Genomic DNA, 66,197 nt, shown 5'->3' with positions numbered 1-66,197 from the left:
TTGGAGTTTATCCTCTTTTACTTAGCATAATGCATTTGAGATCCATTCAAGTTGTCGTATGTATCAATTTGTCCTTCCTTTTTGTTGTTCTGTAATATTTCCTTACATGTCTGTACCAGAATTGGTGTAGAAAGAAAGAAAGAGGTCCCAGATCACTCCTCACTCTTCTCTGTGCTCTGCAAAATGTTAGGTGCTTTATGTGGGGCCCCAGGTAGGGCTTTTTTTTTCTCCTGCCCAGCACTCTCTGCCTGAAGGTCTCCCTCTGCTTAGCCAGGAAAACCCTTGAACTCAAAGGTAGAGCTTTGTTTCTTCCCTTTGATGAGCAGACTCACTTCCTGCTCAGAGTCCCATCAAAAAAACAAAACTTCCTCGCACAGCTTCTTGTGTAACATCATTAACCATTCCTCCAGCAACCATTACTCAGGAGTGTAATAAGTTAATGGTGTTTTCGACACCCCAAGCCAGAAAAGCACATTGCAAAGTCCTGTGAAATTCTTTCGAGTGTTAGTGCTACTCAGCTTTCCCAGACATCCCCAGATGGTGTCTGGATGGGCTGTGGAAAATTGGTTCCACATCTTTCTCTTACCTTTGAGAAAGAGTAATGTAGGGTATTTCTATGCATTGAGAATCATATGAGGATCACCTGTCTGGAAAACCAGGTTTTTCTCATTCCATGAACTGCAATTGCTCTGATGCAGAAAGTTGCTGGGAATTTGGTGTTAAATAATTCCAAAGGCTAAGAGGTGCAGGTCTTATATGACCAAGTTCAGATAAATGCTTTCAAAAATTAAAAAAAACCCAAACAATAAAATTAATAAGCCTTCCAACAGTAGTTTTGCCTGGTTCAAAAGCAATAGTTTTAAAAGCAGTTTGGTTAATTTAAAAAAACAAAAAGTGTTGCTTTAATAAATTGTAAACTCAAACATTAAAAAAAAAACCTCAATGTTAAAAAAATGATATTTGGGGATAAACTTTGCTTATCATATTCACTGTTTTTCAGTTAGAAGAAAGTGATTACCTATTAACATTAAAATAACATCCTTTCTGATTGTAAACATACTGCCTGTTGACATAGAAAATTTAGAAAACACAGAATAAAGAAAAAAGAAAAATTACTCATAATTCCAAAGTCTGGAGATGAATATCTACTAGTAAAAAAAATTGGGATCCGACTATAAATAATGCATTGGATTCTGCCTTTTTGCTTGACTTTGAGTTCAGCTCAAGATCACCATGTGATAACATGACTTGTAATGGCTACCCAGTATTTTTTTTTTAAATGGATCCTCCATAATTTACCTAAGCAATTTCTTGTTGGACATTTCCACTGTTTCCTTTTTTTTTTTTTGCCTTGTACATAACCAGAAATAAACACTGTGGCAGATGTACCCTATGTGTGCCTCTTAGGCTAATACTTAGAAGAGGGATTGCTGGGTGGACTAGGGTTTTGGTTGTGAGGATCAGAGACTCAATCCATCACCTTGAGGACAGTAGGATTTATTGTGTATATTCTTAACCTGGGAGGTGCCTGGAATTAGGGCTCTCAGGGATGGACACTGTTTCTGGCCCAGGGTCCATGCTCCAGGATGGATTTGGTGAAGAGCAGGAGGGCTGGACATGGGCCCTGAGGTAGGGGTTGGTACTGGGAGGGATTGTGCAGTGGACTGTAACTCTTACAAGCCAAAAGCTCCTGCAGCCAAGGCCAGCAGATCCCTATGAGTTGGGGTTCTCAGTGCCAACAGGACTGCTGGAGGCCATAGGTGTCCTGTTTCCTCGGGAAGGTGAAGAACGAGGTCCTTGAGCTCCCACATCAGAGCCTGGCTGGAGGGGAGGGACAGAGCCAGAGCCTGAGGTGGATTGAGGGGCTGGACTTTGTGGCTGCCTCTCCAATCCAGGTTCTCTGTCAAGGCCCAGAACCCTCAGAGCCTGTGGTCCACATCAGGATATCTGGGGGCACTGCACTGGGGTTGCTGCTGAGCATTTGTTTATGTCGTGCGCCCCCAAGTGGTCATTTTTCCTCACGACCAGCTCAATAGAGATGGATAGCACTTCCTGGTTCAGCCTTCAGCCCCCAGGTTTAGGAAAGTCTCCTGTAGATCCACATTTTTGGGGGAACCAGGAGGGGGATTCTAGCCCTAGTCTCTAACTTGTTGTGTAGCTTTGGTCATGTTGCACTCCTTTCTGGGGCTCACTTTAGTCTTCTATGAAGAGGAAGTTCATGTTAACCTCAGAGATTTGACCTGGGGTAAGGGGAAGGGCTCTGAGCCTCTGCTGCTCTTGACCACTTTTGCCAGGTCCAGGGCCCAGGGTTCACTGGAGCAGTGTGGTTAGCAGAATCCAGGGAGCACTGGGTTTGTGCCCTACTATGGTGTCTACCAGAGGCTCCAAATTCAGAGGCAAGCCTCCTGCCTTCACAAAGATCACTCCTCCAACCTCAGGGTAAACAGGAACCAAAGAGAGGAGGTGGCCAGAGTGACTGAGAACTCAGAGCCAGACCCTTCTGGAGGGTTGGAGGGATAGGAGGTGACTTGAAGCCTGGTAGGCTTCTTGTAGGGAAAGGTAGTGGACAGATATTATGAGCTCCAGGGGTTGGTTGGGCAACTCTGAGTTCAGAGGGCAAGCCTCTGAATTTGGACAATAGATAGGTAGGAAAACTGAGCTAAAAAAACCAGCCGTGGTGGTGGTGGTGGGGTTGACATCCACAGGAATGGCAGAATAAGGGAATCCTGTTTTCCATAAAAGCAATGAGAACACTGGAAAAAATTGTCAAAATCAACGTTTTCAGAACTCCAGAAATTAACCAAAGTCTTTCAAAAATTCTGGGAATGTTTATTCACAAGAAGAGGCTAAATCCATGATCTTTGTGGTCTTTTAACTTATGCTAGTACCATTCCCTTCTCTTCAGCCCTGTAGTAGCCTTGAAACCCAATAGCCCCACAATCACAGTGAAAACCAGCAGCCTAGCAGCTACTGGAAGGGGAAGAGTGGTGGTGGAGCTCCTCCAAAGCCCAATTCCCAGGTAATTGTCATTATTTGACCTGTCTGGTGGTCCTTAGAAGACCTCATTTTAAAACTTGCTTTTATTTCACCTGACTTGAAATTTGCTCAATGAAAACAGCTTTTTTCCCCTGAAGGCATTTGTTGAAAACAATCAGTGGTAATCCTTTCACATCACAGCTGCCTGAGGTTGTGATAACAGCTCAGGCAAACAAGAAGCTGACAAAAATCTTAAAAGGAAAAGTTGGGGAATGAGCTGTCCACTCATTTGAAAAACTCTGGCATATTTCTGGGAATCTAAAAGGCCACTCATATGTGTAGGGCACATGTCCAGGAGAGACCAGGGGAAACCCTAAGCTCTCACTTCTGGTGGACCTTGAGGCTCTGTGCAATCAGAAAGGGAAGGCTAAGGCTGAGTTGTAAACTGCCTGCCTGAGCTTTGGAGAAGTTTTCCAACATACACACAGAGCCTTTTAGCAAGCACTGAGAGATTTATTGGTTTCAAGCATTTCAGGGGGTATCTGACCACTCATTAGCTGACTACCACCAAGCAGAGACTTCAGTGGCTACACGCAACGAAGAGTACAAATTTGACAGCATTAGATTAGGAAAGCCACTAAACAAACTGCAGCAGCAACAAAAATCAAAAACAACAAACTGTGGGGGGAAAGGGTATGGTTTCCACAGTTGCCACATTATATTATTGGGTATTTAAAATACCCAACCTTCTACAAAAATTATGAGACATACAAAGAAACCAGAAAGTATGGCCCATTTGTAGGAAAAAAAAAAGCGATAGAACTATCCCTTAAGAAACCCAGATGTTGGACTTACTAGACAAAGAGTTTAACCTAGTTATTTAAAATACATTCAAAGAACAAAAGAAAACCATGTCTAAAGAACTAAAGAAAAATGTGAGGATTATGTCTCACCAAAGAGAGAGTATCAGTAAAGAGGTAGAAATTATTAAAAAAAAACCCAAATAGACACTCTGGAGTTTAAAACATAATAAATGAAATGAAAAATCCAGAAGATCTCAAGAACAGATGTGAGTTAGCTGAAGAAAGATCAGTAATCTTGAAGATAGATGTGAGTTAGCTGAAGAAAGATCAGTAATCTTGAAGATAGATCAATTGAGATTATCTAGTCTGAGGAACAACAACAAAAAGAATGAAGAAAATGAATAGACCCTTAGATAGCTATTGGACAGCATCAGACACACTCATATATGCATTATGGGAGTCCCAGAGAAGGGAGAGAGAGAGAGACAGACAGAGAGACAGAGGGGGAGAGAGAGAGACAGGCACACAGAATATCTGAAGAGATAATGGCCCCAAACTTTCAAATTTGATAGAAATATTAATCACATCCAAAGTTCAATGAACTCCAATAAGAAACTGTTAGGATTTATCCTGGACACATCGTAATGAAACTGTTGAAGATCAAAGACAGAGGGAATATTGAAAGGAAGAAGAGAGAAATGATTTATCACATACAAAGTTTCCTCAATAAGATTAACAGCCATTTCTCATCAGAAGCTAGGGAGGCCAGAAGGCAGTGGAATGACATTCATAGTGCTGAAAGAAAAAGGTCAAGAATTCTGTATTTTGGAAAAATAAAGGAGAAATCAATGCCCAGATAAACAAAATAAAATTTCTCACTACCAGACTTTCCCTACAAAAATTACTAAGGAGAGTCATTCATGTTGAAAAGAAAAGACACAAACAATAACTTGAATCCATATGAAGAAATAAAGGTCAGCAGTAAAGGTAATTGTATAGGTAGATATAAAAATTTAAATAGGCATATTTTTGTGTGTAACTTTCCCCCCTCCTATCTGATTTAAAAGACAACTGTATAAAATTTATGCATACAATGTATAAAAATGTAATATGTACAACAATGGATAGTGCAAAGGAGGTAAGAGGGAGTAGAGCTATATAGAAACAAAGTTTTGTACAGTACTTAAATTACGTTAGTAAAAATTCTAATGGGATTGTTATAAGATTTTAAGTATAATCCTCATGGGAACCACTAAGGAAATTTAAGAAAAGTAAAAGACGTGACAAGAGAATTAAAATGGTACACTAGAAAATACCTATTTAACATAAAAGAAGGCAGTAATGGGGTAATAGAGGAACAAAAAAGATATAAGATACAGAAAAAAATTGGAAAATAGCAGACATATTTACCTTATAGCAATTACATTAAATGTAAAAGGATTAAACATGCCAATCAAAAATCAGAGATTAGTAGGTGGATAAACTGCCACAATCCACTTACATTTTGTCCACAGAAGACACACTTTCTATTAAAAAAATGGCTGAAAGTAAAAAGATGGAAAAAGATATACTATGTAAACTAACTGAAAGAGAGCTGGAGTGACTATACTAATATTAGATGAAACAGAATGATAAAAATTGTTACCAGATACAAAAGTACATTTTATAATGCTAAAGGGTCAATTCTTCAGGATAACAATTATAAACCTATATGCCCCTGACAGCAGAGACTTAAAATACATGAAGCAAAAACTGACAGAATTGAAGGGAAAAATAATTCAACTATAATAGTTGGAGATTTCGGCACCCCACTTTCAATAATGGATAGACTATAACTAGACAGATCAGTGAGGGAGTAAAAGAATTGAACAACACTACAAACCGGCTATATCTAACAAACACCTATAAAATACACCACTACCAACAGCAAAATACACATCCCTCTCAAGTGCACACGGAATATTCTCCAGAATAAAACATGTTAAGGCATAAGACAAGTCTGAAATAAATTTATAAGGATTGAAATCATAAAAATTATGTTCTCTAACCATAAGGGAATGGAAGTAGAAATCATTAAGAGCAGGAAATTTGAAAAATTCACAAATATGTGAAAATTAAATAATGCATTCCAAATAACCAATGGATCAAAAAGGAAATCACAAAGGAAGTTAGAGCAAAATTGGAATTAAGGCAAACTGACCCCTGAGAGCTTTAACAAAATATCACCCTTGGAGGACACAGTCCCCAAGAAACCCTCCTGGTAGGGGTCAAGGAGCAGGGGCCTTGTTGGAGTGAACTTCAATCCTTACCTCCCCAATTCAAGACCTGAGTCTGACGAGGAGGTTTCCTCTTCTCATTTTGATTGTGAGGTTTTCCAGGCAGGACTCCAATGTTGGGTGCACACACCCCACCCAATACAGTGCCAGCTGCTCACTCCTGTCAACCAACTAATTAGAAGTTGATTTCCTCCCTCACTGCTGATAAATCTCACCCGCCCTGGTTCATTTGCCAAATGCAAATGGTGTGTCAGCTCCAGCTTCCAGAGGCCCTGCCTGTTGTATAGGGTGGAGGTGGGATTGGGAGGCATGCACAGAGGCTGAGTGAAGGCACTGAGCTCTGGGAAGAAAGGGGGCTGGACTAGGTGTTATTCTCAGCTGCTATGCAGAGTGAGTGTCTCTGAAATCCTGTTTGTAAATGTCCCCTCGTGTCCAGAGTTCCTTTGATGATGATGGTGGTGGTGGTGACGATGTGTATGTTTCACATGAGCTTTCTCAGCTCTAGAAATAAAAGAATTTCAAGATTTTTCTTTATTTAGGTATAAAAAAAAATACAGTACGTCCCATGCACCAGTGTGGCCTATATATAGTCATTATCACTAGAATAATTACTACAATAATAGGAAAAAGGAAGTTACAGGAATTCATTCATCCAACTAAAAAACCTGAATTAAAGTTGTTAACCTAAATAGCAACCCACTTATTATGCAAAAACCCTTATTCTATATGTTTGTGAGAGCTAGAAATGTGTAAGTATTATTAGTAAACAAAAAAATTACAAAAACTAGATATTGGTTTAAAAAAAAATCAGTGTTATCTACAATCTCCTGAAGCGTGAGGGCCCTTGTCTGGAGTGGAACCTCAGTCCATGACCAAGGGTGAGTTGGAGAGTTTCCCTCCTGTCCTGCCCCCTCCTGTTGAGTGATGCCACTTCCCCAGGACATGTTTCCAATGGAATGTTCCATATTTCGCTGAAAGTGGGAGATGCACAGATAACCCAGGGCAAGGACAGGGCAGGGGCCCTGGAGGGGTTTCCTGAGACATGGCAACAACGAGGTGCACAAAGGCAAACGGTACAGTTCTGTAGTGCAGTCATGTTTGGGTTTGGACTTTGGCCAGAGTTGCCGAGGATCAGATCTTGAGGGCCTTCAAGTCAAGAGATAAGGAGTAGATGAAAAGAGAGAGAGAAAGAGAGAGCATGAATGAGTGACTAGGCAACGCATCTACAGGAGAGGTCTTCTGGAATCACCGGCTCCACTTCCCAGGCAAAACTGGTGGGTTTGTTGATGAGTCTCAAAATGGGGTCACAGCTACCCCAGGCTCTCTCCAAAGGGTGTGGGTGTGGAGGTGGCCCTCACCATATGATCTGTCACACTTGGTCTTCATTGTCCCTCCAGGTGGATTCACAGTTGCTTCAAAATTCAACAAGCCATTTTCCTGACGTTGAATTTTCAGTGCTTAGTACAGCAGTTATGGGCGTGGCAGGCCAGTGAGGTCACTTCAGGACCCACCTTCCATAGCTGTTAAGGGGCCCCCTCCTTCTTGACAGGACTGGGGAGAGGCTGGGAATGGTGGAGGACTTGGGAGAGTGGAGGAAGTTGAAGCAGGGTAGGCTGATGGATGGTTCCAGTCTCCCGTGGGACTGGGCTGCAGAGAGTTTGGCCCACAGGCCATGCCATCCAGCCCTTTGCCTCAGGCAGACAGGCACAAGGACCTTCCCGATCTCACCAACCTCACCAGGGGGTTCAGAGATTTCGAGGGAAGATCTCCCCCTGGGAGTTGAACATAAGCTGCTTTGTGGAGCCACAGAAAGTCTTTGGGTTGGACCCGTGGTCCCAGGCGACAGGGTTATGGGTGTCCGAGCCCAGACAGAACCCCAGCCTGGATCTTCCAGCATTTAGGGGGTAGCTGTCACTGAAATATGTTCCTGGACCTTTCAAGGACCTGGAGTTTGCTACCCAAGGTGGTGAAGTCTCTGGAACCCACGAGGAAGGGCTGCTGGGCTGGAGTGTCAGTGCTACAAGTTGCGTGCTCAGTGCCTGGTGTCCGACTGGCCCGAGCTGCAGTGGTTTGGGTCCCCAGTCCTAGAGGCCCACAGCTCCCTAGTACAGCAGCTCCTCCTGGGGGTCTGAACGGTACAGCTCAGCCAGCATCTTGAACCTGGGCCCCCAGTCGTTGAGGAAGTCGTAGTCAATGTCCGAGTCAGATGAATCCGTGCCCAGCGAGCTGAGGGACTCAGCGATGGACTCGGCGCCCTCGTAGCCGTAGATGTGCAGCGTGTCGTAAGGCGGGCCGCCGCCGTCGTGGTCTGCCTCGTCCTTCTTCACCTCGATCATGGCGGCCATCTCCCCGGGCCCACCATGCACTGCGGGCGCGTGGCGCGGCGGCTTCTGCACCTGCGCGTAGACGGACGGCCGCGCATCCAGCGCAGGTCGCGGGGGTTTGGAGCCACCGTGCCGCACGGAGTTGAGCACCGACACGTCATAGCTGGTGGTGTCCATCTCCCCGCCGCCTTCCTCGTCGTAGGTGACCAGCTGCTCATGGATCTCGGGCACGCTCTTGCCGTGGGCGCGGGCCTGTTTCCGGAGTCGCCGCCTCAGGAAGATGAGGAGGGTGATCACTGCAGCCAGTCAGAGCCAGTCAGAGCCAGTCAGACACGGCCCTCATCAGGTGGCCTCAGCCTTTGCGGCTCCCCTGTGTGTTCCCCTCCTCCCAGGAAACTCCCCCAGCCAGCCCAGCCTCCCGGCGACACCTGGGCCAACGCGGAGGTTGGTTCGGTCCAGACACCTAGCGGGGTACCTGCGGACTCCCCCCTCCCCCGCTCCATGGACCCACGATAGCTTCTCTGCTTTGTTTATATTTCGTAAGGTAGTTGGGAGGTTAAGTGCAGTTCTCTGTAATTCTCTGTGTGGTTGTGATGTCATTATTATCATTATCACTGATTACTATTAAAAGGGGGTCTGAGTCTGGATCCGCCAGGGAAGCGCCAGAATGGTGGCACACCCAGGGGGTCTCTGAGGGGGAGCCACTGGCAGGAAAAGCCTGGAACAGATAATGTGGGTGCCTCCACAGTATCACCAAGGCCTGTCATTTCAGTGCACAGGGCGATCTCTAACATTGCTGTAGAGGTCTGGCCCCTGCCTCATTTCAGGGTTTGTGAAGTGCAGGAGAATTTATTCCCCTGGGAGAAGCCCCTAACCATCAGCTGAGGGGAGCTGGTGGATAAACCTGCCTCGAGTGCCCCACTGCTTCCCCATTCCCTATGGCGGGAAGCTCCAGGGACCCACAATAATAACTTGTATTGACAACTCTCCCTTCGTCAGCTGCCTCCCTTCCCTGTTTCACTCCCTCCTCCTCCTTCTAGGGCTTCCTGGGAGCACTTCTAAAATAAATCACTTGTACCCCAATGTCTGCTTCCTGGGTAACTCAAAATGAGGCAATGCCTAAAATGCTCCTAACATTTCTGAGGCCCAAACAAGAAAAAAAAAAAATCAAGGCTGTAGGAATTCTAAAAAAGGAAAGAGAGCCACTGGAGGTGATCTAAGTTAGAATTTTTTAAATTTTCCGTGTTTTTTTTTTTTTTTAAGAGGCATTTTTTTTTTTTCCTTCAAAATAGGGTTCATGTAAATAAATGCCTAGAACAGTGCCTGGAATGTAGTAAGTGCTCCAAACATATAAATTGAATGAATGGATGTCATATATGTAAAGTATTTTAAAGTGGGGGGAGGGCCTTGAACTCTCCCTTTCCCCACATCTACCCCCACCCTTAGGCATCTAGGGAGATAGAACTTCTATCCCTGTGTTCTGCTGTGGAACCCCGAGGCCCAGGGTGGGATATGGGCTGGAGGCAGGGTTGCCCCTTGGATCCCTGGTCTCTTCCTCCTCCTGTGAAGCGCCCCCCCAGCACCCCCAGTGTCCCCTCCCCACCCTCTTGGGCACTGACCTGTGATGGTGAGGATGCAGAGGAAGATAGCTACCAGCGCTTGGATGCTGACGCCTGCCTGACCTGCCATCTCCTCACAGTGTGTGAACTCGCCATGCTCGTTGCACTTGCAAATGGTCACAACCAGCGTGCTGGTGCCTGTGAGGCTCGGCCTCCCATTGTCTGAGATGAGCACAGGCAGGTGGTGGACTTTGGCACGCTCCCGGTCAAACTGTCCGTACTTGACTGTGATGTTGGCCGTGTTATCTGGAAACACCAGGGCTACAGAGTCAGGCTCTGCTCTCCGCAGTGCCTGTCTGCTCATCCACACTGACGGTGTGGCCTGCCTCCTCCAGGGAGGCCTCCGTGACTGTGCCAGCCCGCATACAGTCTGGGCTGCTTCTCTGCCCTTTGCATCCCCTGCCTCATGTTTCAGCCATTTGAGTGTGTGTCTGTTCCTCCAGAGAGGGGACATTTGGGGCAGCTGCTTTAACCTAGCCTCTAAGAATGGCTTGGCCAAAATGGAAAATCCTTGCTTTCTGTTTCTGTGAGCAACCCATACGTCTGACCCCCACCTCCTCTTCCCTAATCCCACTCTAGTAACAGGTGGTTACTTTTGGCTCAATTAATGCGTTATTTCAAGCTTTGACCATGGGGGAAAAAAGAAAGCGTTTAAAAATCTTTTAGCACTGGGCTAACTTCGAAGGCTGTTTCTGCTCTTCCTGAAAATCCACTAGAAAGTGGAAACAATGAACATGTTTCCTGGGGCACTGAGGAAGTGGTGACATGTGTAACTGAGGATTTCCTGGGCAGGCTGGAACTGGGAATGTGCTTTGGCTCAAATATTGGCTTTCCCTCCCAGCTCCAATCAATGGTTCTACATACAGAAGAATGCCCTGGAGAGCTTTTTAAACATGCTGATTTTCAGAACCTGCTCTCCCTTCCCCTCCATATCCCTCCCCTCTGCCCCCGCCACCCCATTTCAAATTCAGTGGCTCTGGGCAGAGGCCAGATAGTTTGCCTTATGCAGGCTCCTGAGGAGTTATAATGTAATGGTCAGAGGGTTTAGGGATTCCCTGCTCTAGGATTTATCTAGCCCTGCAGGATCAGCTCACTCTGGAAGCTGGCCAAAAGCAAAGGAGGCCATCGTTTACATTTCAAATGAAAGCTAATTACATTTTGTTATTAAGTAACCATGTCTATTATAATTGAAAATAATAGCTATATGGCCATTGATACTTTATGAGAGAAATGAGAGTTTTCTCACTATACTCATTTACTATCCTAACAGGACATTCATGCTGTAAGTGAATCTGGCACCAATAGGCTTGCCTCCTGGTTGTACCCAGGGTGCCTCTGGGGTGGCACTTAAGCTTTCTATCCCAGTGCAGACCCCCTCTGAGGTGGGATTGAGGTGAACATGGGGGATGGGGTGATGGGTATTTTTTCTGGTAAAGACAGCTGAGCATTTGAATGGTCTGTCATTGACTGCCAACATGTCATCACTCTTGTAAGCACATGCTTTTCAGAAGCTCTGATCAGCCACTACTGATATCACAGACTCTGGACTGTGAGGAGTGGACCAGATGCTGTCCTGGGGCCACCTTGTGGTAAGTAGTCATCGTAGCTGAATTAAGACAAAGTTCACTGTATTCTTGGCATTTGGGATTTCACATTTTCAATTTAGACTCTTTGGTAGTGACCTCAAAGTTCATAGAGAATTTGCAGTTGTGCTGAGCATAGAGATGCAGTGTAGGAAGTAATCCCTTGGCTCGTTAGTGAACTGGGCAAGTGTCTGCACCCTATATCTATTCCATATTCCTCGTTGACCTGAGCATCAGGGTAGCTCTGACCATGGCACAGACCAGAAAAGAGTTGTACAAAATATCCCATAATTTGAAGACCCCAGTTGGGACCTGCTCCCCTACCCCCTGCACCCCATTTGTTAGCTTGGTCTTTGACGCTGATGCTTCCAAACTCCAATAACCCTGCCCCTACCAGTAGCCAGGCTGACTACTCTGATGCATACCGTGATTATCTGTGAGGGTGAAGTTGCTGTCCTCAGTGCTCAGGGAGAATTTGAACTTCACATCTCGTGGTGTTATGTCCTTGTCTATTGCCGAGATTTGCACGACCAGCTGGAATATGGAAAATGGGGGACAGGCGTTGGTGGTGTTGGGGTGGCTGGGGGGTTAGTGGTGGTGACTTTGGGTTCAGACTTGACCATGGCTGGATCTCACCTGCAACACTAACCTAAATGGTCTCCACAAAGCCACTCTTTGGACCACCCTCCTTACCAGTCTATTCACACATCCCCGCTGGACCTCGGTTTCTTGTGGGGATAACGATGCCTTTCCTCAAGGCTGTTGTTCAGGTTACATTAAGCTCAGTGAAGTGCCTGCTGGCTGTGGGTGGGAGGTGCTGCCTCTCAGCCTGTCGTCAGTGGCCTCCCACCTGAGCCAGACTCACCTTGCCCTGGGCAGCGTTCTCACACACTCTGGGCTCATAGGGCAGGGCGAACTCTGGAGGGTTGTCATTCTCATCCATAATTTCAATGTGGACTTGCACAATGGATTCTTTGCCTGTGGGGTACCCTGCAGGGAGGAAAGTGCTCATGATGCCAGCCCCAGAGATAGAAGGTATGTGGATGGGGAATTCTGGAGGGGTACCCTTTTTGCAGGAAGAGGGGGCTAGGGACGTCTGGAAGAGAGGCCAGGGATGGCATTCTGGATGAAAGGGGTGGAAGAAGAAGAGAGGGGGACCTCAAGCTTCATGCACAGGGATGTTTATTAAACAGTTACTTGTAAGAATCAAAAAGGTAAACAATGCAAGCCAATTAAAGAAGGTTTTAATTAAATTAACAAATTATCAAATTGATCCAATAGTTTAATTAATTACTTTAAATAAATGTAATTTATTTAAATCAATAAAATTAATTAATCACAGCATAATTAAAAGGTTAACAACCTAAATGAGATGGGGTTCACAAATTAAACCACTTTAAAAGAATGGAATGTGTGGCCATTTACGATACCCATGGAAATTACATTTAAAAATGTATTAAAAAAAGATATTTTAGTACCATGAGAAAATGGTTCTGGAATAAGGTTAACTAAAAATGCAGGATATGATTTTTATATAAATATTATGATCTCAATTATGTAAAATACGTATAGAAAAAAAACCCAGAGGAAGTATACTAAAGTGCTAAAAGTAATTATCTCTGTCTGTGGTGGGATTACGAGGGGATGGTTTTCTTCTCTTTTTCTGTATTTTCTCTCATATTTTAAAATGAACAACAAACTATTACTTTTAAAGTTTAAAAATTGTGTGAATGAGATTTGATGGGGAAGAAAGGGGCAAAGACTGACCTGGAAAACACACGGGAGCCCATCGCAGTCGGGGCTTGGCTGCTAAGCTGGGGGGGGGTGGTGACCAAGTCTCAGAGGCACATCAGGAGGCAGAGGCCCTCTAGGGTAGCACCAGTAGGGCCTTGGTCAAGTCATCGGCCCCTCTGGGCCCTGGTGGTGTCTTAAGTGAGGCAGAAATATTAATCCGTCTCTTGGAGGGCAGCTGTGTTTTTTCTCATGTTAAGTTTTATAAGGATGCAAAACTCCAATACTTGCCTTTCCCTCTGGCAAAAGTTACACTAAGCCGGAGAACCTAAAGTTGGAAGCTGCTTCAGATTTCGAATTTAACCCACTGACCGGCATATAAATCATCTCCCGCCCCTCCCAGCAAACAGTCTTTTCCAAACATCCATGATAATAAGAATCACGAGTACACTCCTTAGCCCCATTTCTGGATCACTGGACCAGAACCTCTAGGGAAGGGTCTGTGTTTAAAAGGTGCCTTATGTGATTCTCATCACAGGGACGTCTAGCAGGCTGTTTTAGGGCTGTGCTTCTTAAACTGGAATGTGCATGAGATTCTGATTCAGTCTGGGGATGGCCCAAGATTCTACCCTCCCAGCAGGGTCTCAGGTGATGTGGATGCTGCTGGTTCGTGCACAACTTGGGCATGGAGGCTCTATAGTATTTCGGCCAAGTGGTGCTTCAGCAGGAGTGTATAATACCTCTAGAGATAGAAATGACAGATTATGCCTATTTTAAAGGAATGAGGAAAAGGAGAAAAGCCCAGGTCCCCTGGCATATGGGGCTACTCACCGCTAGAATCCAGTTCTTTGGCCTCCACTGTCAGGTTATACCAGGGGTAGATTTCTCTGTCCAATTCTTTCTCATTGTAAATGTTCCCTTGCTTGGTTATTCGGAAGAACTGTCCCTTGTCACTGGTCTTGCGGATGGAATATCTGTCAGGGGAGAGAAATTCATGGTTTTCCATTGTTCTTTGCTAAGCACAAACTTCTCAGCATGACTGATGAGGCCCATCAGGATCTATCCCTCGCAGCCCCTCCATCCTCCTCCCGCTGCTCATTGTGTTCTACCACCTAGAGGGATTCACAGTGGTGGGATAATCCCTTCAATTTTAACAGTGCTACCCTGGCCGAGCTGAAGGTGGTGCCTTGAGACTCCCTTGGTAGCACTTTGAAAGCAGAGGTAGGAGGCGCTATAATCCAGTACGCCAGAGCTGGCGTTGGTTTTTGTGATTAATGAAAAGATAGCACTGGCTGTTATACGCAACTAATGAATGGCTGAACACTACGTCAAAAACTAAAGATGTATTATACGTTGGCTAATTGAACATAATAAAAGAAAAAAGAGAGCTGGACTGGAGCCAGGAAGAAATAAAAAAGGAGCTGGAATATAGGAAATAATTGAAAATAAATTAAATTTATGAAGTAAAAATTTGAAAAGTTCTTCCAGAAATCAAGAAAAAGGTATGAAGTGGGGCGCCTGGGTGCCTCAGTTGTTAAGCGTCTGCCTTCGGCTCAGGGCGTGATCCCGGAGTCCTGGGATCGAGCCCGCATCGGCTCCCTGCTCCACGGGGAGCCTGTTTCTTCCTCTCCCACTCCCCCTGCTTGTGTTCCTTCTCTCGCTGGCTGTCTCTCTCTCTGTCAAATAAATAAATAAAATCTTTAAAAAAAAAAGAAAAAGGTGTGAAGAAATGAGAGATGAATATATATGAGATATATAACATGTAATATATAACATATATTTTCTGCTAACAAGGAAAATTCCAGAACCAATAGAACAGAAGAAATAACAAAAGATAGACTAAAAGAAAACTTCCTGATCTTAAGAAAGGCTCAAGTCCACAGATTAAAAGAGGTCATTAATATGAGGCATAATTTTCAAAAGAGATCAATGTTTACATATATCTTGATGACATTTTTGAATTTCAAGGCTATGTGAGGGAACTAGACAGAGTCCAGACAGAAAAATATGCTCTTGTGAAGAAAATCAGATTCACCCCAGATGTCCTCACAAAATTAAATGCTAGAAACATTGGTATTATTTTTGAAGTGAAGTTTCTATATTCTGAGGATTATAGGAGTACACATGATGTTATTAACATAAGAAGGCAAAGGAACTAAGGTATTTGTAAACATACTGGAACTCAGGAAGTATGTCACCCATAGAGATGGGTCCTGAAAATTTTTTTTATGAAAACTGAACTTCATCTAACTAAGAAATGTAAAGAAATAAAAAGAAAAAGCCTTCTTTGGGAGGAATTAAAATGAAATGATTTATTTCTTTATCATACATAGGAAAGAAGTGTGTGTGTGTGCACGCGTGCGCATGAGTGTACACATGGATGATATTTTAAAGTAGAAAATGTCCAGGAAAACATTTTTAATTTTACAGGTAGAAATAAGTCTCACTGGTAGAAGTAAAAATGGATGTATTCCATTCAAATATCCAGGAGAAAAAAAATAAACTCTATAGCAAATATGGGGGAAAAGAAAAAAAAAACATTGAGAAATGAGAAATGTGTAACAAGATTGAAAAAGTAAGATCAAACATATAATTTATTATGACAAATGTAAATAGTTTAAACCCAAAGCATCTCAGTTTAGATTAAAAAGCCAAAACCAACCACCTTCTATTTTCGAGAAACAATATCAAGTGAAAAACAGAAGTTAGAAAAGTTGAAAGTACAGGTTGGAAATCTTCTATCAGGCAAACACAAATAATATGAAAACAGGACCGGCAAACTTAGCATCAGGCAGTGTGGATCTGAAGGCAAAGTATTTAGCAGAACAAATTGGGTAATTTCATAGGGATAAAAGTTACAAGTCATAATGAAGGTAAAATAGGTATGAACCCTTGTGAATAGAAAAATTAAAATATATAAAGCAAAATCTTAGGTATTCTAGAAAAAAATGAACACAAACACACTTGTATTATATCCTAGAACAAGTTAAAGCAAAAACAAAGAATGCCCTACCACTGGTAAAGCTAAAGAAAAATATCAAGTCAATCTCTTAAATAAATTCCTGAATCGATAAAGAAATAAAAATTATCATTACAGTCTATTTACAATAGAGCAGCCATAAAAACCGTTGTAGTCCCAGAACTTGTGCGATGTGGCCCAAATCTCCATTTTTGGGGACATATATTTTGACCTTAATAAGACTTGATATCATAGAAATATTAATTCTCCCTGAATTGTTATAACATAATCTTGTTAGAATTCTAATGTTTTTTTAAAAAAACAGATAATAGAATTTTACAGTTCATATGAAAGAGTGAATGTTTGAGAATGCATAAACACTACAGAAAGTAAAGAAACAGTGAGGGAGAGACATGGCTTATATCTACTAAGTTTTAGTATAAAGCTGCTGCAATAAAGCAGAATGGATTTGCCACAGAACAGTGGACAGAATAGAGAATTCAGAGATAGACTCAGGTATATTACATGACAAAGGTGGGAAAATGAGGACTTAATAAATGGTGCCAGCACAATTGGCTACCCCTTTGGAATAGAATGAGATTGGATTAGAATCAACTGTTATATGGCTCTAGAATGTATGAGTTAGAACTATATTTTTGGTCCCAGAGTGTAGAGGTGGGGAGTCTAGCAGAGATAGAATGGGTGGTGATGAAATGGGTGTGGTGTGATCCAGAACATTTTGAAAGCAATCAAAACCCTCAGACAGACAGAGAGACAGACAACAAATCCACCATAAATGTACATAGATGTTTGTGTGGTCGTGAAAAAAAAGGTGTGACAGGACCACCTTAAACCATGAACATGAGTTACCTGGGAGTGGAGGTTACTGATATTTTCTTTGTAGATTTTTTAGTTGTTTCACTGTGAAATGAGCACTTTTTCCCTTTTGTGGTTTTGGGAAGGCAAATTTAGTAAAACATGTTTAGCGAAGGGGTTTCTCGTGTGTCCTCAGTTGGTTACCCTCTTGGCCAACAGATCTCCCTAGATGGATCTCTGGGAGCCACTGCAGGGTAGAGCGGCCACTGGAGAGCGCTGATGGCCAGGGCCACGTGGGGTGGGGGCGTCTGGACAAGACAGGATTCCCCCTGGCCACTCACGTCAGTGGAAGAACTTGGGCTTCTAGTCCTGCCTCTGCCACGTCCCGTGTATGTGCCAGGAGAAGACATTTTCCCCATTTGAGTCCTGCTGTCAGCCCAGCGGACGTGAAGAACCTCAATGTCGGGATCGTCATGGTCATCACCACCCTCACACCCTCCATCCCCTTACCCAATGCTCCGCCGAGCTGCGTCAGGGTCTGTGGCCAGCACTGAGCCAATCAGAGGTTTCTTCTGGTTCTCCCGCAGCTGGAAGTGGTAGAAGGGCTGCTTGAAGTTGGGGGGCTCATCTACATCTGTGACATTGATGATGACGCGGGCGGTTTTCCGGATGGAAACGCTGCTCAGGTAGTGGAGGTTGATGGTGGGGTCTGTGGCCTCAATGGTGAAGATGTATTGCTGAATGTGTTCGTAGTCCAGGGGCTGTGGAAGGGACAAGTATGGTGAACACCTGCCCAGAGCCAAGTGTGTGACATGTGATCTTCACAGCAACCCCGCAAGTTTGCCCGGGGATGACACCCGTTTTACAGATGGGGGCCTGCGGCCTGGAGGAGCGATGTTTCCAGGGTCATCAAGAGAGCGGCTGGGGCTGGCTGGCTGTCTTTGGCTGTCCCCCACTGCATCACAGCAGCCTCAGGGCTGCCCCCCAACCCTAACTGTGTGACTGGCCCTGTTGCAAGTATTGAGGACACACAGTGGGTGAGCCACTGTCCTCTCTAGGGGTCATAGCTAGTAGATCTATCCACAGCTCCTTAAGAATTGCCTTTTCCTTATGCCTTTGCTCAAGATGCTTCTCCCACCTTTGCCCGCTTAGCACACTCCTACTCACCCCTCAAGAAGCCAGATCCAAAGGTAATCACATCTTCTCAGAACCCATCCTGCCCCCTGACACAAGTAGTTGCTCCTTGCATGGGTTGCTAGAGCACTTACATGTGGCCACCCTGTTTGTCCATGAATGTCTTCCCCACTTGCTGTGAGCTTTGGTGCTGTGGAGGCTGTGTGACTCCCCTGGGTGCCTCCAGTCCCCAGTGCAGGGCGGGACCAGTGACATCCTCAGGAGAGTGCTGCTGGGGGAATGGCCCGGCTCAGGCAGAGGGGTTCTAGAATGTTCCATTTGAGATGGGTCATCCTTAGCCCAGGTAGCCGCAGCCCTCGGCATGGCCATTCTAGAGGCGTTTTGTGTCTCTTCCTTCCTCTTCCAGATTCATTTGGTCTGACTGCTCTGTCTGTCCTCAGTAGCCATGGCCAATGGCCACCCACATCGCCACAGCACTTTCTGCTTCCTTCCCTGACGTGGCTCTCTGCTGAAAGTGCCTGTAACATTACTAGGGCTCTACTTCAACGGGTGCCCAGGGCAGGCAAGAAAGTGCAAGAGTGAATGCCCCTTGGAGCCCTCATCTAACCCCACAGCTCCCTCCCCCCCAGCTCCTGCAACTCTGGGGCCTATTCCCCACTGTTCCCCAGATATCCCCAGTGGGACTGTGCCCCACTTGCCCACAGTGATAACCTGATAGTTAAGGAGCCTGTATTCTTCCTTTTATGTGGTGCTGCTCCTGGGGCTTCCCAAGTAAATTATTTACATCCCAAATCCTTGCCTTAAGGTCTGCTTCTGGGGTAACCCAGCCTAAGGCACTGACCCTTCTCTTCTGGCTCCCCTTTCCCAGCTCCAGGGTCATGAGCTGTAAGGGCACTTGGCCAGCTCTGAGCTGACCCAGAATGTGCACCTTTGAAGGCCTCTGACCTTGGAGCAACCCCTGGGTGAGTCCTGGGAATGCTGGGAGCCCCAAACCCCACATCTGATGTCATTGCTGCATGCCTACAAACCTTCATGGGCTTGATGATGCCCTCGTTGTGGTTGGGGTCTGTCTCGATGGTGAAGGTGTCCCTGTATTCGCCCTGCACGATGCTGTACTTGGTCATCCGGTTCTGGGGCTCATCTGGATCCTCAACGAACAGAGAGCCCAAGGAGCTACCCACACGGATGTCTTCAGGCACGGCAAATGTGTACTTGGCTGATGCAAATAGGGTGCCCCCAAGGGCATTGGGTTAATGAGATCGACAAGGTGATTGTCCCTTATACTATCCTAATACATTTTTATACAGGAAATGGGCACAATAAAATAATAATAATAGTAATACCACCTCTGGAATTTGGGGTCCCTAGGCAAAGAGGTTCTGCTCTGACTTTCCATCTATCCACCCATTTAACAAATACTAATTGAGCACCTACTGTATGTTAGGTACTCTGCTAGGGGACCTATTGTTTCACAAGAGAGACAAGTCCTACCTTTAGCAAGCTTCTGTCATGTACAGGGAGGTCACTTCAGGCCATCCTTGGGATGGCTGAGCCTTTGAATGGCTTATACCTTAGCTTTGGAGGGTATAAGTGATGAACCATCTGACTTTGCTCCCCAGCCCTAACCAGGGCATGGGAAAAGCTCTTGTCAGACATTTTTTGGGGGGAGAGAATCAGTCTGTGGGTGGGCTTCGGGCCCAGTTTCAGCTCTGGATATGGAACTTTGCCGTACCCCTGTTCATCAGCTTACAGGGATTTTCTAGCTAGGGCCTGGATTTTTCCAAGCCCATAGAAACTGGGTGAAACTGGTCCTCTCTGAAAGTGGGACTCAGGGCACGGTGGTGGCACATCGCAGGGAGCATGATTCCCCTGTGGCCTGTGAGGGCACTGTGGCAGGTAGCATTTGGACAGCCTTGGGAATATGTGCAGAGATGGGATGCAGAGCCTCTCCCTGCAACCAAAATGACTTTACTGGGCCTTGGACTCACCCTGGGGTTAAGGGAGAGATGGAGGTGCTCTGGGCTTCTCCACAAGGTCCCCCAGGTCACTGAGTCTGGATTCTCCCAACCCCCGTCCTCCCCAGGGCCCTGGGGGAAGAGCTCACGCTGGGTGAAGATGGGGAAATTGTCATTGATGTCCTGCAGAGTGACCAGCACCGTAGCTGTGCCTGACTCCCCACGGAGGCCTTGGGCATCTCGGGCTTCCACCACGATTTCATACTTGGCCTGCATCTCTCTGTCCAAGGTTTTGGTTGTCGTGAAAATGAGTCCTGCAAAAAGTATCCGAGCAGGAGCCGTGTTACTTGGAGGGACTTTAGAGAATACTGGTGCCTGAGCAGTATCCAGAGAGCACCCCCTGACTTAAAAGCTCCCCAGGTGATTCCATTGTGCAGCCAGGGCTGAGAACCACTGGCCGACCACCCCCTACCTTCAGACCCTGCACTGCTTGACCAAAGCTGCCCAAACAGTTTGGTCCAATATTGGTCCTCGCTACGTGGAGCATGGTGTTGAGAAAGAGTGTGAGGCCATGCTAGGCTTAGCGTGGAAAGAGTGCTATGATGGATTAGTGATACCTGCTTTGGCATGTCATCGGTTGTGGCGGTCTCTGTGCTGTGTTGTACTTGCCATCCTTCCGAAAGGCAGTGTGCCCCAGGCCTGACCACCTGGACTTCTGTCTTGTTCCCCAAACTCAGTCCTTAAGGTTTTTAAAGTTACCCTGAGTGGGTACTTACTATGGGCCATGCATTCTCTATACGTGATTTCATTCAAACTTACAGCTGCTGTGCAAAATGGATATACATTTTTCCATCTTCAGGATGAGGGAACTAAGGCTCACAGGGGTTAGTTGACTTGCCTAAGGTCTTTAGAGAGAATGAATAGCAGGAATGGGTTTGGAAACTGGGTCGGTCTGACTCTCCACCCAGAGCTGCTAACCAGTACTCTCTTATGCTTCTTGTGCCGCTGTTTGCATCCTGATTTTGTTTCCTGGACTGGAGTCCGTGTTTTGGCAGCTGTCTGCTTCCTTCTCTCTGCACCAGCCACCTTGTCTTAATGCGTATAAGCAACCGTTTCCTTAGGATAGTGTGGTTGGGTGGTAGGTGACACCTGTCAGACTAGATTTCGCTCAGCTGCTGCACTTGGAATAGCCACCCCTACCCCGCTCCAAGCCAGTGCCTGCCCTGGAGGGTTAGTAACACAGACCGGAACCATCAATAGCAAAATATTCTTCTCCCTTCAGGATCTGGTACATGACAGAGGCGTGGTCTGCCACAGTGGGGTCATCTGCATCAACTGCTGTCACACGGATGACGGAGGTCCCTGAGGAAAGAGAATCTAGGGGTTACTGCCTTGTGACTGCTGGCCACTTGACCCATTCCCAGATGAGGACAGATGGGGCCCAAGCTGTTCCCTTAACCCACCTCCCCCAGGTCCTGGTGGGGAGAAAAGGCTGCTTTGTGTTCTGAGGAGCCTGCATGGGGGCAAAGTGCTGGCAGTGCTGGAGGTCCAGCCTGGTCATCTTTGAAGGAGGCAAAAAGAATAGGTGGTTTCTAGTCATGGGAGAAATGAGGGAGAGGGCGGACAGGTGGAGTCACGAGGAGAGGTAGAAGGGAGTAAAGATGGAGAACAAAGGAACAGGAAGGTGCCCCTCAGGGGTGAGTGTCACATCTCTGTTTCTCTTGAACTCCAGGATCCGCATACTTCACAAGAAGATCTGTTAAGATCTCTCAGGTTCTTGGCCGGGAACCTTGGACCAAGGGGTAGAGAAGGGAATCCTTTTCTGGTACCTACTAGGTGCTGGAGGTGGAATTGAGGAAGTAGTAACTTTGAGAGGCCTGGGGTGCAGGCTGGTGCTGCACTTTGGGGTGAGGGCTGCGGTCCTCCCCCCTCCACACTCCTGCATGGATCCTAGAGGTGACTTCTCACTGTGGTGGCTGAGTTGGTATTCTTTTGTGCAAAGGCTACACTCTTAGAGTGCCAGTCCTGAGTCAGAGCAGTGGGTGGGGTTTGCTCCAAAGAGTAGTGAAACGTGTGTGTCTCTGATGGTCAAGGCTCAGTCCATGATCAGGGTCAGGACTGAGTCCATGATCAGTATCAGGGCTCAGTCCACATTACTAGGGTCAGGGCTCAGTCTGGGTCCAGGTCAGAGTTTAGTCTTTAGAGACCAGTGTTTCTTTCAAACCACATAAAATAGCAACTACACTGAATTTACTAAATCCTGACCCCAGGCAGTGAAGCTGTTGATGGGAGAAGTACCTTCAGGCTGGGGATGAGGAGGGGAGGAGGGGGAGGTAGAAACAGGGCACGTACCTACAGCTGACATCTCTGGTACAGATGCGTTGAACAGCCGGTGCGTGAATACAGGCCAGTTGTCATTCACGTCATGAACTTTGATGGTGAAGCTGGAAGGAGACTCTAGGTTCTTGTTGGTATTCTTGTCTACCACAAGGGCAGTGAGGTGGTACTCAGGGATCTTCTCCCTGTCCAGCCTCTCAAAGGCGTACACGTCACCTGTGTCCTCCCTGACCTGGAAGACCTTGCCCACAGACTCTCCTTTGAGCACATACTTGGCGTTCTTGCGGTTCATACTTGATTTGATCTAGGAAAGAAGAGGTGCCATGAGCTGAGGATGGGCAGGGGTGGCCGTGTGCGTGTGTCAGTGTGCATGCACACATGTGAGCGTGCAAGTGTGTGTAGGTATGTCAGTGTGTATGTGCACACCTGCATGTTTGTGCATGTGTGTGTACATATCCGTGGTGCTGGCCAGGGATCCTAAATGTGGCACCTGCAGCTTTCACAAGCGTCTCTGACTGGTCATTAGCACGCGTTGTTCTCAGTCAGGTCGCTGCGAACACCACATTCATAGGACTTGCCCAGCACGCTGCCCTAGTGTGCCGAGAACAGCGCTTGGAACGTCGTAGGTGCTTACAAAAAGATTTTTGAGTGAAAGAGTGAACTTGGTGCAATGGAAGGCAAGGGATATTTTGCCCCTTACTAGTCACTTAAGCTCTCCAAGTTGTTGTAACCTCATCTGTAAAGTGGAGATAATATTGCTTCTGATGTTGAGCTGCTCTGATGAGCAGAATGGCACTTTTGAAAGTGAATTCCAGGAACACTGTGTCTTTTGTTGTTCCACACGAAAATTTGGTCCCAGTGAGCTGGGAGATGGCTTGCACTGGCTAGCCGCTACCTTACGTTTTTAGGAATGTTTGTGAGCTGGTTGTTAAAAACAGCCATTATTAAAATTTCAATTATATAAACATCAATTAAATGAATGATATTAAAATCAAAGGTAGCCTACTCAAAATTCTTTGCTTCCTCGTGATTGTACTACATTTTACCTTGTTCTTGAGGTTATGTCTATGTGTTGAATGTTGGAAATACCACACGGTGTGGTGTTAATACGTATCTTTTCACAACTCTGCCTTCAGTGCCATCAAGTTGATAACTTGAAATAGACATGGTGAAAGTTTTTACACATGGAAATGAGCAAATGCTAGGAATCAGGACTTTTTCTCCTGGAGAACCAGTTGTCAAATATTTATCAGCACACCACTGGTTCCGGTCAATTTAGTTTTGGAATGGTACATAAAATATTCTCTTCTTGGAGATTTACAATGCATAGCCCTATAGAAAAAACTCTAATGAGCTTTAACTCAGGATTTCCCATTCTAATAAGAACGCTTTTTCTTTGTAACACATACTATTAGCACCCTAAGGAACAAGATTTATTTTTTAAATAAGTTTTTAAAAGATTTTATTTATTTATTTCAGAGAGAGTAAGAGAGAGAGAGCATGAGATAGGGGAGGGTCAGAGGGAGAAGCAGACTCCCTGCTGAGCAGGGAGCCTGATGAGGGGCTTAATCCCAGGACCCCGAGACCATAACCTGAGCTGAAGGCAGATTCTTAACTGACTGAGCCACCCAGGCACCCCAGGAACAAGATTTGGACAAAGATTTGGAAGCTAATGTACGTAAAGCACCTTGCACAGGCTCTCAATAAATACCTGTTATTATTCATGGTAGATTCATACGTTAAGAGGTACTAGGTTAGAAGTGCCAAACATTTCACTTGTAGAATCTTAGGAAGAGACCCTTAGGAGCATAAGAGAATCATAGTTCATGCATATAAAGTGATACTCTCATAGATGGTTAGAATGTTCAAAAAATATAGTTCAATTCAATTAGAAATGTATAAATCGGATGCCTGTAAGGTGCCAAGCAGCACACTGGCAGCACAGAGGTAACCCAGACCCCGTTCCTGCTCTCAGGGCTGAGACTCTGAGGAAGGGCAATATAAGAGGGTCCAGGGAGCAAGAGCCTTGAGTAAAGGTGTCTGATGAGGAGAACAAAGAAAGAGTGGGTTTCAGGACAGGAGAAGGAGAATCAAGAAGGGCGTGATCAAATCCCTTGGGTCTGGAAGACATCCCGAGGGTTGAGCAGCAGTGCAGACACTGGAGCCCTTGGTGATAGTAGCATCGGGGCGGGGAGTGGTGCGGTGGAAAGCTAGATGACAGAGTTTGGAGAAGAGTCTGCAAGGTGAGGAAGTGGAGACAGGGAGTGAGGACGCTTGGCCTTGGGTGGAGCAGGGCTGTGGTGTGCAGGGTCCAGGCGGGTTCATGAGGAGGTCCCAAGACCCAGGGGCCAGGACGTATGACGAACAGTGGGTCAGGAGGCAAGAAGCAAATGCCCCAGCTCTGCAACCTGTGTCTTGGGGGAACAGTGGGGATTCAAGGAGAGGGGACAGTCTGGGACCCTGTGTGAGTTGCTTAGGGTTAGTTGGTAGTTCCAAACTTGGTTCTGGGGATGGGTGCATTTGGACCCACATGGGCAGGGGTAGTGATGGGGACCAACTGAGCTTTGCCCTATTATATTGGAATTCTGCATAAGAATCTATTTGAATATAAGCTCCTTTCCCCCAACGTTTAATTTTTTAGAACAATTATAGACTTATAGAAAAATTGAGAAGATGATACAGAGTTCTCAAGCATCCTGTTCCCAGTTTCCATGATTATCAACATTTTCTGTTGATGTTATGTTAGCATGGTGCCTTGGTTATCATTAGTGGTCCAATACTGATACATTTGTAGTATCTGGGGTCCATAGTTCATACAGATGCCCTCAGATTTTGCTTTATGTCCTTTCTCTGCTCTAGGAGCCCATCCAGGACACCCCATTACATCTAGTCATCATGTTTCTTTGGGCTCCTCTTGGAAATGAGTTTCTCAGACTTTCAATGTTTTTGATGACCTTGACAGTTTTGAGGAGTACTTGTTCAGGTATTTCGTAGGATGCTTCTCTACTGGAATTTATCTGGTATTTTTCTCACGATCAGACTGAGATTATGGGTTTCTGGGAGCCCTTTTCTTTCTTTCTTTTTTAAAAAATTATCACTGTATTTGGACATCTTAATACTGAAAGCCATGCTGACCCATATTTGTGGATTCAGAAGGCTGCTCAGGGATCACTCCCATTGTCCAACCAGTCTGTAAACAAAGGCTCCGGACTGTGGCCTTGATAAACAGGGATTTCCTTCCCTCAGATTACGTCTGTGGGAGCCAGGAGGCGATCCTTGGAGCCTCGTCCTTGCCACTCCCAGGCACCCTGTTCCTTCCCAGGGTGGGGACTGCATGTGGTTTCTCTGTCCCCTGGCCCCATGCCAGGTGCCAAGTGAACACTCTTGGCAGATGATGGCGGGCTGACGCTCTTCCTGCTGCTTGAAGACCCTTGGGAGAGGAGAGCCCTCTGAAGGTTTCCGTGTCAAGGCTGCATATGATGCAGGTGGCTTCCACTTTCTGCTGGCTCTTCCTTACTCACCCCGCAGATTTTCCTCGGGGCTGGCCATTCTCATCAGTAGCTGATTCATGGCACAGTTATCCCATTGGGAAGATGTAGGTGGGTTGATGACATTTTCCTCTATGACGCAGATTCACATTTGTGTTGGAAGTCAGGAACCCTGTGCTTTCCTAGGGCTAGGTTCTCTGCAGGCCCTGTCTGGGTTTCACAGTGTGACCTTGGTCAAGCATCTTTCTGAGTGGCATCCTGAGGCATTGAAATTTCCCAGCCGTTCGAGGGAGCCTGAGGAGCCAGTGGACGCAGCTAGCTGTTGTGGGCAGGCTGTGAGGGGAGATTCCCGGGCTGGCCCCTCCCCCAGCTGCTGTGACATCACCTTCCCTTTACTGTCTCCACCACCGCCTTTCCCTTCAGCGTCATGACCACTTCTACCAGCTGTATCTGCTCTACCACCATTACCTTCACAGCCATCGGCCCCACCCCGACAGCCAGCACGGTATGTGTCGCTAGCTGTCCCACCACCACCACCACCACAGTGGGCCGTCTGCTGTTGCCACCACGCCTGCTCTGGGGCCTGAGCCTTACCTTGCCCACATAATGGGGCAGTGAGGTGTTTTTCTCTTCATCGATGTGCATCTGGTTCCAAATCCAGTCTCTCTTCTGACGCTGGTGGATGGGCTGCACGCTGGGGGGGTCCGGTCGGGCAGGGGTGGTGCCTGCCGCAGCTGCCACCAGCAGGCCCAGGCAGGTGCCCACCGAGGCGAGCAGCAGCACAAGCACCTGCATCTTCTGAGAGGCACCGAGCTGGGGAAAGAGAGGAGACGCCAGCAAGGCGTGGCGGTCACTACTCCACACGCTGCTTACCACAGAATTTCCCTTATGTGTTCACTCTGCCGTCCTTGCCTCTCTGCTGATACCGCAGAACCAGACGCCGTTCCTGCCCCCAAATTGTGCCTGGTCTGGGAGAGGGAGGCAGACACAGAAGTACCTCCCCCTGAACTGTCACATGTGCAGGCGTGGAACCAACCCCCAAGAGGGCTGGACGGAAGGTTTTCTGGAGCAGAGGGCGATGCTGATGGTGGCTCCCAAGGCCCTATATTGTGGGCACCCCATCACCCTCCTTTTATACACGAGAGGATAAGTTCACACTGGAACGAGTGGTGGGGCTGGGAATGCAGCCTTGGTGTCTGACCTCAACAGCTATAACTTATCAAGTACTTCTTACAAGCCTGACACAGTTCCCAGCACTTTACGTGTGTCCTCTCATTTAATTTTCCTAGTTACTCTCGAAGTGGCTATAATTATAATCCTCACATGACCAATACGCGGAGAAACAGAGGGGTTTAGTTAATATTCCCGAGATCTCCTGGACAGTGAGCAGTAGAGCCAGACTTGAACCAGGTCTGCCTGGCCCTGAAGTTCTTGTTTTTTCCCACTGCCCTCTCTTGTCCTAGCAGCTGCTGCGGGGTGGGACTTCAAGACGCCTTTGAACAAACATGCCTCCCCCAACCCCCCACCCGCACGAGAGCCCCTGTGGCAGCGTTGCTTTGATGTTGTCCTCAGAAAGCTCTAAGGAAACCCCAGTGTCTTAACCCGGAGGGTCAGGCCCTCACCAGGCCCAGATCTCACAGTTGGTGATCAGTTTAGGAACTATCACAAGAGCAGGAGTGGGGGAGGGCGGGGGATTGAGAGGCTGGGCTCACAGGACTGGCTTCATAATTTGTGGGGCTTAGTGCAAAATGGAAGTGGGGGACCCTTTGTTCAAAAAATATTAAGAATTTTAAGATGGAGACAGAAGAACATGAAAGCAGGCATCAAGTGCAGGGCCCAGTGTGCTTGTAGACCCTAAAAGGCAGCCCTTGGGACAGGGAATCAGCCTGGACCAGAATCTTGGGTCACCCAGAAATCAGAGCCTGGCTTCATCCTGAATTCCAGAAAGGGGGATTTTCCCCCACTGCCCTGTGGTGGGTGAGGGCTGTGACTTTGGCTCTCACTGTGCTCTCTCAACTCTGACCCCATTAGTCTACTCATGCTGGGTCTCTGTGTCACTGATCTGTGGCTCCTGGGTAAGTTCAGGGGCAGAGGGCAGATGGGTGGAAATGGGAACCAGGGCTCCTGCTTGGAGAGAGACAAGGACCCCTGAATGCTGGATGGGAGGCCCATGCAGGTTGTCCCCCACCTTGGCCCATGGAAGAGCCTGGATTCTGCACATTACAGGAGGTTTGTAAACTCTAGTAACATTCCCTCTGAGACACTGGCGCCAGGCTGTCCTCAGTGAGGGCCCAGGATGTCTGTGCTGGGCTAGCCTGGCCTCTGGGTTTGCTGATCTTAGCATCTGAGGCCCCCACCCTGTAGTCCCTGCTGCTGGCCCAGGAGGAAGCAGGCTCTCAGGGTTGGGTGGGACAGAACGCTGGAGTGTGCCCCAGAATGCACGTGCCGTGTGCCTAGGGAGAGGTTCTGGGTTTCAGTTTCCTCAGTTGTGAGGTGATGGAACTGGAGGAGGCTTGGTGTCCTTTGAGGTAGGACATGGAGAGGGTGGCCATTCTAGGCAGGAGGAAGGCAGTGAACAAAGACTTGGGGAGGTTGGGTGTGCTGGCCAGGAAGCTGGTCCTGACTCAGGGGAGGTGGCTGGGTTGCCCCTGCCCCAGCTTTGCCGGGCCCAGGCCTGGCGGGTCATTTCCTTTTTTGCCTACAAAGGAACTTCGAGTCTTGGTTCTTTCTTCCTCCCAAGTGAGAAGTGACTCAAAAATGAAAAAGTAAAGCAAACAGAAGTGAAACTGAGAAACAGGGAGAGAGAGTCCTCAGGCCTTTAGACAAGGATGGAGTGAGAACCCATGCACTGAGCCTAATGGGTATTGTGTGCTTACTATATGTGTGTTCCGTTATGGGCACTGGGGTACAGCAGTGAGCAAGGCATGTGGGGCCTGTCCTCAGAGAGTGCACACTGTAGTGGGAACACCAGGAAAAGAAGATAATTAGGAAAACAACAGCTAGTGATACATTGGGGGGTGCAACAGAGGGGGGCGGTGGCTGACTGAGACCCTGCGGTCAGGGGAGGCCTCTCAGAGAGATGACACTTCAACCAGCATCTGAGTAATAGTCTTAGGAATACCAGGGGAAAGAAGGGCATTCTAGGCAGAAGGACCAGCACATGCAAAGGCCCTGAGGTAGAAAAATGGTTGATGTGCTTGAAGAACCAAAAGAAGCCCCCAGGTCAGGTAGAAATGAGCATCGAGGAATGAGAGACAGGAAGAGGTGACCAGGTCAGTGTGGTAGGTTGGTGACAGCCCCCCAAAGATGTCCATGTCTGAATCCCTGGAACCTGTGAATATGTTACTTTCTATGGCAAAAGGACTTTGAGCAGATATGAGGAAGTTAAGGATCTTGAGATAGGGAGGTGGTTATGGATTATGTGCCCTGTGTTATGCATAATATACTTACAGTGTCCTTAAAAGATGAAGGCACACCAAAAAAAAAAGGGGGGGGGGAAGGCAAGAGGGTCAGAATCAGGTAAAAAGAGATGTGACAGTAGAGACAGAAATTGGTGTGATGTGTGGCCACAGGCCAAGGAATGTGGGCGGCCTCTTGAAGCCATAAAAGGCTGGGAAACATTCTCTCATAGATCTCCGGAGCAATGTAGCCCTGATTTTTAGCTCACTGAAACCCATGTCAGACCTCAGACCTCAGCCCTCCAGAACTGTAAGATGAAAAGGAAGTAAATTGCGTTGTTTCAAGTCACCATGTTTGGGGTAGTTTGTTGGCTCAGCCATTGGAAATGGGTACCATTGGGTTGCGTGGGGCCTTGTAGGGCAGCCTGGGGAGAGAGCTCTTCCTTAAGAGGGTGGGAGACCGGGGCGCCTGGGTGGCACAGCGGTTAAGCGTCTGCCTTCGGCTCAGGGCGTGATCCCAGCATTATGGGATCGAGCCATATCAGGCTCCTCTGCTATGAGCCTGCTTCTTCCTCTCCCACTCCCCTGCCTGTGTTCCCTCTCTCTCTGGCTGTCTCTATCTCTGTTGAATAAATAAATAAATAAAATCTTTAAAAAAAAAAAAGAGGGTGGGAGACTGACGTGGTCTGATTTGCAGAGGTCACAGCTGCGGTGAGGAGATGGGCAGGGAGAGGGGAGACCTGAGGGTGGCGGTCACTGTCACCCACATTGGGGTTAGGAGGGGAGGGCCCTGGGATATGCATCTGAGGTGGAGTGACCAGAACCTGCAGGGGCAGGGGATAGAAGGGTGAGAGATGAAAAGGAACCTGGGGCTGGCCCCCCATCCTGGCCTCTCCCAGGGCATCTCCCATTGTAGCACAAGCTTGGGCCTGATCCCAGTGTTGATGCCCAGGCCCCGCCACAGGCTCAAATCACAGCTTCCTCTCCTTCCTGGAGAACATCATGCCCCATCTGTGTCTTCCCTGCTCCCCAAGGCCAGCCACAAGTCACACGTGGATCTTTCCTCTTTGGGCTCAGGCAGCATGGGGTGATGGTCACAGGCTCTGTGGGATTCCTGCACCTCAGCCGCCCTGCTTTGTCACTGCATGACTGCATAAGACGCTTTACCTTCCAGAGCCTTGGTTTTACCTTCTGTACAATGGGAACACTAGCATCTACTTCTCAGGGTTGTTTTCAGGCCTGAATTCAAAACTGTTTGCAAAAAATAGTAACTAACAATGAAACCAAACATGGACAGATCCTCTGACACTGGTTCTGCTTCACTGAGTAGTCAGTTTGCCATTTTTATTACTTAACACCCAGTCACTGGGCTGGGTGTTTGCGGGTTTGCAGGTCCCCACCTTGCCAGGTCTGCACCTCCTGCGCCGCCCCTGTGCTCTGCGCTGTGTCAGGGGGGCTGACCCTGGGCCTGACTTCTGGTGTTTGGCTACCAGGGGCTCCACCAGGAGCTCTGAAGATGGGAAGGGAGAAGTGGGGGATGTTTCTTTCCTGCTGCTCTCTGTTCTGGTTTGTATCTCTTGCTGTGGCTGCATCTGTCTATGCTGACGGCTCCTATCAGGCAGCATCCCCCTGGTTCTGTCCCTTACTGGGTTCTGGAAATACACCTCCTCTTGGTGCCTTCAGCCCTTGGATGCTTACAGAAGCATAAGCATCTGTAAACCAGAAACAGGTGCTGGTTTCTGTATGCCTCAACAGCCCATTTGTTCCCTGGCCCATGCTTACAGCTCTGTAGTATTTCCTTCATAGAGTCCTTGCATTTGACCCCCGTCCCAGGTAACTTCCGTTTCCTGCTTACCCTGTCTGATACGGCGAATAGGAGCATGGCATTCTCTTGGCTGGGGCCTGCGAGGTTGGCCTAGTGGTCTCAGGGCCAACGGCTGCCATTATCCAAATGAATAACCCCGCTGGACTTAAGTAAAGCAGAGGCCACTAGTCATACCCTTTGGCCACATGGCTCACGGGGATATTTACCCCTTGGTGCGTTTTGGCTGGTTCCACACAGTGTTCTCTGAACGTGCAGAAAAGCCCCTTGGATTCTAGTCTCTGTCCAGTGGAGGCCCTGCTGTGACCCCTGGAGAGAAATCCCTTGACACACAGAATTGGCACTGGCTCCCAGAGTCACCCCACATCACATGCGTGTCACCGTTGGGGCGGGGGGAGAGTTGTGTGTGCTCAGCTCCTTGTCAGCGAGCAGAGTGAGGGGGCAGGACTTTGGAGATGAGGATCATACAATCCCATGTCCATCTGCATGCTTGCCCCCGGAGTGCCCTCTCAAGCCAGCCCCTTGTTGTTTGGGACGGTGGAGTGGGGCTGACAGCCCCGAGCATGTCCTCAGTGCTGCATGGTATCTCATTTAAACCTTGAAGACTGCAAGGTAGTTGGCACTAATCCCCCTGTGCAGGTGAGGCTCAGACAGGTGGAGCGAGTTATCCTAGGTCATAGGGCAGCAAGAGATGGAGTCAGGATTTGTCACCCCAAGTATTGCTCTCCCCTCTCTGTGCTGCCCTCTCTCTGACTCTTTGGTGACGCTCACATGTAATGATAATAAACAGCTATTCTCCATGCTTAGCTTTCGTAGATGTTGTCTCATTTGATTTTCATATCATCCCCAGGCTGTAGGAATTACTGCCCCCATTTCCTAGAGGGAGAAACTGAGGCAGAGAGACAACTTAGAAGTGGTAGGTCAAGAACCCTCACCAAGCTTTTTTTCTGTATCCTGGGCTCCTTCCACACTCAAACTCAGAGGGGCCTGAGGGACTTTTCCATCTGAAAAGCCACATTTATTTGGGTCTTTTGCCTTTTGTGTTAGAAATTTGGCCTCCAAAATGGGGGCCAAGAGGAAGGGTTTTGTCAGACAATTATTTCTCCTCCTACTGCTGATGGAGAGGAAGTCACCTTTGGAGGTGTGCTGTGCTCACAGCTAGAAGCAGAATTGCCCTTGGCTGCACCTCTGGAGGTGTGGTCAGAGCCGCAGCTGGGGTCAGGCTCGCTTCAGCCCTTTATCTTCCTATAAGCTGTTTACCTTCACCAAGTTTTGGGAGTGATTGGAATGCTGCCAGGTGGGTTTGGGGTATGATGGATGAGCAGAGGGTCTGAGGAGTTTGGAAGTGATTGCTCTGCTCAGAAAGTCCCAGTTGAGCAGCCCCAGGAACTTGCCTGACAACAGCCTCGAGGGGCAAGGGATTCTGCTTGGCAGCTCCACACAGAGGCCAGGTGCCTGCCCGTGTCCCTTTCATGCAGGATTTGTGATGGGGCCCCATCCCTGGAGCCCTGTTAGAGGCTTTTGGGGGCAGCTCCAAATGCACTCCTGGATGAGGGTGGGCCCTCTGTGCCCTTGGTCAGTCTGGGCCCAGAATGAGAGGCCAGAGTGTGTGGTCTAAGGTGAGTGGGCATGGAACCCAGGAGAAGAGACAGAGGAGCCTCAGAGAATCTGGGGGACAGTGGGGCTCACCTATGCCCAGATGGGAAGTTGGGGCCTTGGAAATCTCCCGGGTCCAGGCCTTTGTCCACAGCAGGTGGGATTGCTGATGGAGATGCCTGGGCTGAACCGAGGACTGAGGGGTGGCTCTGAAGGTTGAGCCAAGTGTGGGGGCCTGTGCCTCTGCTCCTTTCCAGTTACTTTCTGGGTCTGGGGGTGCTTGGTGGGCTTCTGGCAGCAGCCCCAGCCTGCAGGACGTTAACACCCACCAGGCTTGGTCACAGCCTCCCGGCTTTTGCACTTGGCGTTCTCTCTTCTCTGCCTGGATTTAGTCTCATGTCCCCACTTCTTGGAAGCCTTCTCTAGAGCCCTGGGCTTATATAGCCACTCAACAAACATTTATTGAGCACCTGCTGTGTGCTAGGCACCGAACTACATGTGGGGAGCCAACACAGGCTATACCCCCATGGGGGAAGATACTAACTGTTTGATAAAAAATATCAAGTTTTAAGTTGTGAGGTGTGCTGATGGAGGAGAGCAAGAAGCTGGAGGTGGGGGCCAGTAGGCCCCAGACTGGTCTGAGGGTCTCAGTCCAGGAGGGAGTCTTACTTCTCTCTGACCTACTGTTGGGCATCAGGCAAACATCCCTTTGGTTCCTTTCTGTTTGTGGCCTCCATCTTTCACTACGGTTTGGTCTTGAAGGGGCTGTAAAGTCTACTCAGCTCTGTGAGTTTAAAAAAGACTTGGGGGGGACAGAGGGAGACAAAGGAAGGGGAAGGGAAGAGCTGGAGTTGCTCCTTTTGTAACTAAATAGACCCTACGAAGCCTGGACCCAGCTGGGAGCCCCTCAATGGGGTGGCCTGGCAAGTGCCCCTGGGCTAGTCCTGCTCACAATACCAACAGACCCCTGCTCCTTGACCTGACCAGAGCCCTGCTCAAGCCTGAGGTTTCAGGGACTGAGTCGAGGCCTGAAGGGGTTGTTAGGCAGGCTGGAGGACCCCTTGGGGTGGGGTAGAGGAAGCTTGCAGGTCAGGAATACACACCTGACATCCTCACCCCACCTGGACACACAACACCATCAGTGGTGTCTACATAAGTACATACCCCTGTCCCCACTCATTTGCCCTCTCTGCAGAGCGGCCCCTCTGCTCCCATGCCGTACACCCCCACTAGCTGGGACAAGATCTGGCAGCTGAACCCAGCCCCAGGCAAAGCCTCAGAGGGCGGACAGGACGATCAGTCCCAGCCCAACCTCCCACGGGCTCTGGACTCTAGCCCAGAGGCCCTGGGTCAGGGATTAGGGGCTGGGCTTTGGGAGGAAAGGCCCAGAACATGTGGGGGGCCTGTGCCTGCGAGAAGGGCAAGTGCTGGAGCCCCTGCTCTCTGTGAGGCCCTGGGTGGCTCTCCTCACTGCTCTCCCACCCCACCACCTTGAGCCTTAGTCTGGGACAGAGATTGGAGCCAGTGATTCCACATTGGCCACTTGATCCCCAGCATTTACAGCTGGGCCTTGGCAGCTGTGAAATGCTGGGAGGATGAAGGGTGAGGATTCACCCTTGGAGCCTTGGGCATGGGGTGTGTTGGGGGGCAGGATTGGGTTGCTATGAACTGGCCCCTTGGGGCTTTCTCCTTGTTTGTGGCTCAGTTCAGGTTAGGGAGTTGCTCCAGTGGGTCCCAGACCTAGTCTCCTTCCCTTAGGGTTCTGCTAACAGCTTCCCTGTCCCAACTCCCCTTCATGATGACCATGCTGCTCCCCTGCTGACCACTCCTCCCTGGCTCCCTGACCCCTGTAGGATGAAGCCTAGTTCCTGAGCCTGGGTTCAGGGCCCAGCATGACATGGCTCCTGCTCATCCCGCTGGCTTTCCTCTCCCCCACCTTCCTGCACCTTCCAGCCATGAGGAGAGCTAGACGTTTCTGGAATGCACATTGCTCTTCCTCTCTCCAGCAGGCTCTCTTCCTCTGCATGGAATGCCCTTTCCTGCTGTGTCCCCTAGGTGAATGCTCTACTTCTTTTCAAGCCCAGGGATGCCTCCTTGATGAGGTCTTCTATTTGACTCCTGCCCCTAGCATGGCCTCTGCCTCCTGGCCTGAGTGTCTTCGACCAGGTGGGTTCTGGACCTAGGTCTCCACTTTGTCCCAACATCTTGCTGCATGAACTCAAGGCCCTGGACCTTGAGGTGTCATTGTCCCCATTGCTGCCTGTCATCCTGCCTCAGTCTCCAGTTCTGGTCTTGTCACTGTTTCCCTCCTCACTTGCAGGATTTAAAACACAAATTTGCATATTCACAGGCAAGACCTTGGGTGGTCAGAGCAGGTGCAATCCTTGGTATAGCTCAAAAGAATCTCCTCCCTGTCTCCAAATAGCATCTCTAAATGGCCCATCATATTAGACATACCACCAATAGGCTTTTGATTCTTTGAGGACAAGATTATCCTCTGATGAACACACTCCTGTCCCTGTGCAAGGGACCTTTTATGTAAGCCTGGCCAGACAGAGCTCACAGGTTGTCACTCACTCCTTTCCATACCCATGGCAGACATCACTGATTACAGTATCACGGTATTTAATCCTACTGAACTTGAACTCAGTCCCTGAATCTTCAGTACAGTCTTACAAGTAGATATTAGCAATTCACTGGACCTAGTTTGTGATTTCAAACAAATTTGTGCTGGGTTTCTGGGCTCTAGGATCATCCAGTCTCCCCCCTGTGTTCTAATGGGGGCAGCAGCTCCAAGCAGCAAGGAGAGAACACCCCTCACCCCCAGCAGGGAGCCTTTTCCAGTCTTCTTTGGGCTTCCTGACTTTGACTGAGGCTCCAAGGAAGTCATTGGGAGCGACAGGACGAGCCCCACATACCTGCCTATTTGTATTCGCCCAGCTGCTCAAGAGCTGTGTGGCCTTAGGCCCATCCCTTGTCTTTCTGAGCCCCAGTTCCCTCATTTATAATGGAGGCAACAGTAGCTGCCTCCCTGGTCAGAAGGATTAAATGAGATCATTGGTGTGAAACCTGGTATACAGTAGGTGCTCAGTAGGTATGCAGGTGTCTCGACTTTTACGTACCCACCCACTCCAGCCTGATGGCAATGGGCTTGGCTGGCCAACTCACGCCTGACTTCATTTCCTGGTTCTGCCCTGGGCCCACCTCCTACGCCCCTCTGTTCCTCTCCAGAAGGAAATCTTATTCACTGCGTGCCTGGCCCTGTGGTCCCTGCTTCCCTTTCTCCCAGTATCTATGCCTGCCAGGATCTGACTGTTACTGTGTCCCAAGATAGACAATCTGGAGGTCCCTGAATGAGTTTAGGGACCATTTGGTCCATCCTCTGCAGTAGAGAGATTTGAAGACTGAAGGTCAGAGAGAAGACCTAAGATCTCTCAGAATTCCTCCTTCAGAAAGCCTTCTGGGATTTTTCCACCCAACATCTGCTTGGACTTGGGTTAGGATGCACTTTTTAGTATCTCTAGCCAGAAGCCAAGCTCCTCAGGGCAGGACCTGTCTCCTAGAACATTCCTTCCAGGATCATTTGGCTCCAGGCTTGTCCTTATGTCCACTTCTGTGGCTTAAACTGTCAACCCTCCCTGACTTTTTCCCTCTCCGAGCTTCACTGTGGAGTGTGGTGGGGCTGTAGGGTCAGAAAGGGCTGGCCTCAATCCTATTTTGCTTCCATCTCATGCTTGCTGTGTAACCTGGGGCTGGTTATGTGGTCTCTCTCAGCATCTGCTGTTCCCCTTGTCAAACGGGAATTCTTATAGTAGCCTCAAGGATGCTGGGGGTTGGTGGTGGGGAGAGGTGCTGGAAGTAACTGGGATGGATCCCTGTAGGCGAGAAGCCCAAGATTTTTCTAGAGCGCGTGTCCTCTGTGTTCACCTTGTGTCCCCGAGGCAGTAGCAGAGCTGTGAGTCAGCCAACTCTGGAAGAAAATATGTGTGGCCCCTCTGGTTTCCTGCCCCCATGTCCGGCCCTTGTTTCGTAGCACAATTGGTCAGGTTGAAACTGCAGGGTGGGCAGCTTAACCCCTGCAAGGCCAGTGGATGCCTCCTTTACTGTCTTACAATGGTAAACAGGAATTGGCAGGGCTGCCTGGGGGCCCAGCAGCTCCTGGGCCCCTTCGAGATTACCTGCTGCCCCCCAGGCTGGGACCAAAGATGGCTGGTCTCCACTACTCCCCACCACCTGAAGGGGAGCCAGAGTCCCTGGTCCTGGCATTCATGGCCTTCACTGTCACTAGTGCTCCTGGCACTTTGTGCTCTAAAAAACCCTGTGGCCATGGCAACCTTCCTAAATCCTCTGAGCTGCCCAGGCTTCCTGCCTCCCCCAGAGGGCCCTTCATCTCTTGTGGGATCCTGTCTGTCCCTTTCACACAGCAGCATTGTCCGTGGGATAGGGAATAAGCTTGGCACAGACTGCTTGCCAGAGGAAGAGCTGAGTCCACATCCTCTCACTTGCACCCTCCCACCCCCCACCTGCTGGGGACTGACTGACCTCAGGGGTCAAAAACTTTATGACATTCACAGCTCTGGGGTAGCGGCTAAATTCAGCTGTGATTTCTTGAGGATCCCCCTCCCGTGAGCCATTCCTGGTGCCAGTCCTGGGTGTGTACACTGCCTCCTTTAATTAATAATTCATGAAAAGACTGCTTTCCTCTTGTTTACAGATGAGAAAGCTGAGACATGGAGGAGCTCCTTGGCACTGGAAAGAGTCTGATCTTTGGGGTGCCAATCCTGTTCAAATCCCCACTCCTGCTCTTACTTCGCCCAGTCTCAGTTGACTCCCGACGACGAGAGAAAGAACACATCTAAACTCATAGATTCATTGGCAGTTGTAGAATCCTGAGCTCCGTCAGTTAGAACCTTTTATCCTTATCAACCTCCAGTTCCCATAACGGCTTGCACAACGAGTCCCTGTCTCCATTGTTCAGACAAGAACATGGAAGTTTAGAGGTGCTGAGTAATTTTCCTAAAGCAACATGGAAAGGAGTGGTAGATCTGGGGGTCTCACCTTAAACTGCCTGCCTTCAAGTCTTTTGGGGGAACTTTCCTAAAATATGACGGCTGTGGGGTGCGAACCTTGGGGCATCTGACTGTAGCTCCCATGGCTCAAACCTGGTCCCTGCAGTGTCCAAGGAAGGAAGGGAGGGATCCATAGGCAGGGCCTCAGGTGCTCAGAGCCAAGCCTCAGCTTGCCTATTCTAAAAATGGGGGCACTGGCTGACATAAAGGGCCTGGGCCTCAGAGCTCCCCTTCCAGGGCTCCTCTCCCGATGCCAGCACAGAACTTGGGCAGGAGGGACAATGTCAGGCCTTGGTAAGCCCTCTTCCATGGAGGAGGGCCACTCAAGGGAAGACTAGGACTGGTGCAGGTCCTCTGTCTCTGCTGTGCTGGCAACTCAGACAGGCTCCTGCCCTCTCTGATCATGGCGCCGATGGAAGCCAGTGAGCCTTCAAGTCACACAGAGTCGGAGAGTTTCCATGTGGGAGAGCCAAGCCCCTCCCCCCCAATCCTGAGAATGCCCATTTGTGCCTGTGGCACCACCACTAGGCGCATTTCCCCAGCCCTGCTCTGAGCCAGAAGGAGACCTGGTCTGCCCCCAAGGAATGGCTCTTCCCTGGGATCCCGACAACAACTGCTCTACACACGGGGAAGTCGAGCACCCCCTCCGCTTGGGCACATGGCGATGGGTCTGGGGTGGAGTGGGGTGTGGGGATTGATTCGTCACTCACCGTGCTCGTGGGCTGAGAGGGGTCTTCTTCCCGTCGGACTGTCTGTCTGGGGCTGAGTTGCTGTGGAGCTCTGTGGAGCTCTGCCGATAGCCTCTCGAGGAGAGCCACACCCGGCCGACTAGGGAGGCCTGGCTGCCGCCCCTTCAGGTTTTCCAGCTGGCCCTGGCCCACTTCCCCCTGGGATGGTTTCCTGTTATTGTTCCTTTGTGAGGGCCGGGCTGGTTGCAGATAGGCAGGCTCTGTGGTGGGCGGCTGCCTCGCCCGGCCCAACTATCCCCACAGAGGCCTAGGCCTAGATCTGACCCGGGACACTCAACTCAGATCCCGGCCCCAGGCCTCATTTCTGGGGTCCTGGGCCTGGCACCCGCCAAGGTCCTTAGTTCATCCTCCTTGTAACCCTCAGGGCAGGTGTCATCACTCCATATTATAGCTCAGGACCCTGAGATTCTAAGTTTAAGGCTGATCTACCCAGCTGGGGTGTACAGAGCCAGAAATCCAGCCTGGGTTGGAGCCTGGGGCCAGATCTTCCCAGGTGATCCATGACATGTTAAGAGAGGGGCAGACTTTGCAGGTGATGGGGAGGCTACAGGGGCTTTGGGGGTGGGCTGGGTGGGAGATAGGAAACAAGCAGTAGCTCTTGGCTCTGGAGGGCCAGATTGGCTTCTCCCTGGTGGGGGCAGGCATGGGTTCTAGCTTTAAGACAGCAGCCGGGGTTTGTGGGGGGCATTTGAGTGTGGGAATATCTAGTGGAGTCAAGTGCCCTAGCTCTGCTTCTGATGTGACTGTGGAGCCAGTCATGTGCCCCCGATGCTCAGTTTCCTCATCTGTGGCTGGGGATAATCAGAGACTCAACCTCACACGGCTGTTGAGATCAACAAGAATAAAAATGAAGCTGAAGGTGGGATTATCCACCAGAACCAAGCAGCTGGGGGTAGGAGGGGCTCAGATTCTGTGAACCTTGTCATAGGAGGAGCTTTTGTAACCCGTAGATAACGGGCCCTATTCCAGCTCAACTGATTTGGGATCTCCCAGGGTGAGCAGTGGGAATTCGTCCTCTGAATGGTTGCTTCTGTTTTCCCATGGGTGAGTGGCTGGGAAGTCCCAAACTTGCTCCTTTATAGGACTGGGCAAACAGAGACCTGAGAGGGGGAGCGTCTTGCCCAGAAGCGCTCTGGGACATCTGCGGACATGAGTACGGAGGTGGGGAATGGGGTGGAAGAATCTTTTCTGGGAAGGGGAGGTAGAGATTTGTCTGTTTTGGGCACGTTGAGTTTGAGATGGCTTTTAGATACCTGGGTTGTGATGCCAGGTTGGCAGTTGGAGAGGGGTGAATACAGGTGGCCTAGAGATGAGTTTCTGAAGCCCTGAGCGTATTTACGGCTTATTTACTTGAGGCTCTGGGAGTGGATGGATTTACCAGGAGGGAGACGCTGGCCTCCCAGTTATGTAGATCTTCTAGGAGAGCTCATCCGGGAAGGGGGAAAGCTGGGAGAGAGCAGGGCTGTGGACAGTAGGTGAGGGCGAGGACTGGCTATCAGCTGGGTCACCTGGGTGAGGGGAGGGCAGATTTGGAAGCTGGAAGTCATGGGCCATTCTGGGCAGAGCAGATTAAATGGAACGGAGTAGACAAGGCAGATTAGAGACGTCAGTGAAGGGGGTTGAAGCAGGGAGATGTGTGCAATCACAGCTCCTTCCTGAGACTTAGAGTGAATGGGAGCAAGAAATGGGAAGTTCTGTGTGTGTGTGTGTGTGTGTGTGTGTGTGTGTGTGTGTGTGTGTGTGTGTTTAAAGCTATTTTTGTGCTGAGGGGACTTCCAGCAGATGGGGAGGCCAAATGATGCTGGAGGGAGAAGAGCGACCTGTGGAAGGAGGACGGTCCTGAGGTGGGCCTCTGCACAGGATCCAGCACATTCCATCACTTTTGGCTGAATGAACAAACAAAGGCGCAGCATTTTCTTGTTTTCTTCTCCAACAGGCTTAACTCTGCCTTCCCCCGCCGGAGGGTGAGGGTGGCCCCAGGGGAGCCGGGACAGGCCAGCACTGTCTCTTGTCCCTCAGCTGGATTCTCCCAGCCCCCTCAGCCCCCAGCCTATGCTGACTGCCTGCTCTGTGGTCTACGTGCCCATGGGGCTGGGCTGGGCCTGGCATAACTTCCTGCTGGGTCTCAAACTTGACACTGATGACAGATGGGGACAGGGTCTGTCTTGGCACCATCTGCCAATTCCATTTGTACTCCCAGTCCACAGGGAAGTCGACTCTGCCCTGAAGCCTGCTGTTCCTGTCATCTGTAAACAAGGGGATGGTCATCCAGGCATGTGCCCCTGGAGCAGGGATGTGGTCACTATGCAGAGGTAGTCCAGGCCACAGGAGGAGGGCTAGTGCCCTTTGGGGCCTCTGGGGATCTCATGCCCAATTTCTGCCACCACCCAGCCCCGGCTCCAACCCCTCTGCAGGCAGAGGAGGTGCTGGGAGGGCACATGGCCAGGAAGTGCCATCCGGAGCAAAGGAGGCAGCCGGTGGGCCGGCAGGAAATGGGATGGTCTGTGAGACCTGATTAGCAGTGGAGGAGGAAGTGACAGTGGGGGCAGTGGGGCCAGCTGAGGAGTGTGGCAGGGAGTCCTGGGAACACCTACCTAGCCTCTGCCAGGATCAAATCTGACTGGGGGCTCGGCTCTGTGATGCTCTGTTGGGAGAGCTACAGACCTGGTTCAGATCCTACCCTGGCCTCTCACTGGCTTGGAGCAGCTAAGCTCCATCACCTGGAGCAGCCGATGTGCCTCTCTGAGCTTTCCTTACTTGTGAAATGGGTTACCCATCCACATTTTGCAGAGCTGTCCAGAGGGTCAAAGAAGACGACACAAATGCATGACTGGAACAACAAGCGGATCACTGGGGAAGGGTTTGTTGAAAATACAGATTCCTGGGCTTCAGCCCAGGCGGATGGAGTCCGAATGCTGGCGGTGGCTCCGTGAGGGCTAGGATATGTCTGCAGCGTGGGTGCTCAGGTCCGGGGAGCACAGCTTGTGTGTGTGGGCAGTGGGCGGAGCTCTCTCTCAGGAGCTCCTGTTTCAGTCCTCAGAGGACCGTGGGGGACAGGACTATCATCATCCCCACTATGCGGGTGGGGGAACAGAGGATGCGAACTACGTGCTTTCCCACATGAGAGCTTGTCAGTGGTGGAGTGGCACTTCCAAGCCAGGCCTGTTTCCAGAGGCCATGTCCTCGCCACCCAAGCTCTCCTGCCCTGCTGTGGCTGGCACACGGTAGGGGCTCATCGATAGGAGTGCCGTGCCTTTTTCCCATGGTGCTGAGGGCCAAGCGCTGGGCAGGGAAGCCAGGCAGCCTCTCACCTCCAGGTCTTTGCTCATGCTCTTCCACCTGTGGGGTTGCCTTCTCTCTGCCCCCTGGCCTGCTTGGGGAGCCTCTGTCATCGCCCTGTCCACCCAGAACCCTCCTCCTCTGTCCTCTCTGTCACTCCACTCTCTCCTTGGGTTCCTGAAGCCTCCTACAAGACCCCCTTCATGGCCCACCACTTTGCTCATCTGCTCATCTGGCCTCCCTCCACCCAGGATCAGGATCATGTCCCTTTTGTGTGTCTGTCCATGGCGAGTTCCTGGCCCAGGAAGAGAGTGCTCCGTACACGTGGACTTGACACTGTGGCTTGCTAGTGCAGTAGTTAGCCCCCTGTGGGCCAGATCTGTGGCTTCTGCAGAGATTGCATGGGTGCACAGGGCTCTTCACCCCTGCACTGAGTGGCATGGGGTCGTGTGCAAGGCCTTCGCAGGATGCCGTGAGCATGCACATAGGGTCACAGAACATGTAGGTGGGGATACAGTGAGGATTCTCCTGTGAGGAAGCTCCTGGGTTGTACTCAATGGATTTTGTCGGGAGTTTGCTTTGGTTGCTGAAGAATTTCTCATTTCCTTTCTCTCTTCTCCAGATAATTGCTCCGGACATCCACAGCTGCTGAGGAGTGTGGGTACCTGAGGGTCAGACTCCCTGGGTGTGGGGGTGGGGTGGGGACAAATGGGACAGTTGAGCATGTTGGTCTCACAGGCTGCCACTGGGCTCCTGCCTACAGGGGAGAGAGGGCAGCATGGCCTGTGAGCTATGAGCACAGAGGGCTTTGTGGGCCACCCGCTTAGTTACGTGCAAAGGAAGAACCCTTTTGCCCAGCAAGGGTTTGGGGAAGTCTCCCTGGCTGTGGTGGGGGTGAGGGTGGACACAACCTTCAAGGGAAATAGAATGGGGGTCAGTGTAGGGGTAGGCTCTGGGAGCCCACGAGGGGAGAGGAGCAGGAAGTATAAGCAGGGGAGGGGTCTTTCTCTCAGCTGGGTGCCACAAAGAACAGGGAGAGCTCCTCGGGCAGGGACAGGGCTTCAACACTGGATGACCAGGGTGGGCACAGAGCAGGGCTCATTGAATGAACGAATGCATGAATGAGTGACTAAATGGGTTGATAAGCATTGGCATGTGGAGGCAAACCCAAGGCGTGGGGCCAGGTGTGCCCCTGTGTTCCGCAGTGTATTCCAGCACGCAGTGGGTCCCTTTCTCAAAGGCTTCAAGGAGACACCAAATCAATCAATCCATCCACCTCTCAGCCCTGCTGGGTGCCCAGCTCTGTGCCAGGCTCAGGGTGGGCACCCAGGGAAGTAAAAGAGACCAACCCTTGATAAACTCTGAGTCTGGGGTGGAGCTTTTGCAGTCACCAACACTGCCATGAACTCAGGACCAGTTATGTGCCATCTTTGTCCCAGGCCCTGTGCTTTCTTGTCAGTATTCATGATGACCCTCGGAGGGTGGTGTGGCTCTGTCCAGCTCACAGCGGTAAGTAAGTAGCCCAGCATGGCACTAGCAAGCTTAAACCAGGGCTCCTGTGTTTGCTGAGCCTCGCCGAACACCCTAGATCCAATCTTAGGCTGAGCTGCTCCAGCTTCTGCCTCCGACGGTCCTTTTTGGTTCCTGCCTCTGCCAGCCCAAACCCTCCTAGCTCTTCAGTGCCCAGCTCAGACGTACCACCCCTCCATCCAGCCTTCCCAGGTTCCCATTCTGGGAAGCATCATGCCCCTTGGGAGGCTTCCACTCCACCTACACCCCACTTGTTCAGTTTCAAAGCCTTGTGGGCCCCTGCCCTATTTTCTTGTGTAATGATTCCTCACTACAGCCCTGAGAAGGGTCAATACTACTCATATTTCCTTTTTTGTTGTGAGGGAGCCAAGGCTCAGAGAGGCCAAATAACTTGCCTGAGGTCCACAGCTCCTGAGTAGCAGAGCCGGGATTCCAGTCCTTGTCTTCTGGTTCCTAGTTTAGTGCTCACTTTACATTATCCTACTCCTGACAACCTGTCCTTGCGTAACAATGTTTTATGCTCATTTATTGTTAAAATATACTGTTAATGGTGCCCAGGCTTTTCCTAGCTTTGTGCTGGGCATGGGGGAATGCAGAGGTGACCCAGGCTGGCTCTTTGATCTTGATGTGTCAGATTAGTGGTGGCTGCACTGGCTGGGCCAGGTTGGTGACAGAGGTATGTGCCCTGTGCTGGGAGTGCTTGGAGGCGGCCTTGAGGAGCTGCCAGAATATGGGGTCCCCAAAATGTTGAAAGGTTGGGTGGGAGTTCCCCAAACACAGAGCAGGAGGAAGGACTGGCCAGGCAGAGGGAAGGGCAAGGTCAGAGGTGTGGAGGTCTACTTGGGAAAGAGAAGCCATCCGATAGGCGGCAGCACCGGGATTCTGCCAGCCGGGATTGCAGTGGCTGGATGAGGCGGGTGGTAAAGAGCTGCTCAGGCAGGGCACACCTGGGGCCTCATGCTGGGTAGAGACCGCAGGAGCTCTGAGTTTTAGGGCAATTGCCTGGTCCAGGCTCACGACCTGTAGTAAGGCCAGGGAGAGGCCACCGGCTGGGGAACCTCAAGCCGTTACTGCTGCGCAGGTGCAGTCGCTGGAACTGGACTAAGGCCTCTCCTTGGCCAGGAAAGGACTGGCTGAACAGGAATTGAATTCCCGACAGTGAGAACAATACCTTATCCGCAGAGCACTTTCGCAGATGTTTCTCACTTTTCTCCCACAACATCCGGGGAAGGTTGGTAGGAAGGGGTGCTCCCGTGCTGTGGGGCTGAGGGGACCGAGGAGCAGCCGGTAAGGGTTCTGAAAGGGGCCTGTGTTATGTCCTGGGCATGCCTGCCACTTACAGTCCCGCTGATCCTGGACAAGCCACATAGCCTTTGGTGACTCGGTTTCCCCTTCTGTAAAATGAGAGCGATTACATGCCTTCCTCATGGGGTTGTTGGAAGGAGTGATTGAAAAGCTTCAAGTAAAGTGCGTGGGACAGTCACTGGTGTACAGTAAGTGTTCAGTACACGTTAGTCATGAAAATGATGCATGCCAAGGTGGATGGTGGGGCACAGGTGAGTATGTGAGGAGGGCACCTGGGTACACGTGAAGGTGTGTCTGCTGGGCAGCTGTGTGGCTACATGCGTACGTGCATGAGCACCTGTAGAGTATGGAAGGTGCCCACGTGGATTGACTGTGAGTGTTTATGGGTGCATTATGGACTGAGGGGTCCAGCCGGGCCAAGGGAGGGCCAGTCTTTGGGGCAGCGCCTTCCTCCTCCCTCATCTGGAATCGTCTGCCCTGGTTACCCCACTGACCAAGCCTTCTATACCCTGTCTCCTGCAGAGGCCCAGTGAAGTCAAAGCCTTGCTCCAGGGTGGCCCAGCAAGCTGGGGCAGGATGAGACTAAAGCCCCTGCTTCCCTGTCTGGAGGGCAGGCCTGAGTCTGGCAGAGAACTCACCCCTTGAAAGCCAGGACTTCCTGTCTCCAGGCCCCACATTCCTTGTGTCCTCCGTCAAAGTGTCTTGGAGAACAATGGGTTGGAGCCTTTGCCATCTGCAGGGCAGGAAGGTGGGTCAGGGGCAGGTCATTCCTGCCTCTTGATGGGGCAAACAGGGCTCTGGCCCCAGCCCTAGACATGGCAGTGTGGCAACAGGACGAGAACCTGGCAAGTCTGGGGTGCCTGCTTCCTGCCTGGGCCGGTCCATCCCTTCTTCATGCCGTCTCCAGACCCCTCAGCACACTCTGTTCTCTGTTGCCCTCCCCACCCCTATGGCCTGAGTCAGGTCTTCTGGGCATAGTCCACCTGGGGGAGGGGAGTCTGATTTGGTCCTGGGGAAGGAAGCTGCCAGGGAGAACTCAAGGCAGATTCGATGGGGCTAGTCATTCAGGCTGGCAGAGATCTTGGGGATCCCCCATTTCACCCACCTGTCATGCCACTGAGAACCAGGAGGGAAACGAGAGACTCTAACCAGTCAAAAGAAATCCTTCCCAGTGCTGTGCTGCAGCTCATGCTCAGAGGAGTGTCTCTGAGCCTGTTACCTCTCAGTTCATGCACATTTTTTTTTTTTAAGACTTTATTTATGACAGAGAGAGAATGAGAGAGTGAGCAAGAGAGCACAGGCATGGGGGAGGGGCAGAGGGAGAAGCAGACTCCCCACTGAGCAGAGAGCCCCGTGCGGGACTCAATCCCAGGACCCCAGGACCATGACCCGAGCTGAACTTAACAGCCACTCAGGTGCCCCAATGCACAGTTCTAATAAGCCTGGGGGCAGGAAAGGTACAGGGTGGTGAAGGGGCACGCCTGAACTGGGCCTCTCTGCAGTGGGAGGGCAGCCAAACCAGTGGAGAGGGGGAAACTGGGGATCTTTAGTCTGTGTGGACAGGTCTTCAGAACCTCGGGCTGTTTTTGCACCTTTGTGGGTCTGAGAGTCTGGCTGCCATCAGAGTTGCTTTGCCTTGGGCTGAGGGACCATCCTGAGAACAGCTCAGGATTGTTTGTGCTTCTGGGAAAGTTTCCTTCCACCTCTGAGTCCTGGCTGGAGCCACTTGCAGGAAACACATGGTGGTCCTTGGCTGAGGTGTGGGAGGACTGGGATCAGGGCAGTGGGGTTTGTGGTATGGGAGGCAGTGTCTGGAGTCCTGGGGATTAAGAAGGCTTGATAGGGGATGGTTTGCTCCTTTTCCTGTCCCATAGGCCAGTCCTGCAGGGCCTTCATATCTGAGACCCCTACTATGGCCCTCCCTCACCCTATCTCACCCACTCCCACCTCTGTCCCCTTCAGTCTGCTGTTTGGTGCCAGATCCTGCATGACGGCCACCATCTTTTTACTCCTTGGAACCAAGTCCAAGCTCCTCAGCCTGGCATTCAACACCCTGATGCCCCCCTGCAGCCCGACTCCCCAGCCCTAAGCTCCAGCCATACAGGAGGATTGAGTTTCCTACAAGCCCAGTGCTCTGTTTGGCCACAGGGCCTTTGCATGTGTCATCTCCACTGCCTGGATTCCACCTCCCAAAGAATCTCTAGCCCCTCCAACTCCCTGAAATTCAATCAAAAAGTCATTTTGTCCATGACAAACAATAACAGTAAAGAGTATAGATGCTTCCCTTTTAAAAATAAGAGCTTTATCAAGATATAATATCATAAAACTCACCTTTTAAAGTTACAGTTCAATATTTTTTTTGTTCATTTTTGTATATTCACAAGGTTGTACTTCAGTCACTACTATCTAATTCTAGAACGTTTGCATCACTCCAGAAGAAACCCAGTATGCATTAGCAGTGACTGCCCATTCCCCTTCCCTTCAGCCCCTGGCAACCACTAATCTACTTTTCTGTCTCTATGGATTCACCTATTCTGGACATTTCATACAGATGGAATCATACACCATGTGACCTTTCATGGCTGGCTGCTTTCACTCAGCACAGTGTTTTCAAGGTTCATCCACGTCGTAATACATATTAGGATTTCATTTCTTTTTATGGCTGAATGCTGTTCTCATGTATAGATATACCACGTGTGTTTATGCATTCAGCAGTTGGTGGGCATCTGGGTTGTTTCCACTTTTTTGACTGTTGTGAATGAGACTGCTGCGAACACTTGTGTACAGGTTTTTGCGTGAAGATGTTTTGAATTCCTTTGCAGTGTATAGTTCGGAGTAGAATTGCTGGATCATATGGTAACTTGAAATTTAATCTTTGAAGTATTAAATTGTTTCCCCAAACAGCTGCCCTGTTTTACATTTGCATCAGCAATGTGTAGGGGCTCCGATTTCTCCACATCCTCACCAACACCTGTTAATATCCGTCTTCTTGCTGATAGCCATCCTGGTGGCTGTGAAGTGGTACCTTGATGTGGTTTTGATCTGTGTTTCCCAGACGCCTAATGCTGTTAAGCATCTTTTCATTCTTATTGCTGTTTGTGTATCTTCTTTGGGAAAATGTCTGTTCAGACCACTTGCCCATTTTTAATTGGGTTATTTGTCTTTTTGTCATTGTGTTAGAAAATTTTTTTATGTGCCCTGGATCTAAGTTCCTCGGCAAATATATGGTTTGCAAATGTTTCCTCCCTTTCTATGGGTTGTCATTACTGCCTTGAGTGTGTCCTTTGAAATACAAAAGCTTTTAGTTTTAACGAAGTCCAGTTCATGTATATTTTTTTCTTTTGTCTGTTGTACCTTTGGTATCAAACCTAAGAAACGATTCCTTCATCCAAGGTCAGAAAGATTACCCACCATTTCTTGAGACCTACGCTGTGTTAAGTCCCATACATAAATCATCTCACATCACATCCTGGCAAGATGGTTTTCACTCCATTTTACAGATGTGAAATTGAGGCTCAAAGATGAATCCCTGTGTATATAGCTAGTAGATGGCAGAGGGTCTAGCATCAAAGCTGGGCTCAGGAAGGTGCCAGCATGACCCACGTATAGCCTGGAAGCACGGCAGTGGGTAACTGACACTCACTGGAGGGCTTCCTTTGGCAAGGGGCAGTGCTCAGAGCTTGATGTGCATTAGCTCACTTTCCCTCTCCGTGGCAGTGGCTCTCAGGACGTGGCCCTGACCAGCAGCATCGGCCAGTTCTTGGGCCCTCCCCTAGACCTGCTAAATCAGAAGCTCGGGTGGGGCTCAGCAGTCTCTGTTGTTTAAGAGTTTCAAGTGATGTTGGTCTTGCTGAAGCTTAGAGAACTGCCCTAAAGTGCTGTCCCTCCCCTCACGCCCCAGCTGCAGTTACCCAGGGAACTTTTTTGGTTTGTTTTCTGTTTTCTAAGTACCACATGGGGGAAAGGCACACCTAGAGATTGTGATTTAAATGGTCCCCGTAGGGGTTGCACTTCACAGTTTTGAAAGGCTCTCCAGCAGGTCCTAATGTGCACACAGGGCTTTATCACTGCCTTAGGAGTAGTTCCCCCCATTGTATAGGTGCAGAAGCTCTGGGAGGTTTAAGGACATGTCCAAGGTTATATAGTCACATAGAAGGAGGAGGAGCTGGAATCCAAAGTCCCTGTTTTCCACTTCCCCTCCTTCCTACCATTCATTCCTTTTTTTGCTGCGTTTACAACCTCTGTGTTGGTTCCCCTAGCTCTCTTTGGAGAATTTTAACTGATGCAGGATGTCGCCATCTAGTGGCCATTAATGAGAATTAATGAGCATCTTCCTGACTTCCAATGACTGTGCTCTCAGGGGACACATAAAGGAAGAGGAAAGGCCACCATTTACAGTTACTTAGGACAGAGGTTTTTGGGAGACTTGGGCCACCCATTTTTCCAAAACGTGTCTTTTGATAAAAGGTGAGTGGAATGGTGGCGAGTTTCATGTTTAAGCACTGTTGATGAGAGTCCGTTCGCAAACCCCGAGAGAGGCTGGGGAGGAAGACGCTCTTCTTGATCAAACTTTGGCAGGTTCAGTAACTTTCTCCTAGGCCCATGTGTGCACTTCTTCATGAAATCTAGTTTTAGCAAGAACCCTACTAAGTGAGCTTAACCAGAGCCCCCCCCCCCCATCCCTAGGTATCATCTTATTTCCCTGGCCTGTCTTCAGCCAAGTATCCTGTTAGCTCAGTTTAGGCAGAACTCCCTTACCCCTGATGTTTCTCTTAGGAAATTATCATGCACTGCCCCCACTCACCTTGCTCCTTGGCTGTAAGTTCCCTCTTGCCCATGACATGTTTGGAGTTGAACCCTCTCTCCCCGCCGAACTCCACTGCAGTGGTCCCTATAGCTATCTGTGATGGTCCTGAATAAAGTCTACCTTACCATCTTTAGCAAGTGTCAGAAATATATGTATATATATATATATATAAAACACTGGGGAGGCTGGGTCCCAGGCAGGACTGGAAGGGGAGGCAGAGAGGAATCTGAAATTATGGACATTCAGTGGGGCAAGAGAGATGAGCCCACCCTCGGGACTGTCAGAGCTCTGTTTGGGTGCTTGATCATTTGACAGATGGCCACTGTGGGTCAGGTCTGAGAGGAGAGCTGGTCTCAGACATCAGGGGGAGAAGCAAGGAATGTTTGGGGTGCTCCATTTCTTGTGGTCTAAGCAGTTCTGTTCTCGGCGGGGCTCCACAGAGGCAAGTGGGGTGGTTTCCCCACTTGGGGGTCCTGAAATGGCTGTGAAGGGGGGAAGCCCCTTGAAGCTGGTGCCCAGGGTCTGAAGAGGAGCCCACAGAGATGAGTCAAAATTGATGGCTGCTGCCTGCCCTGCTGGCTCCCATGGGACCAAACAAGGGCCCCCAGGAAGTGCCTGAAACCTCTCAGGGGCTGGAGCGGCTGGGCTTTCCACCAGGGGCAGGGGCATTGAGAGAAAGAAAGCATCTGAGAAACGCAGGAGTGACTGGCTATAGGCAGGGCACCCGTAGGATGTACACATAAAAGGAAATTGGCCATCTGAACCATTTTTAAGTGTGTAGTTCAGTGGCATTAAGTACATTCACATTGCTGGACAACCATCACCACCATCCATCTCCAGAACTCTTTCCATCTTGCCTATACCAATTAAACACTAACTTCCCTTTCTCCCTCCCTCCAGCCCCTGGCAACCACCATTCTGCTCTCTGTCTCTATGAATCTGCCTACTCTAGGTAGCTAATAGGAGTGGATTCATACAGTGTTTGTATCACCATGACGTCCTCATGGCTCATTCATATTGTAGCATGTGTCAGAATTGCCTACCTTTTGAGGCTGAATAATATTCCATTGTACATACACATCACACTTAGCTTGTCCATTCATCTGTCCATGGACACTTGGGTTGCTTCTGCTTTTTGGCTGTTGTGAATAATGCTGCCACAAATACAGGGGTACATGTATCCGTTTGAGTCTCCACTTTCAGTTCTTTTGGGTATGTACTCAGAAGTGGAATTGCTGGATCACATGGTAATCATATTTTTACTTTTTAAAGGAACCACCATACCATTTTCCATTTTCCATCCCCACCCACAGTACTTATGGCTTCTCATTTCTCCATGTCTTCACTGAAGTTTGTTATTGTCTGTATTTTTTTTTAAAGATTTTATTTATTTATTCGACAGAAATGGAGACAGCCAGTGAGAGAGGGAACACAAGCAGGGGGAGTGGGAGAGGAAGAAGCAGGCTCACAGCGGAGGAGCCGGATGTGGGGCTCGATCCCACAACACCGGAATCACGCCCTGAGCCGAAGGCAGACGCCTAACCGCTGTGCCACCCAGGTGCCCCTGTCTGTATTTTTTTTTAATTTAAATTTAAATTTTTTAGTGGTGGGGATTCTGCTAGGTGTGAAGGAGCATTTCATTGTGGTTTTTGATTCACGTCTCTGTAATGATCAGAGATGCTGATCATCTTTTCTTACAGCTTGACATTCTTATATAGAATTAAATCTCAGTGGACAGGGGTACCTGGGTGACTCAGTCAGTTAAACGTCTGCCTTTGGCTCAGGTCATGATCTCAGGATCCTTGGATGGAGCCCCATCCCTGCTCAGCGGGGAGTCGTCTTCTCCCTCTCCTCTGACCCTCCCCCCTGCTTGTGTACACGTGTTCTCTCTCTGTCTCTCATATAAATAAATAAATAAATAAATAAATAAATAAATAAAATCTTAAAAAAAAATCTTAGTGGAAAAAACAGATCTAAGGGTTCATGCTGTTGTAAGGGAAACCATCTAGCCTGGAAGTTTACCAGCAGATATTGTGTCTTTGCTTTTTCATGTAAGTGCTGTTTTAGCATCTGGTATGGCAACCTCATCTGATCATAGGCTCTCTTATTCCCCAAACACATATTTGTATCTCATGGAAGGTAAAGGTTCTACGGAATGCAGTTTGGGAAACACTGACCCAGAAGGAGATCTGCAGTGGTAAGCCAGAGGGTTCCATCCCAGGCCCATCTAGATCAGCATTTTTCATCAGTGACTTAGAGGAAGACATTTGTTGTCTGCTAATCCACACAATGAGCTATTCCAGCTCCAGTGGATTGGGGAATGCATTGGGTGACAGGGTCAGGATGTCTTGACAAGATAGAGAAATGATTCAGATTACCCACATGTAACATTACAAGGATGAGTTGAAGGCCTTGCACTGACACTTAAACAACAAATCAGGAAACGCTGCCCAAAGATAGGGAGACATGTATGAGGGACACTGAGGATGCTTGGTCAATGGTTGGGATAATAATATTAACAATAATGATAGCTAACGTGAATGACCTTACTGCGCCCTTACAACAATGTGTGACGTAGCTACTACTATCAATGCCCATTCAACAGGTGGAGAAATTGAGGCTTATGGAGGTGAAGTAACTTACCTAGGGTCACAAAGCTAGCTAGTAGGTGACAGAGCTTTAATCAACAACAGGACTTCCCCCCCAAGGCCTGCTGGCTCTGGCTGGCCACACCCCAGTGGGAGTGCTGTGTTCATTCCTTTCAAGCCACTCTCGGATGCATGGGGAACAGCTACAGGGAATTTGGCCTAAAGTAGACCAGGAGGCCATGTTGACAGTGAGCTCCCCATGCCTGGGATGTGCAAGCAGAGGCAGGAAGACGCTGGCAGCGCTGTTGTGGTGAGGATCCCAGCATCACATGGAGACTAGGATAAATACAATTTAAGGTCTCTCCTTCCTCTGCAATTCTAGAATTCTGCCATAGCAACTTACTACTTGAAAGCCAAATGTGTGATACGGGAAAACTCTATTTTTTACGCACTGCATGTGTGTGTGATTTATAATACTTTGGGGTTTCTCCTATGACGAACGTCCACACTGTATTTATTCCCAAGTTTTAGGACTTGTGACACATTTTACACGACCATTTAGGTTTTACATTTCAGCTGATTATTGAGACATTTGTAGTTATTGTACACTTATATTTATGATACAGGGTTCGTCGTATTTATAATGTACTGGATGCCCAGTCATTGATCAGAAACCCAAGCTGAATATCTTACATCATTCCTGTGGCAAAATGTGTCCTGCTTTATGACAATTCATTTTATGATGTGGTTTCAGAAACTTGGAGAATTTACTTGGCGGGGAGGTTCCCTCAGTCGCCAGGTTCAGAAAAGTCCCATATATTTAGACATAGCATCAGGTGGCTTGGATGAGTTTGTCCACATTTCTTTTTTTCTTTTTCCCTAAAGATTTTATTTATTTATTTGACAGAAAGAGACAGCCAGAGAGGGAACACAAACAAGGGGAGTGTGAGAGGGAGAAGCAGGCTTCCCGTGGAGAAGGGACCCTGATGCGTGGCTCGATTCCAGACCCTAGGATCATGACTCGAGCGGAAGGCAGACGCTTAACGGCTGAGCCACCCAGGCGCCCCAGTTTGTCCACATTTCTGTGCCTCAGCCTCCTCATTTAGAGCTGAGGGGAGACATGCCCTTCCCAGCATGCTGAGGCAGTGCACGTGGCTGTCGTACTCAGGGCATCTTCCCCCTATTTTCTCTTCTGTCGTGTTGATGGTGCTGCTTTGGGACCCACTAGCCTTGAAGGCTGGCGGCTTGACCAGGGGTGCTCCAGCTTTTGGGGTTCTTCCCAGGAATCCTCTTGCCGAGCAGCTTCTTTTCAGCAAACTTAGGATTTTGCTTGGGGCCTCCAAACTAAACTAGTTTCACCTTAAATAAAAGAAATCAATCTTTGCAGCTGAGCTGTTGCTGACATTGATTTGGCATAAATTTTAAGACAGCTTGGCTAATAAATAAGGGAAAGGCAATAAACATCAGAGGAAATGATCTGTCAGGGTTTTGGGGCAGGCAGCCGGGAAGGGGGGAGATTCCTGCCTCCCTCCCCTGCCTCCCTTCTGCTCCTAGTCCGAGCCCCTTGTCAGTGGGAGGGCGGCAGCAGCCACAAGACCCAGGCTGGGCTGCCTGATGTTTGTGGTGGATTTGGAGAAGTGGAGAGGCTGTGGGGGTCTCCTTGAGGCTCTTGGGTGCTCAGACCAGCTGGGCAGAACAAGGAGAGGCCTGCCTCTCTTGTCCTGGGTGCCCACCCCTTTAAGTATGAATCTTAGCCCCTGAGCTTGTGAGCATGGGCAGGTGAATTAATCTATCTGCGCCTTGGTTTTCTTACCTGGAATACTCGGGATACTTCTGGCAGGCGTCGTGTGAGACACAGAGACAGTACCACCCACAGTCAGCACGCCTGTGCCTGTCAGCTACGGTGATCACACTGTGGGGGTTCAGAGGAGCTGTCTGCCAGGTACCCAACACACAGCTGCTCTGTGAACAGCAGGTGTTACTATTCTGGGGTGCGCACTAATGAGCTTTTGGGCCCCCACCCTCAAGTCCTGGACTCTTCCTTTCTTCACCATGCTTGTGTCCTTCTTCCAGCCCCACTGCAGCCCCAGAATGATCCTTCGTCTCCTTCCCTGGTGTCCCTTGAATTCCCCAGTTCCCAGTCTCAGAGTTCAGGGTCCTTGACTTCTGCTGGACAACCCCTTACCTGCTGCTGGCTTCTCTGGGCTTGCAGGGTCACGGTCCCCAGGTTGCAGGGGTGTGGTAGGGTCTCCACCAAGTTCTACTGCCTGGCTTGTCTGCCCTGAAGAGGATGCTCTCGCCTGCATAACTGCATTTTTCATAGTGTGTTAGCAACTAAATTACCGGTTAATAGGAACCTCAAATAAATAACCCTTACCCACATCTGCTTACTGGTAGGTGATGAGGAAGAAACAAATGTGTTTTTGAAAAGTAATACATTTCCCCCAACATGATTTCTGTCTCCGGTCATAAATGTCAGAGATAAATGAATCTGTTTTATTAAGAATCAGCACACTGGTGCAAGGAGGCATCTGCTGGGCCGTGAATCATGAAGCCCCTGGGACCCCCGCCCCCCACATTGTCAGTGCCTGCAAGCATTGCCTTCCTGCTTGAATACTGGGAACTTTGAAGAGCTACATCAGCCTTCACATCCCCACCGAAGCCAGACCCTTCCAGGTGCTATTGGTTCAGATGGCTTTTGTGCACCAGCATGACCTTCCCCCAGAGTCTGACCCCAGCTCTGCACCCCATTCTCGAATTCAGAGGCAGGCAAGGCTGAGCTGGCACCTCAGCTGTGTGCTCTGTGACTGATAGGGAATTGCTTGCACTCTGTGCTTTCATTTTCCCAGCTATAAAGTGGGAACACATGCTCAAGGCTAATTTTCCCATTAGACTCGGCAGGGACAGTGCAGGGCCCAAGCTACTAAAGTAGGGGCTGTGGTAGGCGGAATAATGGCCTTCCAAAGATGCTCATTCTTCATCCCTGGAAACGAATATGATATATGTGGCAAAGGGAAACTAAGGTTGCCGAGGAATTAGGGTTGTTGGTTAGTTGACCTTAAAGTAGACAGATTAGTCTGAATTATCCTGGGGTGATGTCCAATGTCATCCCAAGGGTCGGTCCTTAGTTGGGCAGGAGAATAGGTGGGCTTTGAAGATAGAGGTGGGGCCATAGCCAGGAGTGTGGGTGCTTCCAGAGGCTGGGACAGGCAGGGGACGGTATTCTACCCTAGAGCCCTCTGGAAAGGATTGCAGCCCTGCCACACCATGATTTCAGCCCACGGAGACCCATTTCAGACTTCTGAACTCCAGAACTATAAAATAATACATTTGTGTTGCTTGAAGCCACTAAGTCTATGGTAGTTCGTTACAGCAGCAATAGGAGATGACTACCAGGGCCCACAGAAATGTTCTAATTTCTTCTCAGATCAGAAGAAAAGTAAACGTTATCCAGACCAGATTATGTTCATCTTTATACCAATGCAGTTGTAAGATGCAATTTTTAACCATTTGTTTTCTGGAAGAAGGTGCCCACAAAGGCAGAAGTACCGAGGGCCCATGAAAGTCAGAAAGCAACTCTGACACTCGTTGCCTGACAGCTTGCAATGGGCTTAAATCAGGGAATGTTGGCAAGGCACCTCCTAGAGTCTGCAGCTCCCTTGTGGGGGAGTCAGAAATGGTGGGAGCGGTTTTTCTGTTTGTGGTCTGTTTCCTGTTCTAGCATCCAGGATCCCCACTGGGGGGGCTGCACTGTCCTGAAGCTTTGTACCCCACTGCTGGGACCCTTCATCTCCTGTCTGTCACCTCACTGACCTAAGAGGCCTGTGGGGGCCCAAACCTGGCTTGCTGTATAGCTAACTGGGGGCCCTTCTTCCTGGCCCCCCAGTGCCCAGTTCCTTTGCTGGGTCTCCAGTAATAATACAGTTGACTGAGCACCTGCTCTGTGCTTGGGCTTGAGGTTAGGGGTCTGAAAGTTTGTTAACATACGCCCCAGCATAGTAACATCTTTGAGTCCTTGAAACCGCCAGATAAGAAAGGTACAGTCATCCCAATTCAACATCCCACCCGGAGTCTGCCCAGAAGTGTTTCCCAGATGTCTGTGATGTGAGAGTTACCAGGGAACTCGTGAAAAACGCAGTGCCCCAGACCCACTGAACCCTAACCTCCTGGGGGGGCCTGTGAGGCCGCTGCATGGTTAATAAGGGCCCAGGTGATTCTGTCCTCAGTCCAGGAGACCCTGCCACACTGGTCAGTTTGCAAGGGAAGGGGGCAGACCAAAGGGGACAGACATGTGGACTTGGGCACGTTCTGTGTGCCAGGTGCCAGGCTAGGCATGGCCACACTGTGTCCTCACAGCCATTTGTCAAGGGGGTGATGGAGACATGAGATGGGAGGGGGAGGCCCCAGGAGGCAGCAGCAGAACTGAAGCCATGGAGGTTGAGGCAGGGGCAGTTAGAGTCCAGGGTCCTGGAGCTGAGAGCTGCACCAGAAAGTGGGGCCACACTGCAGGGGTCCTGCCTAGAGGAGGAGGTGGAGGAAGAGAGGCTGGGTTTCTCTTCCTGACCCTGATGCCCTGAAGCTCCATGTGACTGAGTCCAACCTCTCCCTCCGCAAGACTGCATGCCCCTATATAGGCCCGATGTAGGCCCTGCAGTTCAGCCTCAGCTGGGGTGTGTGTGCGCTCAGCAAAAGCAATTGAAAGCCCCCTCTGGGCTGGGGTGGGGTCCATCCTCACTTGGAATGGTTCCTACAAGATCCCTTTGTCATTTGCACTAGGGCTCAGGTTCAACCGCCCACAGGGATGCAGGCATGGCAGGACCAAGTGGGTAGGAAGAGCACTCCCTGCAGGGATCAGCCTGACAGGTGTAGCAACAGCCCTTACTTGCTGGGAGCAGCCCCCCCCCTCCCCCCAGCTCTGACAGACTCACCTGCTATTGGCCAGTATGTTCCCTTTCCCGTAAAATAATTGTTGAAGATTAACATGTATACTGAAGGCCACACATCTGAAATGTACAGCTCACTGAAAACAGAATTCCAGCAGCCCAGAAATTCCCTTTGTGACCCTTTAAAGTCTGTGTCTAACTCCCTCCCTATCAAAGGTCACCACACTCCGGACTTTTAACAACACAGGTTAGTGTTGCCAGCTCTGGAATTTTCTGAAAGAGAGTCATGCAGTCTTCTTCCATCTCTGGCCAGCTTCTCCCCCTCTGTGTGTGCCAGTGAGCTATTTTCATGCTGCTGTGTGTCAGTACTTGCTTATTTAATCACGGAGTAATAGTCTATCATATTCCACATGGAATATACCCATCTATTCTTTGGTGCATGGGTATTTTAGGTTCTTTCCTGTTTGGGGACTATTATGGAAAGTCAGAGCATTTCTTTGCTCTGGGTATTTTTGCAAATGTTCATGAGCTTTGGAAACTTCCCATTTCACACCCAACCTGATCAGCTGCCCCTCCTTTTCTCCCTGCAGCAGATGGGGAGGCCTAGAGGTGATGATGGGATCTGCTTTGGGGCCAGGGCTCTGGACAGGCTGGTGTGTTTGTTTCCCTGTGTCCTGTCATTGCTGGTCCCCATCCAGACCGTCACCTGTGGGGCCCCTTTTAGCACCTGAGTGTTCATGCCCTGTCACTGTCCCTGCATCCTGTGTTTCTGACTTTCAGTCTTTATGGCCATCTGTGTGCTTCTGAACAGCCTTTGTGGACGCTTGTTTCAGGAGCATGGAGATTTATCTGAGACAAAACCGGAAGGCCACTGCCTTCAGAGAAACAGCTCTGCAGTAAGTTGGGGCATACTTTCTTGTCTGTCTTTCTGCAATGCTTCAGGTGTGATCGCTTCCATCTATGCTAACAAGCTCGTACAAGCTTGAATATGCTCATCTGTGTATGTGTATGAGAGCGTGCTGGCCGGTGTGTGTGTGTATGTATGTGAGTGTGTGCCAATATGTACGTCTGTCAGTTAGCATGTACGCATGACTGTGTGGGTGTGTGCCAGCCTGCGTGTGTGCTCCTGTGTGTTCACATGTGTTCACATGCGCTGGCATCAAGCAATGTCTTCAGCACTATTGTTTTCTTGTCTTAAAAGAATCCCTCCTGCCCCTGCTCTGTCCACTCTGGGCTCTTGGCCAGTAAAAACCAGCAGCTAGGGCAAATCTCCTTCTGTTAATGGAGAAGAGTCCAGGCCACACCCTGGATATTCTGCCTTTGACCTGGTCATGGTTATGGGCAGAAGGGCATTTCTGCTCCTGCCGTGGAGAGGCTGTTGGGACAGGAGCCTGAAGGCAGTCAAGCTGCGCTTGGAAAAGCAGGATGAGGGGTTGTTCCTTAACGTTGTGGGGGTAATAAGGAACCTGAGAGATGGTGAAGGCTTATGGGCCAGACATGGGTTCAAGTTCAGGTGTCAGCATTTATTAGCTGTGCTGATTTTGGGAAAATCACTGTATCTCTCTGAGCCTCAGTTTCTTATCTGCCAAATGGGGATAATGAGACCTGCATGAGAAGGAGGCAGAGAGTGGCCCAAGATGAAGCTGGAGAGGAAGGAACCAGGCCCCTGTGGGAGCAGGGGCTTCATCCCAAGTCCAGCAGTGGGGACTGTTGGAGCAGCACTGACCTGCAGAACTTTCCATGATGATAGAAACGTTCTGTGTCTGAGCTGTCCAAGCTGTGTGCTTTCTGAGCACTTGGAGTGTGATTAGTTTTGTTTCATTTTAATTACTTTAAATTCGGATAGCCACCTGGGACTACCGGCTGCTCTGTTGGATCTGCCACCAGAGCACAGCTCCAGAGGGCTTCAGGCAGTGGAATGGGCACAGTCCCATTTCTTACAAACAATAATGCATGGACGACTCTTCTTCCGCTCCCCCTCATTTTTTATTTTCTCTTTTGGCGCATGAATGCGAAGCCTGAGAGCTACTGCCCTTCTTCACAAGGACACTAGAGGGCAGCAGTGGGTACAAAATGCCCAGCACTTCCTCAATGCCCAGCACAGGGTGGCTTCCTGAATCTCCTGCCAAAGTCCTGCTTGTGGGAATCGGCCAGCCAGCCTCGGGAGAAGGGCCAGAAGAACCGGTTCTGCTGAGCTTTGTCTTCTTTGCCCGAGCGGAGGGGAAGGGGGGGCACTCTGCTGCTCCGTAAGCAAATCCAAGTCTAGGATGAAAAGCCCTGCTTGTTGGTCTGTGCAGGAGCTGGGCTCTGGGTTGTCCAGCCTGCTTTGTTCTGGAACCAAGTTCAGCAAGAAACAGAGGGAGAAAGAACAGCCTTGAATTTGGAGTCAGGAGACTCAAGTCTGAAGCCCTGCTCAGCTGCCTGCTGTGGTATCTTGGGCAAGTTGCTTGGCAACTTTGGGCCTCAGTTTCTTCATCCGTGACCTGCCATCACAGCGGTGATGACAAAATGCCACCTCCCCCATCCTGGTGAGGAGCTTAGTGTGAGCAGCCGCATCTTCTCCTTTCTGCTACTTGATGGGGCCAGGGTGACAATACCCCAGTTTGCAGCTGGGACTGTTGAGGCGAGTTACCCAGATCACAGAGCTGGTGAGCGACAGAGTTGGGATTGGAAACCCAGGTCCAACTCCAAAGTCTGTGCGCTTTCTCCTTAGCACCCCAGCCTGCGTGGACCCTTTCCCTTTCAGCTGGCGGGGATGGAGATGCTGGGGTCGGTGAGGAGGAGTGCACAGCCTGAGTGCCCTCCAGCCACAGGAGCTGCTTCCTGTTGCTGCCTGGGTCTCCGTCTCCTCATCTGAAAAGTGTGGCTAATGCTACAGTCAGCCTTAAAAGCTCATTATGATGATTAAACCAGGATTTTCAGAGGTGCCTGTGTGGCTCAGTTGGTTAAGCGTCTGACTTGGGGTCAGGTCATGATCTTAGGTCATGTCCAGGCGCCCCGCACTCAGCAGGGAGTCTGTTTGTCCCTCTCCCTCTGTCCCTCCCTCCTCCACGTGCTCTTTCTCTCCCTCTTAAATAAATAAAATTAACAAAACCCCCAACCCCCCCAGGATTTTCACTGTATACAAGTCTTACAAGGTGGGCAATTGGTCAATATTTAAAAAGCAGCAAGCATTCAGATAAAGGAGGCCTGTGAAGTTGGGAATGTGTCGTGGGGAAGACAGTACTGCAGCCTCTGAAAGCCGTGAAGGCCCTGGGGGCAAGGGTCTAGAGGCCAGTGGAGGGGACTCTGGGGCCAGGGAGCAGTCTCTGGAGGACGGCAGAGGACCCTTGTCGTGGAAGCCGGGTGGGGCAGCCCAAGGGAAGTGCTTAGTAAATATTTTGGTTTACATTCTCCGGGCCCTGTCTCTATTGTGGAAGGGAGGTCGGGGCCCAGCACAATGAAAATTGCAGAGAATGAACATCAATTTTTTCCATTCCGGTTTCATGGGACACCGCCTGCTGATCACAGACACTGCTGAGGTGACTCCTCTGGTCCCTTCAGCATCTCCCAGGCTCTGCTGTCGGGTGTGTCTGTCCCCTCCTCTTGAGTGTGGCACAGTGTGTCTGGCCTCTCCTGTCCCTCCATCATGTTGTCCCCTCCATCCCCTCTTCCTAAGGTCCCCTTTGCTTCTGAGTTGAGCCCCAGGCAGGGTTTCCTGTTGTTCCCCTGCTGGATGGCAGTGGGGGCCTGGATCATGAAGGTGGAGGTGGGGCGCTGGGGGAGAGAACCCCTCCAGGCGCACCTGCTTCAGGGCATAGTATCTGAAAGCCAACAGAGCTGTCATGCCTTTCTGGCATTTCTCACAAACCGTGTTATGTGGAAGAGGGGCTGCTCCTCCTCCCCTTGACTTCTGGGAAAATGTGTTCTGCCTGCTGGTAAGCAAAGCTTGCGGGTGGAGGGTGGGGTTGGGCGGCGCTAGGCTGCAGGAAGGGGAATAGGGACAAACTCCGCCTTCCACCAGCCTTCACTGTCAACGACCTAAAGGAGGATGGGGCGGAGACCTTGTCTAGCTACCTGTGGGAAATGGGGTCCCTCGAGGCCTCCTAGGAGCCCATGCCTCCTCTGGGAGAGGCAGCCATGGCTCGCTGCCCTCTCCCGGGCTTCAGACATCTGGCACTCACAGAGATCCTGTCATCTGTGCGACCTTGTTGGGAGCTTAGGGGTATTTCCGTTCACCCCCTCCTTCTGGGCAAATGGGGCCCAGTGAGTCAGGGACCTACACAGCTGCACACCTGAGCCCGGACACAGCCAGGGCTCCTGTCTGCTGTCCCTGGACCCACTCCCCTGCCCTGCCATTGGTGTGTTCATGGGATGTAGTGACTTCCGCCAGGTCACCCTGAGTGCTGCCCCCTGTGCTGAAGTAACCGCCCTGGGGAGCAGGGCGAGCCCAGAGAGGTTGTGCTGACTTGCCCGGGGCTACACAGCCTAGAATGTATCTGCTCTGGGCTTGGCATTGGGGTCCTGGGGCAGTGCTCTGCCCCATCCCCTGTCCCACCCCCAGGTAACGTCTGTTCCTTCCTGGCTGGGGGACCCCTCCCTGTCCCTGTGTCTCTCGTTTCCCACTCCCCCGCTACTGGAGATTCTGGTTGCCTACACTATTCCCTCTCTTCCCTTTGTACAGGAAAGAAGCGAATTGTTTAGGGGACATGGAGGCTGGGTTTTATGCCTTTTATCTCTCTCTCTGAATTTGAAGAGGGAACACAGCCACAGAGAGGTTTTTCTTTCCAAGAAATGGTACTTGTCTTTGTTCTCCTCTTTTTCATGTAGGAGCATGGGAGCTGGGAATGAATTTGTACTCTGAGAAGGTGAGAAAAAGACTCTGCTATCTGCTTGACCTTGAACTAGGGAACAGAATACCAAAGTTATTGATGGGTCGATCGGTTCATTCAAGTATTTATTCAGTGTCGCCCACATACTAGGTGGCAGGAGGGATGCAGTGGGGAACAAAGTGCAGTCAGAGTCTCTGACGGGACATCTGTGTAAAAGCCAGACTTGTATTTCTTTCTTTCTTTCTTTCTCTCTCTCTCTTTCTTTCTTTCTTTCTTTCTTTCTTTCTTTCTTTCTTTCTCTTTCTTCCTTTCTTTTTCTCTCTTTCTTTCTCTCTTTCTCTTTCTTTTCCTTCCTTCCTTCCTTCCTTCCTTCCTTCCTTTCATTTTATTTACTTATTTGAGAGAGAGAAAGAAAGAGAGTGAGCACAGGCTGGGGAGAGAGGCAGAGAGAGAAGCAGACTTGTCACTGAGCAGGGAGCCTGTCGAGGGACTCGATCCCAGGACCCTGGGATCATGACCTGAGCCGAAGGCAGGCACTTAGCTGACTGAGCCACCCAGGCACCCCCAGACTTGTTTTTTTCTACCCACTTTTCACTCAGTTGCCAGAGGGATTGTCCTAAAACACAAATCCGATGACATCATGTCCTTCAACCCTACAGGGCCTCTCTGTTCACTTAGGTCAGGGGAATACAAACCCATCATCAGGGCCTGCTACACCCTGTGTGACCCTCCCCCTTGTCCCCTCCTCATGCCTTTCCCTTACCCACCTCCCCACCCCCCCACCCCAATCCAGCACGGCCTGCCTCATTCAGCCCAGAGCTATCCATGCTAGCAAATTCAGGGTGTTCTCTTCTGTCCAACCTGGGACCACCTGTGCTAGAGAATTCCAGGTGTTCTACCCCAGCTCCGTCCAGTGGAAATATAATGTGTGTCACAGATTCACAATTTTCTAGTAGCCACATTCAAAAAGGTAGAAAGGAACAGGTGAAATCAATTTTAATAATATTATTTGACTAAATAGATCAAAAATATTATCAACATATAATCAATATAAAATTATCAGTGAGATAATCTCACCTTTTTGTTATGTCTTTGAAATTTGGTGTGTATTTTATATTTACGGCACATCTCAATTCAGGTGTTAGTATTTCATCGGGAAGACTTGATTAGTATCGAGATTTCATAAAATATAAAATGAATTAAAATGAAACGAACATTTAATTCCTTAGTTTCACTAGCCACGTTGCAGATGCTCAAATATATGTGACTAATGGCTACCATTTTGGATTGCATGGTTCCACACTGTTGTACCCAGCACTGTCCATGCCTTCGCCCAGGATGGTCTGCATGTCTGTTCTGTTTCTCAACAGTGGCACTATTGACTTCTTGAATGGGTGATCCTTTGTTGGGGTTGGGCGTGGCTGTTCTCTACAATGCCAGATATTTAACAGTATCCTTGGCCTCCACCCACTAGATGCCAGTGTGCCCCTCCCCACTGAGTTGTGACAATAAACTTGTCTCCAAACATTGACAGTGTTCCCTGAAGGGTAAAATCACCCCCGATTGAGAACCACTGGCCTATGTGCCCAAGCTAGGACTCTCCATGCTGTCAAATCCAGGATAGTCTGTACTTGCCAACCCAGCACGGCCCCTGTTTTCGCATTCACAAGTCTGTGCAGACTAATCCAGAGCTACACTTGCTGTCAAATCCAGGATAGCTAGCCTGCCTAGTTCATGGTTGTCCCTATTGGTCACCCCATGGTCTATACCGTTCTATATAGGATTCCTACTCTGCTAGATCTGGGGGGACCTGTACCAGAAATCATGAATTGATGCTCCAAGAACAAAACTAGATCTACAGATTGGTTTTATGTAACTTACAAAATGTTTAAGAATATTTGAATTAATTGCTAGCATTTTAAAATCAGATTTCACATAAAAACCTGGCTTTCTTAAAGCTGTGGCCTCAACGAGACCCTATTCCCATTTAGCAACTATCAGTTGGAACGGAGTCCTGATTTCCCCTTATGTGGGGGCATGTGCTCTCTCCGCTTTGTGTTTACGATGCCTTCATTCAGCTCGTTTCACATAATAGGGATACTTGCCTATACCCTCTGGGGGCTTTTGAGTCTGTGACCCCAGGCTGACACAGGTCTGTACACTGGTCAATCCAGGCTGGTCTAGGAGAGAGGTCTCAAAGAGGCCTGCACATTTGGAATCAACCATGCAGCTTCTGAGATATATGGATTCCCAGGCTTATCCCAGCCTTGGACTTTCTGAAGCAGGAACTGAGCGGGAGAGGCATGTGCATTTCAAAAAAGTTTTCATTTTAAGAAAGTCTGGTGATACCCTGATAGACATGTCAGCAGTATTAAAAACTTGGTGACATTTGTCTAGACAGATCACCCTGTGTGGGTTGTTCACAGTAGAGTTGGCTGTTTGGTCATCTTGTGCGTCCAGCTGGGCTTCGTGGTTGCTCATAGGTTCCTGGCATCAGTGCCCAGCAAGGCAGCCCCTGAGCTTGGATGTCACTTTGCTGACCCAGAGGACTGCAGAGGCCATAGTTTGTGGATTGAATTGGGTAAAGTGTCTCCTCCTTTGAATGTGGCTTGTTTCTGAATCAAGTCTAAGTACAGGGTCTATTGTTTGGGGCTTAAGGATCAGGAGGCTGACTTGGATCCCTGCTGTGGAGGACACTGGAGTGCTCAGCCCAGTTCCCCGCTTCAGGGCTCACACTCCTATCCCTCAGCTGCTGAGTACCCCACTTCACAGTGGTAGCATTCACTGAGACTTACCCTTGAGTGGTGGCAACTTCCTTGTGCTCCTCCTTGATAAAAGCCTGTGGCAAGTGAACTCGAGGCCTGCCTCTTTCCCTCATTTTGGGGCCTTGGCAGCCCCAGAGCTCTCGTAGGATTGGCTGGGGCCTCATTCGCTGCTGCCCTGCAGGTGGGCCTTTCCCTCCACTCAGCCTTGCCTTCCTCTCTTCCTTACGGGGCTGTCTCCCTGAAACACTTCCCAGTAAACCTCCCATATACAACTATCCATCCGAGAATTTGTTTCCAGGGAACCTGCTCTAAGATACCCATCTCCTTGGCAGTTCTTTGCTAAGACCTGGCATCTTTTCAGCACCAAGAAAATCATCTTAGAACATCTGGGTCTTTTTATGGCTGGAAATTCCATAGAAAAATGGGCTCTCCAGCTGTGGCTCGCGGCTGAGCGTCTGCTGTGTGCTGAGCAAGTCCCTGGATCATTTGGATACTGTTGTGGCCACCTCAGATGTTGATATAAAACAAGAGAGGCAGTGAGAAGTACATTCTATTTAAATAATCAAACCAAATCCAAACGCTTGTACACCACAGCTGTTTAAGAGGAAACTGCTCCAGCTCCCTGGTTTTTTTTCCATCTGTGGGCCTTCTGTCTTTTCTAGACCCGTGTTTGTCTTCTGGCTTCCACTTAGAAGGGCAACCCCCGGGGTGCTGCCTCCTGCTCGAGCAGTGCAACCTGGAAAGATGTGCCCTGTGGCCAGGAAAGTCCTTCATCTCATGCCCCCACACTCACCACAAGAACCAAAACCACGTCTGGCCTGGCCAGTCCCCTGCTCAGAAGCACCTGTGGATGCCCCAGCGTACTCAGAATAAAATCCAAGTTCTTTGATCTGGGATTCTGGGCCAGCCAGAAGAAGGTTCCCCTGTGATTCCTCAGTCTCCACTCCAGCCAGTTCTTCTCAAGCATTCCGAGTTCCAGCCAAACCAAATCACCTAAACCTTTCTTGAACATTCCTTCCTTGTTTGTATCTAGGTGTCAGTGGATATGCTGCTTCCTCTGCCTGGAACCTCCCTGTACTTTGTGTGATTGGAGAACTTCTCTTCATCTCTCAAAAGCCACTTTGAGTATCACCTCCTCCACGAAGCCTACCTTCACGGCTCCAGACAGAGTTAATCTCTTTTCCCCACTGGGCTTCCGCTGCATGTGCAGCCCTTTGTTAGCATAGCACCAGTCTTATGCCCTTGATATCTGCTTTTGATGGAGGATAATGGACACTTGTCCAAGTCAACCAGTGTTAAGAGTCAGGGTCTATATGGCTGTCCTTTTATCCCTTGACTGGAGGTGGGCCCTATCTCACAGGGGAGAGAAACACTCCTTTCAAAGGTGGGCATTTGTAAATTTTAAATGAAAAATTCACATTGTCCCAGGCATCTTTGGTTAATGGCTTGTCCTAGATATCTATTCCACTCTGGTCTGAATTCTGCTGTTCTGGTTGTCCCAGATGTTCTTGCTCTGGGACAGTATTGAGTTATGATGGTAGACAGCATCCAGAGATCTTATATTAAATTAGAATATGAAAAGTTCGGGAAGAAA

General features: G+C 49.5%; 1 protein-coding gene across 1 annotated transcript; it reads right to left on the bottom strand.

Annotated features, from left to right (window-relative positions):
• Positions 1–6,563: 6,563 nt before the first annotated feature.
• CDH5 (cadherin 5) lies at positions 6,564–38,754 on the bottom strand. Its single transcript, XM_002918397.4, has 12 exons — positions 38,597–38,754; positions 26,596–26,814; positions 22,529–22,817; positions 21,422–21,538; positions 20,326–20,490; positions 19,250–19,437; positions 17,598–17,848; positions 14,144–14,286; positions 12,447–12,571; positions 12,007–12,115; positions 9,999–10,244; positions 6,564–8,675 (listed from the first exon to the last, which is right to left on the bottom strand). Exons 2-12 carry the CDS (start codon positions 26,794–26,796, stop codon positions 8,158–8,160), a joined length of 2,352 nt encoding a protein of 783 aa, XP_002918443.1. The 5' UTR covers positions 26,797–26,814; positions 38,597–38,754; the 3' UTR covers positions 6,564–8,157.
• Between the last annotated feature and the right edge of the window lie 27,443 nt (positions 38,755–66,197).

The sequence above is a fragment of the Ailuropoda melanoleuca genome, chromosome 12, assembly GCF_002007445.2.
Source record: "Ailuropoda melanoleuca isolate Jingjing chromosome 12, ASM200744v2, whole genome shotgun sequence".
NCBI classification, from domain to species: Eukaryota; Metazoa; Chordata; class Mammalia; order Carnivora; family Ursidae; genus Ailuropoda; species Ailuropoda melanoleuca.
This window is presented reverse-complemented; position numbering and strand designations above follow the sequence as displayed.

Coding starts and splice junctions, on each gene's coding strand:
- CDH5 (XM_002918397.4), bottom strand. CDS start 26,796: ATGCAGGTGCTTGTGCTGCTGCTCGCCTCGGTGGGCACCTGCCTGGGC. Junction 21,539..22,528: donor ACCAGAGATGTCAGCTGTAG/GTACGTGCCCTG, acceptor CTCTTTCCTCAG/GGACCTCCGTCATCCGTGTG. Junction 20,491..21,421: donor TTTTGCTATTGATGGTTCCG/GTCTGTGTTACT, acceptor TACTTTTTGCAG/GACTCATTTTCACGACAACC.